The sequence below is a fragment of the Corylus avellana genome, chromosome 4 (genome assembly GCF_965113065.1).
Source record: "Corylus avellana chromosome 4, dhCorAvel1.hap1.2, whole genome shotgun sequence".
NCBI lineage: Eukaryota > Viridiplantae > Streptophyta > Magnoliopsida > Fagales > Betulaceae > Corylus > Corylus avellana.
The window spans coordinates 8866221-8937380 of NC_142493.1; the positions used below are offsets into that span (position 1 = coordinate 8866221).

The window sequence follows — 71160 nt, forward strand, 5'->3', positions numbered from 1 at the left end:
AAAAAAAAAAAAAAAAAAAAAAGAAAAAAAAAAAGAAGAAGAAGTGATTCAACATGGTCAAGAAAGAAAGCAGAAGGAGAAGGAACAGAAGACCCACTAAAATACTAACAAACGGTAAAGAAAGTTAACCTAACCATTGAGAGAGAGGCAGCCTAAATTCTACTGTGGTAGAACAGTAATTCCACAGTAAAAAAGGACCGAGTTGTCATTTGGGTCTTTATATAATCCTAGCATCCACAAACAGACTCACTTCCTTTAGACTCTCTTTCTTCTCTCACAACCACTCTAACTATTCCCTCATTTCCTTCCAAGGGTTTCAATCTGAAGATTCCATTTGATTCAGATCGGAGCCGAGGAAGATCTTTGATTTCTCTCCAGTTTCACTGTGAGTTATTGGGTTGATTTATTTTTTATTTTTTTCTTTGAAGTCTGTGTTTTTGTTTTTATTGTTTGCTTGTTAGGTATTCCCTGTTTGGTCGGTGAGAAAACAATTGATTTGGAGAAGAAAGGAAATCAAAGGTTTTATTTTTAGAAAAATCTGAGCGTGGTGTAGGAATCAGAAGTCCTGTTTAATTGTGCTTGATTCAGCTGCACGGATTTTTCTTTTACTTTTATCGGTTTTAATTGGGAGTCTGGGACAAACTAAAGCCACTCTCGAACTTGATAATTGAGGGTTTCTTCTTTTTTTTTTTCGGTATTCTTCTTGTTCTTTTAGTATTCTGTTATCTGTATGTAAAAAATCAAGCTAGTCATAGTATTCTTAGAGAATGAATTTCGATTTTCACGTTTAAATCATTCGGGTTTTTCATGATCATATTTATTCTTCTGGTTTTGGTCTCTCTCTATTTATCTTTCTTTCTTCCAATTTTTTATTTTTATTTATTTATTTATTTTTCAATTGAAAAATGTTAATTACTGGCCTAATCTGAGCTAAATACGAGTCTGTCTTGAGTGGAGGTCCATGATCTCGTGGTCATCAATTATAAATATATTATTTTCGAAGTACAACTTTTTCTACATTTTTCTTGAAGTGAAAACAATGCTCTTCCTTTGGTTTTGGAGAAATGGAGAATGGAATAGAAAATAAAATTTGTGTCAAAAGTATGTCTACTGCATGATGGTTTTATTTTAGTGTAACATCCAGCGCCATTCTATGATTTGATTCAATCAAAAAAAAGGTGGGGTGGGGCGCCAGTGGTAGAGAAATCTTTTAGAAAGCAGTTCACTACTGAATCCATTTTCTTTGTTTTTATGCCAAGAAAATTGTTCTTTGGATTAGATTACCAAATGCTTTCTGGGGTAAAAGTTAGTGAAAATTGTTCCTTGATCTTGTTATCCGGTTTCAGGTTCAGTTTTAAAATAAGTTTTCTAGAAAGACCCTGATGATTTTTGCTGTCATTATTCCAAAAAGTGAAAGAACTGTGATCAAGAGAGGCAAATGCTTTTGTGTGGTTTAATTTAGTTTATTCTTCAATATGGTTTTAGCAACTATAAGAGGCATTAGTTTTCCTTTTGAGATTTTTCAATTATAACGTTTATAATGCTTTCTTCTCATCAATGTTATAATTTGTCTCATCCATTGATCTTATAGATATGCATATCTGCTACATTTTTTCAGGAGTTTTGGTTTCCATACATAGCACCAGAGCAAGTAGTCGTGGATATTTTTTTATTACAGAGGAGAACAGCATGCCTTGGTTGAGTTTATCAGTTGATGTGTTTCGCAAAGTAGTGCAGTTAAACCTATATTGCAGGGTTATTCTGTAAATCATTTCCTTAACCGAATCCTGATTTTTTGCTTCTGTTGGACTGCTGTTCTTTGCTCAACTGACCATGGGATCCAGTCGGTTTTTCGTCATTTCTTGTGACATGCATAGGATTAGCTGAAGAAGTAGACTAAACCTAGTTTGAACTCGAATTCTCCTTTTCATTCCTGTTCTTGTTGAGTGTTTGTCTTGTGCCTATATAGTAGTCAAATAGTCAAGGGTTGAAAGAAGTGATGGTGTGCCAAGCAGCAAGCCAAACTAGATTTCGGGCCTTAAAACATGAGAGTGGGATCGCAGGGAGACCAACGATTATAGTAAGAGTGATTGCATGCTTTCAACCTTTGCAGGATTGCCAGGTGAGTACAAGAAACATTTACAGTTTTGGTCTTATTCAATTCTCTTTCCTCGGATAACATTTCTACGATCAATCGATCCAGCTTTTCTTATTAAGAAGCCATGAATAATACTATGTTCTTGTTGCTCTTTTCCAGGCTGAGTATTTCCGTCATTTGCTTAAACCTGTCACGTAGATTGATTCCTTTCCTTTCGTATCAAATTGAGCTGGAGTTTGTAGATTTTCCTTTTCTATTCTTTGTTCCTAAAAGAGGCAGCAAGTATTTGAATCTTCCAGATTAAAGAATCAATCCATCCCCTGGTAGGTTTTAACTGTCTTACCGATTATTGCAGCTAAATTATCTTAAGTTTATTTTTGAATGTATCTTTTGTTTTCTCATTTTTAGGTGATTTTTTTACCTGGATGGTTAAGGCCAACGAATCTGGGCTTTATCCACAGCATTCTGCTTGGCCACCATCTAAACTGAATTTCATGAGCACGGCACTGCGACCGAGGCAACAGGAATGTTTGCCAGCAGGTATAAGCCCTGGCAGTTGCGTGCCCTCTGCACGGTTGGCATTGCCCAGGTTTGAAGTTCCTGGTATACCAGACTTGAAGACGGAACAAACAAAGGACGCTTATGCATCTCTTCAATGTTTACCTCTTCACTTCCAGAGCTTGTTTCCCACTCCTAACCCATATCTTAAAGGAAGACAATCTCCCTTGTCTCATGGGCTTGATGGGAATGCTGGGCCAAATGCAAGCTCTGGGTCTTCTCCAAAGAGATTCCTTATTTTTGATCAGTGTGGGAATCAAACAAGGCTAATTCATAATTCGGTTTGCCTCCCTGTCTGGAGTCCAGCTACTGCTACTACAAAACCATTGTTTGGTTATAAGTCGTATGAGGAAGAGCAGGCAGCTAGAGTGAGTCCAACTGATCCAAGAAAGTACTTTTTACACGAAGAGTCTGGTGAGAATAAAATAGCTAGTGAAGAAAGTGAGATGCATGAAGACACAGAAGAAATCAATGCCTTGCTTTACTCCGATGAGAGTGATGATGATGATGATTATGGTGATGATGATGATGAAGTAGCAAGCACAGGCCATTCTCCAATGGCCATTAAGGGGAGTTACGAGAAACATGAATATGTCGAATGCATTGCAGAGGAAGTTGCTGGCTCAGATGGCCCAAACAAAAGGCTGAAATTGCTCGATGGTGGGTACAAAAAATCATCTCCTATGGACACTGCTAGTTCGGTAAAACTGGACAGATCTCTTGCATATGACAGTGATGCAGAATCAAGCTATGCCATTGGCCAGAACCAAGGAGAGGAAGCGAGTTCTATTTTGGGCAAAAGGCCTTTTAAAAGGGATAATATACGTGATGCATTGAGAATTCTTGAGAGCATAATTCCTGGTGCAGAGGGTAAGGATCCATTGTTGGTTATTGATGAAGCTATAGATTACCTAAAGAGTTTGAAGCACAAAGCCAAATCTCTAGGGGTTAGCCACCAATAGGTTGCGTTGTCTTGCAGCATGTTCACTAGAGGATTGAAAGAAAGGTGAAAAGGTAGGTGGTAAACATATATTTCTTGGCTTGAGTGATTGATGACATTGAAATAAGTATTAGTGGCTATGGTTTTGTTGGGGGCCCTTTTCCATCTTTTCCTGAAGAGCTGTATATAATGGGCCAATAAAGGAAAGATGTAATGGTATGGGAATGCACTTTGGTTTGCCAAGGGGTGAAGGAAAAAAAGGGGTTTTTTTTGTTGACCAGAAATAATTATTCTATTAGCTTTTGGGGGTTTAAAGATTAAGAAAGTCACAAAGATCTGAACGCATGGGGGGGTTTAGTGGTGGGCTGTGCTGTAAATGAGGACTCTTTTTCCGGATTGTTGAGAACCCCCATGGATTAAGTGCATGCGCGTTTGGTAATCAGGTCCCACTTTGAATCCTCTTTTCTTTGTTGATTTTATGCTTTTGTCCTCTGCCTTCATGTTGGTATAAGAATTCTAAAAGTAGGAAGAAAAAAGTTGCTGGTGTGGATGAGTGCTTGGAGTGGGAGCATAGTCTTCCATCATGTACTTTTGGGCCCCCCCCCCCTTTTTCATCAACTCGTGTTGTAAAAGGTTAGTGTGTTTTACATGAGGAAGGAAGGGAGGGGAAGTCATTCTGCTGTACAGTGATTTGTGGTGACTGGTGATGCTATTATGAGTTTGTCCAGTTGTGTTTTGAGTGTAAAATAATTGGAGTCTGAATAATGCAGCGGTGGTGGTGGTGGTGGGGATGGGGCTGTCTTGCTGAGTTTTGCTTTGTTACTTCTTGTCCTATGTGTGTCCTTTTTATGTGTGCCTTTTTTTTGTAAAACTTGAAAAATATCTATTGTGAACTTTGTGATTTGTTTTAGTTTTTGAATTTGGATTTTACCTAGCTAGACTGGATTTGGATTTTTCACTGCAGATCTTCTGTTCACAAAATGAACAGCCAAGATTCCTTTCACTAAAAAAAAAAATTAGTTTGCTTTTCTTTCAATCATATCCGTTCATTGTTCCTATTGCATGCCGTTTGTAACAGGATTTAAAGTATACTTCTTGAATTCAAATATTCAACATTGCCTAGAAAAAAAAAAAAATAAAGTGACTAAAAATGTCTTCTGAGCTTTTGTTTTTTAAGTGCTTATATGTAAGCGAGAATGAGTATAAACCCAAACGAAGCAAGTAATAAATGGAAGTGCTTCAAATTTTCACTTGTAGCACTTAATTGGGTTATCAAACATAGCCTTACCTCTATCAAATTTAGGGGGTGGTCGAGTTACTCCTATAGGCTATAGCCATTAGGGGTGATTCGGCCACCCCATTTGGCCAATTGGGATTGATCAGTAATCTTATTATTATTATTATTATTATTATAAATTGTATTTTATATTTATTTTTATTGCATGACACATCATTTATTATTGGTGCTGAAATGAAATGGTGGATTGACCGTGTCTATCCAAATTTTAGACTTTGTTGGGAGCAAGATATCACAGAATTTTTAGCCAATTTTTGCACTCAACATAACTATTTGCAAATAATTAAAACCCAAGACACTGGTTTCGGGGTTTTCCTATGATTTCATTTTCCTTGTTTTGGGGCTATTAATAAAACTGTGCAAAATGTTTGAACAAATTGATAGTCATAGTCGAATTGAGTCGTCGACGTGTTTTTGGGCGGTTGAACCAATTGGAAGGATGATGCACTCGTGCTTTAAGGGAGTCGCAGCCTTTCTTTTCTTGATGTCAACATTTTTTTTTCAACCTACAAATGTTAGCTGCGGATAAATTTCAAGTCAAAATTAAAAGTCAAAGTGAATGGCAATGAATCTAGGGCTCCTAAAGTGTATTGGGACCAAGTCTCTTAAAATTGTGGTGCAAGTATATGCAGAAAGTATGTTTATTTGTCTGTTTGATCGAGATCTTACCTGTTTATAAATTCTATTATGGAAATGGTTCATCCACCAACAGATAGAATAAGAGGAGGAAATAGAGTTCCTATAGATAGTTTGAATGAGCAAAATGTTCTTTGTCTGTGATGATTTTTTTTATGTTACATTGGGTTTTATTGTGTTGCGTTCTCCCTTTAGGCTTGGGTTCTTTAGGCTTGGGTTAATCCTCGCAGGCCAGCTCAATATATTTTGAGGCCTTAGACAAAAATTTTAAGTGGGTTTTTAAAATAATATTAAAAATCATTCTTCTCGCCTTTTGGAATGCAAAATTACTGATTAATTACTAAATAAAATATTTTAGAAATTTTCCATCTTCTAGCATTTATTTCTTTATTTTCCCATTTGATTTTAAACGTTTAACACAATCTTCTACATTTTGTTTACGGTTAGACATGTGTTATATAATTAGGGTTGAATATTTTATTATTATATTTATTACTATCGATTTTTTAAGTCTTATTTATTTTTGGAATGTTGGAGAATCAAACAATATTAATGCTTTTTTTTAAAAAAAAAATTAAGTAGTGGGCCTTAATTAAAGCGTATATATTGACGGCAATTAGGTCTTTAATTTTGTTCTGTTTTGTTTTTTGTTTTTGTTTTTGTTTTTGTTTTTTGTTTTTTGTTTTTTATGGAAATTGTTCTGCTAGAAATCATTAATTAGGGGCCTTTTTTAAATTATTTCATTACCATGATTAGGGCCCTTAATTAAAGAATATGAACAGTAATAATGACTTAAAAAATTTGTATGGATTTTATATATATATATATAAATTTATTAATTAGAGGCCTTATTAAATTTAGAGCCCTAGGTGGCCGCCTAACCCATCGAAGGGTTGAGCCGGCCTTGGATCTTCCTTATATAGGAAAGAGAATCACTCTTTCAGCAATAAAAAGAAGAAAAAGGGAAAAGAGTGAAGTGATATCACATTTTTACATTGAACAGTTGGCAATCAGGTTGGTAGGTGAGAGAAATAAGACTTTTGATTAAAAAAGAAAACTTGTTTGACTTTCTCACATATGGTCTTAGCTTCTCAAAATATGCAAGTTGCTTAGAAAGAGATTTAGACTCCCAAGTTCCACTAATAGTTGAAAATACCTCGTATGGTGGCTTGTCAAGACTCAACAAAAACTAAATTGAGGTTTATCCATTTAACTTGCTGCATGCCATCCATACGTTAAATTTCCTATGACACATTCATTGTACCAAACCACATAATACGTGGTCATGTTCTCACGATAGAATTGGTTCATAGTTAAAGAAATGTCAATTTAGAACTGAAATAAGTCATGGGTACAATTTTGATTTCTTCAAGGAAGAAGATGACTTTGAATGCCCCACTACGGAGTGCTCATAGTGGGGCGTTCAATAGTAATGAAGAGGTTTTCAGTAGCACTAGAAACTTGGTTGGGCCCTTTTTTGAATGAAGCTTTTCTTGGGCCGAACAGAATAAAATGTCTTAAAATGGGGTGATTCTGGACTTGCTCGACGTCCAGCCCGTGTATGTTGGCCATGTAAGTTTTTTTCTTACAATTAGGCCTTAATGGATTCGTTGTCGTAAGTGTTGGCCCATTACCATATGATCGTTGAATGAAGAATGCTTAGGTCTCTTGAGGTCGTTACACGAGCGCGTGTGGAGAAGATGAATTGTGGGTTGAAGGCCAACTTTGACCCGTGTGGGCCATGAGCCCAATAAAATGTGATATGGACAATAAGCCCAATAAAATGTGAGGATTGTTGATGGAGGGTTTGTGGACTCTTTTTAGGGTTAAATACTCCATACCCTCCTAGGATTTCTCAACTTTATTTTTTTTTTCCCTGTGGTTTTATTTTTATTACAGGAGGTCCCTGTGGTTTTGATAAGTGACCAAATTAATCCATCCAATAGTTGACCGTTAGTTGACAGTTAGGACTGACACGTAGACCAATCAGACGTCGACACGTGGCACATATTTAATTTTTTTTTTTTTAAATTAAAAAAAAAAGAAACAAAAAAAAATTGGGGGTGGCCGGCCGGATGGGGGTGGCCGAGCCACCCCCAATTTTTTCCTTTTTTTTTTTTTTTAAATTTAAAAAAAAAATACATTTTTTTAAAAAAAATTTTTAAAAAAATTAAATATGTGCCACGTGTCGACGTCTAATTGGTCCACGTGTCAGTCCTAACGGTCAACTAACGGATGGACTAACTTAGTCACTTATCAAAACCATAGGGACCTCCTGTGATAAAAATGAAACCACAAGGAAGAAAAAATAAAGTTGAAAAACCCCAAGGGAGTATGGAGTATTGAACCCCTCTTTTTAATGAAACTTTGACCTAAAATCTTAATTCACTTTGACTTGGCCTTGAAGATGGCACCACTTAAACTGAGAGCAAAAAAATCAGCCCCCAACACATCTTAAAATCAAAATCTTAACCCTACTTTAAAAATCAGAAACACCACGAATCGATTGATTTGAGAAAATTAAAAGTATTGTCAAAAGAGGAAACTATTTTTTAGTTTTTTGCTGTTTCCAGAAAATGTGTTCAAGTGTTTGCAATAATTTGAGCAGAATTTGACTTTCTGCAAACATATCAAATACGATACTATCAAGGATGGTGGTTCAATAGTCCAAAGAAATTCTCAAGTGGTTAGGTAAGTACTAGATTGTGGGTTCGAATCTTCACAATGAAGAATCCCTATGCCTTATTAGTATAAATCACATTGGTTCCTATTGATGCCCTAGTAGGATGGGTGGTTAAGCTATCGCTCGGCTAATCTTTAGGGTGTGCCTGCAGTTTTCGCCGTCTAGGTCCTTCCTAAGCAGTCCCCTACGAGTTGGTGCTACTATGATCACACCTCGTTAGAATAGCCACAATTGGTCTCCCCCTTCAACCTTTTTTGCTCAGAAAAAAAAAAAAAAAAATGATGTCATCTTTCCTTGGATTTCTTATTTGGTGATTTTTTAGACAATGAAGAGTTCATCATGTTATAGTCTCTTTCTCTCTTCTCATTTACTCTTCCTTAATGAGTGACCATCCAATTAATGAACACATGTTTCACCGTCGGAACATCTTTATCATCCAAGTTCCGGCCAAAAGTAGCCAATGTTGGCTAAAGGTAGTCACTTTCCCATTACAGCCATAGCAGCCAATGCTAGCTAGAGTCGCTGAAGTTCAAGTTCCAATATATAATAGCCAATATTCTAATTCAGGCTGTAGAAGTCATTTTTCAACCCTTTGATGTTAAAGATCAAACCTCAATGTATGTGATCTATGGTTAGGTTTGCAGGGGCGTATTAAGACAAGAGTTATAAGAACTCAAGAGACAACAGTTATAGGAAAAACTCAAGAGACAAGAGTTACAAGAACCTAAGTGGCAGAGTTATAAGAAAGTAGTTAATGTAAAAGTAAAAAAGACATGTAAAATTGGGACTTTTTCTCTATAAACAAAGTTTTGTATACAATCAAATGATAAAAGAAAGATGTAGCCGAGAAAGGGCTTTACAATGTGGACATAAGTCCTAAGCTGAACCACCGTCTTTCTTTCATACTTTCTTCTCTTTAATTATCAGGGGGAGAATTCTCAAATCTTACATTGCGGTCATCTATCTCTGCTTCAACTTCTAGAAGCTCTCTTTGTGCTTCTTGATCCAATCAAGGTTCTGATGTCATCCTTGTGGGTGCCCCTCCACCTATCTAATAATAGACAATCTGAAATTTTGAATGTACAGTAAAATTTGTGTATTACTCTCCATACATGATTCTTTCTTCCCCATAATTCCTTCTTAATAAATTTTCGATATAATTACATCATCAATCAGGCAAATATCATATTAATCACAGGCAATGAAGGTAACAAATCTTGTCTTATGTTAGAAATCCTTAGGATATGCTAAAGGGATCCTGAGGATACTTCTATCAGATTGGATGTTACTTTGACCTTGGGAATTAATTTCAACATAGACAGAAGAAACCTGTGAAAATCAAAACACACACAGGAGTAGGAGGTGACTTGTGAAGAGTCCAGAGGAAAATTGAAAAACAGGCTCCGAGGTGGCTCCCAGTGCTTTCCATGTTGTGACATTGATGGCTACCAAGAAATTACATGCCCCTCTTCAAAAGCACACCTAAATAGGCTAGATTTTTCAATCACTCTTGAAACTGTGTCATAAACGGATGCCGTGGCAGATAATCTACCATACTCTCAGACATTTTAATGCCTACACTTTGAGCCTTTCGCCTCGACATATTACATCATCAACATTCAACACCCTTTTTTCCATATAAGATGAGATATTATCCAAAGTGGAATGTCTTGTCATGTGTTTTTTTCCTTTCTATGCTCGATATGCTTACAATGCATGCACCTATCATCTTCTCAAGTATGGCCCCCTAGAGTTGTGTTGTGTCCTCTAATGTGATCACTTATTGAAAATCTTTTTGTGCACCAAAAGTTCAAGACAGAAACTACCCCATTCAGGTACAGATTCCAAAAAATACTCTGATTTCCATCAGGAGCTCTAGTTGTCTACAGTCCAATAGTTTGGATTTGAAAAATATCTGTCCTTGAGAAGACTGTTCTACTCAATGGCGGAGCCAGGAGATTTTCAGAGGGGGAGGGGGCATACGCCCTCCCTAGCCTGCCAACTTAAAATATACATAGTTATGTTGAATTCGTTATTCAAAGGGTATAATGGCGCTTGTTGATTTGTTTCTAGCTTGCGAATAGGTTGTTTGGACGGCTAGTTTTTTTTTAGCATTTAAAGTTCGCTTGAGCTATATGGCGTTTCTATTAGGCATGAAACGCGCAGCAGAAGATGCATTATTACAACTTTTGTGGCGAATATCAATCAAACAATTTGAACACTATTAAAACTCCTAGCAGAGGAACATGCAAGGCCAGGTAATGGCTCCGCCATTGGTTCTACTCATATTATTGGAAAATTGATGTAATTTTGACAGGCAATGGTTGTCATGACTCATGACACATGTGGCCATCCTTTTTTCTTGCTATGAGCTTTTCCTTTTAAGTGAATTCCATGCACATTTTTGGGCAAACCACTTCATTGATGCCATCAGTGGGTCTATCTCTGAAGACATTATCAGTATCTGGTCATTTGTTGATGGTGGGACTCAGGTAACTGCTCAGACTCTCAGGGAGACAATGTCCCTTTTGGCCGCAGGTCGACATGCTTCCATGTATTTTGCTCATTGTATGGCAGGTACAATTGCAGTAATAGCCTTGACTGATTGATCTTTCCTTTCTGTTTCTGTTTTATTTTTTTTCCTTTAATTCCCTATTGTTAAATCACCACTTATTGTTAAATTGATTTAATATAGTATCAGAACAAAGGTCTTGAGTTTGAAACCTATTTCGGTCATTTGCGTCCCATTTTAATTAAATATTCAACAATGAAGAAGGAGACGAGAAGGAGAGTGTTAGAATATAAATTAAACAATTAAATCAATCCCTTCCAATAAGCTTATGCTTATGAAATAATCGGTGATTTGGTATATGAGATATTTGCAAGTTTGTAAATATAGAGGCAACCATGCCTTTCATCCTAGGTATTTCCAGTACTCTAGCTTCCCCTGTTAGAACTGAGTACATTTCCAAAATGACACAAAATAGTTTCATATCAACAATGATAAAAATTGCAAAAAATCTCAAAAAATCTCACAACAGACACAATTACAGATTCTGGTGACATATTGTAATCAAGGGAGTTCTCAAGAGTATTTGCTATGTAAATAAAGGCTCCATTTACTCCCATTGATAAAAAAAAATTAAAAAAAAAAAAAAAAAAATGAAAAGGAAAAGGAAAGAATTCTTGGAACAGAAGATCAAAATTTAGGATGTATCTTTTCTTGGCGACTGCAATTTTCTAAACTATGATCAGGATATTGAGTTTCTCCACCTTCTAGGTGTCTTTCTAGTCTGTTCTGCAGCGGTTGGGAGCTGAGACCCAATATCATGATTTTCTAAGGTTGTCATCTTTGTAAGTTTGCTTAGTTTCTTCCACCCACTGCTCCATGCTGATGTCTGTTTCTGCTTTAACATTTTATCAAACTGTCTCTGAAGATTCTCCATATCATTCTGGAGGTCATGGTACTTGGCTTTCACACTGTCCAGCTCAAACTTGAGGGTGTTGATATCCTTTTTGGCAGCCGACCATCCTTCTTGGAATGATTGTGGAGTCCCTTCAAGTAGTGTTTTCCGGTTTAAAACCGTCGGCTGGTACTGAGATTCACCAGCTTCTTTCAGGGAGCTGTTAGCTATTGCATTGCTTATCTTTACCTGCTCAGAGAAGAGGACTTGCACAACAACTCTTAATGGAAGCCGTTCATTTTGGGCAGCATGCATGCATGCATCAATTGAGAGTTTCTGGCAATCCATAACACGGCAAAGTCGTTTCCTTTCATGCTCGGAAAGTGTTGGATGTGCCTGTTATTTTGTTGGATGGATAAGAATGCTAATGAAGATAATATGCCATCTCATGGATGAAGCACACCCAAGAATTATATTTTTTTCATTTCTTCAAACCGAAGGAAATAACATTAAGTGATGATTTTTTTTGTTCAAGTCATCTCATATGCATGTCACAAACAACCACATCAGATGGTAAACCATTTGACATCAATTGCTAGTGCTTTGATCTTTCAGATAAGCCATCATGTGAACTTTTTCATGTTTAAACCCACATAGTAATCACATCCAATTCCTAACATGCATACATGAATATAAAATATGCAAATGAATTGTAGAGTTCCCCTGGTTTACAGCAGCAGGAAATTTTGATTCTTTTAATTATACTTCTTATGCTAATCAAGCATGCTGAGATGGCAAGCACTTTACTGCAAAGGAACTTACCAGAACAGCTAACCAAGCAAGAAAACGGATGCGCGTGAGCCTAGGATTAAGGAATTACCTTGAGGTAAGAGTCAATTGCTCTGTAAAGTCCATCATCACAGGTCCTTGCAGATTCAGGCAAGGCTTCAGCCAGCACCTGAAACTTTGTTAGGGAGAGGTTTCTATCTCTGGACACCTCTGTAAGATAACTGTCAACAAGCCTGGCCACTCTCATCTTAGGATTTGGATTGGTACCCCTAAGACTACCTTCATACATGTGTTTGTCAGAACAAGGTTGTCTGCTTGGACTTGAACTTTCTGTTTGTTCTTGAATAAGAAAATGCTCCAAAAGTCTATGAACAAGATCCACATCATACATTGTCTCACATTTGTTGTAAGAAGGAATAAGAAGATCTGCCAATGTTGCCTGCTCGAACTGCATTCCAACTCGGTTCTCCAATTCTGTCACCAAAGCAGGAGCTACTTTCAACATGTTTGCCATTCTCAAAAGCCTAAGCAGGAAGCTGCATGACACACTATCCTTCTGTGGTGGAATTATGCTGATGAGGCTCTCAATGATCATCCGCTGATCTTTTGCCTGAACACCAGGAAGATCATCTTTAGTTGCTGCCACAATCATATGGAGCCCGCCCTTCCAAACACTGCTGCTAATACTACTTGTATTACTGATGCTGCTAATGCTTCCTTCATCTCCGGCAGCAGCCACCGCCATATCGCTTATCAGACCGGGCAGCCATTTAGCTGCATAATGCATTATTGCAGCTCCAATAAGTTCAAATCTCATCCCCTTTACCTTAATTGCAGTAATGACTCTCACAAAATGATCAATCCTAAGGATACAAACATCTTCAAACCACCAATCAGGAGGAACCTGCTGATTTCTACTGGGGCTGGATTCCTTCGTGTGATCATTATTCCATTTCGGGCTGGAATCTTTTGAGGTTTTCCCAGTGTATGCCCATTTGATTCCTTTTGGATTGGCACAAGCCTTCCATGCAATGGACTCACTGCATCTTCTGACAATTTGAATATTCTCCGCCCATGGAGAGAGCTTCTCACAGCTTTTCAACACTATTATAGAGTCCCTCCATGAGGACAAAACAACATAGCTTAGAAATGCTTCAGTTTTGAATATAAGATTGCCTTCTTCCAAGTCCTCTGTCATTTCAAGGTACTCTGCGGCACATCTCAGGCCAGAGATATTTGCTGCTGTTAGATCAACAGCAATCCCATAGCAGAATTTTGATGCTAACTCAAAAGCATCAGGCCCACCAGGTAGTTCATCAAGACCTATCTCGCTCAAATCTGGGTCGCGTGATTCATATATGATTCTGTTCATCTTTCCACTCCTAGAAAGCAAGGGATACTTACCCAAGAAAACAGAAAGAGAAAGAGAGCCATGAAATATTTAGTTACTTGTAAACTTCCAATTTTAAAGCAAATATTTGGACTGGACAGTAAATCAACTACCTTGTGCAAGTGAAAATTAACACCCCCAACTTGAACTAGAAGGTCACTGGGAATATCAGTTGCAACATACCTGCATATAAAAATAAATAAATAAATAAAAAACAAAAAAAACCACCACCACATGCTTCAGAAGACACACAGGAAAAATTCAGTCATATTAGATATAAGAACTGTACCAAAATTGTTTGTGGATGAATCAAACTATACCCAAGAGAGTGTTTTCAATTTATGCAGAAAAAAAGTTGGTTAACTTACCTGAATTATTCTAAAACCATTTATGTACAAGAATTAAGAAACAAAAGATTTATCTTTTACTTGTTTAAAGATGCTTGTTCTTCAATCATACATACCAAGACTGGCCCCTTAGCTCAAACCCATCAGTCTTGACTCCATGCTTGCTGGAACTAAGAGCACCATTTCCATAGTCTCGGCCTGCAACTGACTCACTCTCTGACTCCCACATGATAGGAACCAAATATGCAGGAAAGTTGAGATTTTCTCAGGAAAGGGCCTCGAAATCAGAAGGAGAAACAGAGAAACTGAACACAAGAAGAAGAAGCCAGTGACAACCAGAATGACACAAGACTGGTGAGGTTAAAAGGAGAGATCCCACATGGGGATGCTTGGAATTATCTTTAAAATGTCGGCTTCTTTGCAGAATTTCATGGCTCTTACAGGCTGTGAAGTAATGGGCGCATATTAATTAGCACTGTTTTTGGATGATATGAGTTTGCATTTCTTTGCTTTTAGTGTGGGATTTCAGACACTTTTCTATATGCATAAAGAGTGGGAATCATATCCAATTTCTTCCCTTTAGTAATATATATATATATATATATATATGGCATTTTCCTGATTTTTTGTCTTTTGTAAATTTTAATTTGGTTAGCTTTTTTATCTCTAGGACTTTTCTTTATATGGTATTTATTACAATCCCAAACATTCATCTTGAGTCTTTGACCATAAAGGATAAAGGATTTCTTTGTATTGGATAAAATCCCAAAATCACAAAATTGCCACTGTTTTTAGGACCATGGTTTCTCGGGTGGATCTGAGTACCTCTCCGCTCTCATTAATCAGCTTTTATTGTTGAAGCTTATTTGTATAACTTTATAGAATGTTTCAAGTCTGGTTGTTGACATTCATTAAATTTTTGAAATGTTTGGCCTCTTTTTTTTTTAAAGAAAAATTTCAGAAAAATCATATTAAATTTTCACACATTTTGAGAGTAGTCTCAAAGTTAAGAAACTCTCATACTTTCAATTATCCCATTTCATTTGATTTTCCTTTAACTTTTTTTTTAAATGCCCAAAATACCCCTGTTTTTATTTATTTATTTTATTTTAAATATAAAATAAATGGTTAAATACTCTTTTACCGCCTTGGGTTTAAACACTTTATTTTTCTCTTTAAGATTTCATTTTTATCATAAAAAATACCTGTGGTTTTCATAAAGACGAAAATTTTACCTATTGTAATCAGAGTTGTTATAATCAGAGTTGTGCAATGAAGTGTGTGAGACAATTATAATCAGAGTTGTTTAAGTTTTATTATGGTATCAAAGCTATAGGCTAACACCAATTATCGATCTTGTGATTTTTTTTTTTTTTTTTTTCAATCAATCTTCCTTAATGAGTGACAGTCGGGTCGAACATTTTCACCATGAGAGATGGTATCTCTGTTAAAATTCCATTCAAAACTTAACCGAGGTACCATATCCGACTTTATGAAAACTACAGGTAGTTCCTGTGATAAAAATAAAACCCTAAGGATAAAAAAATAAAAGTGTTTAAACCCTATGGGGGCAAAAGAGTATTTAACCTTACCATAAATTGCAAAGATGTTGTAAACATATTGCGAAGATGCTTTTTTTATATAAAATAAAAAATAAAAAATAAACACTTAAATCTTTATAATTTTTTATTTTATTTTCTTATAAAAAAAAAGGGGGTATTTTTGAAATTTTGACAAGATTTAATAGAAAATTCTAATGGAATTGGGTAATTAAAAGAAATTAAAAATTCATAATTGAGAGTTTTTGAACTTTGATGATACTTTCAAAACACGTGGAAGTTTAGGGAGAGTTTTGTGAAGTTTTCATTTTTTTTTATTTGAAGCTAAACCTATACGTGTATCAATTTGTGCTGATTCTACGAATAATAATATATCAATCGTAGGTGAGAAATATGTATCAAAAGATCAAATACAATTAACAAATGCAGAGAGAGAGAATCTTTTTCTATGTTGTTTGACAAGGGATGGAAAGTTTGGAAAACATGAAAGAAGTAAAAAAAAAAAAAAACAATGGAGACGAGTATAACGTACCGAAAAATTAATTAACTTTTCGGTTCACCTCTCTGTCTTACCAAATAAATAAGACCAGTAGATCTTAAAACTCTCATTAGAGAGCCCACAATGAAAGACTTTTGACTTTATATAATAAGATAGCCATTAATCGCACCTACAATAGATAAACACCCAAGCAATTCTAAAACATAAAAATATAACATAGCTAATATCAAATGTTTCGGTCAAGTCAAATATAAAAATATTACATAGTCTAAAAGTCACTAAAACATCAAATATAAAAGATGGAGTGCATCTTTTGTATGGTCGTTGCACAAAAGGGAGCTTTTGTGCAAACTACACAGATTTTGACAATCAACAATCTAAGAAAAATGCAAAAAAAAAATTGTATGTTAGCAAAACATAGGATTAATTCCCCCTCAGAGACATTAGCCACCACCCCCTGCTGCCTGCCAGTTCCACCCACTGCCCACACCCAGATACCGCCACCCACCGCCCAGCCTCTCCATGCAACCGTCACCCCGGCCTGGGGGTTGGCCGTGATCCACCCCCAGCGGCCTAGGGGTGGCCGCAATCCACCTCAACAGCCTAGGGGAGAGAGATCCGGCCACCCCCAAGCCGCAGAGGGTGGCTGCGGTCCACCCCAACGGCTTGGGGGAGAGAGATCCGGTCACCCCCAAGCGGCCTTGGGTCGGATCTCGGCCAACCCCCAAGCCATTAGGGGTGGCCGTGATCCACCCCCAATGGCCGGATCTCTCTGCCCCAAGCCGTTGGGGTTGGCTCGCGGCCACCCCCGGCCACTGGGGGTGGCTCGTAGCCACCTCCAGCCACTGGGGTGGCGGCGAACCACCCCACCTCCCTTTGCCACCTTCTCCATTTATTTTGTTTTAAAAAAATAATAAAACATGATATAATCAGTTGTGAGTGTTTATTTTTTGTTAGAATGTTCTACCTAGTGTGGCAACCACTAAATGGTTTGCACAAAAGTCCACTTTTATGCATGGACCACATTGAAGTTATTCTTTAAAGATAATTGCGTCCCAAAAGTGGCGAAACATCAAATACCAATTATACAAGGACCTTAAGGGTGCCCTTGCCAAACTCTGCTCCATCGGCCTCCATCACGGCCTCCAACTTGGGAAAATGATCCTCTCCATTTAATTTGAAATGGATAATATTCAGTTAGTGTATTTTAGAGGGGCAAAGTCGTCTCAAAAATAAAAATGACAATTTTACCCATCTAAAAAACACTAACCGGATACTATCCCTTTCATTTGAAATGAAGAAGATCCTACCCATCCAATTCGTGGGCTGCATTGAAGACAAATCTAGCTAAATCATTCATTGACATCCTTCTCTCCTAGCCCCTACGAACCATGCTCTAAAGAAAACCCGACTTTAAAACAATGGATGTTTTAAAGATAGAAAAGATACAAGCATAAATCCATGACCTAGTGAGTAAGAATACATAAGGCGAACATGTTATGATATGATGAACTTTATTTAACAAAAATGTTATAAATCATATGTAGTAATATAAAATGAAGTCCTCTGTTAAATGACAAGAATTTCATGACAATGCCATATAGATATAGTATATAATATTTAAAGTGAATATATCATAGTTTAACTCTATATGGTATACCCAAGTTGTTAATACCTTTTTGATAGGGTTTGCACTGTCTCAAAAAACTTGTAATACAATACTAGTATCTCGGTAAAGCACACATACCGTCATTGCTAGTGGCCCGACCGGATTTAAATCTTGGATGATCCACACCACTAATGTTGTCTATATGACCACCATCCGTACATAGTTGCGCCCGTCACCTATAAAACCATTAGATCCAATGCTAGACAATAAATATAAATCTTTGAACCACATGGTTAACATGTATATGGTAAGCCAATAAACATCATCTGTATATGAAGTATATGTCATACGATGCAATTAATCATTATCTTTTATATGCATGCATTTATAAAATTCACACTATGCAACATTCCTTTTCCATCACACAATTTACACAAAAAATGGAGTTCACGTCACAATAAAATATATTTCATGTGAGTTATAAGCATGCGTGTTGAATACATAAAATAATCATGTTATAAAAAGATTCATAATCGCAAGTATTAGTGTGAGTTTTACTCACATTGGTCATAAGGAACTTCCAAATAATTCTCTTGATATTCATTAACATTAAAATTTGTGAAAGAGTCTAATATTAGTCTCTAATCTTAAGTTAAGAAAGTCCTAAACTCTTCAAAATAAGCATTTGTTTGAGCATCGAACGATTGGTGCAAGCATCGATTGATCGACATCAATCAATCAATAATCATTCTATCATTGCCAGCAACCTATTTTTAAGCAGAAGTCCCAACTACACCTAATCTAACATGTTTTATGACTCTAATATCATCTCTAAAATTGTCATAATCACAAATATTACGTTCATACCTATCAAAGTTAATCTGTTACCATAAAAAATCTAACACATCATGAAATCTATCAAGAATCTTTAAAATAGCTCGGGAGTCTACTTCCAAGCTGTCACTGAGTAATGATTTAAGGAGGACTGGAGTCCTCCTAGAATCTTCTTAAACGTGTTATGACATTTAAAATCACCAATAGATCAAAATTTAATAATGATCATTTTAAATTCAATGATGATTTTAAAAAGTCACGTCACATTTGACAGGACTCTAGTCTTCCTTATATCATTACTCTTCAAACGGTAGGTTAATTATGCAAGAATAATAAGATATCACGTTCTTATCCATAATCATAACCTACCAACATCAAATCTACAATATTAAACCCGTAAGTTCAAATCAACAAACTTAAATGTGGGACGATTTGCACCGATTTGTATTAAGATGTTTAAGATTTAAAAAGTAGCTTAAAACTCTCTATCATAAGTATAAATAGAAAATAACTCCCCAATCTGAACTTTATTTAAAATTTTGATGAAAAACCTGTTAAAGTGTCACATCAACAACAATAATAGTATGACACGTCTCCTATAATAAAAATATAAAAAATGTAAAAAAGAAAAAAATATATCGGGGTGGTTAGATCACCCCAGATTAACTAGATGAGGTGGTTCGGCCACCCTCTCTAGCCAATTTGGGGGTGGTCTGACCAGACACATATAATTTCCTCATTTATTTTTTTTTTACATTTATGTCTTCTTTTTTTTTTAATATTTTTTATTGCAGGGGCAAGTGTCATATTATCATTGGTGTTGATATGACACCATGATGATTTTTTACCAAAATTTCGAATGGAAGTTCAGATTAAAGAGCTATTTGCCATCTATGCTCGTCAAAGATAATTTCAAGCCACCTTTAAAAAAACTTATTGCAAATTGGTGCAACCGTGAGAGCTACTTTTATATTTTTCTCTAATTTTCCGGATCTAATTTGATCTGGCCTACTTACATCCACATTCCCAGCTTTGTAGGTGAATGTTTTGTTAGCATAATTACTTGATTTAGTATGTACCAAACATAAATTGTTCAACTAATAAAATAATAAGTCGATTGAAAAATAAAACTCAATAGTGAATTTTCCCATCAGGATCAATGGGTCACTTTCAGTTGGATTGAAAATAAATAAAGTAGGGCACATTGTAGTTGACCATATAATGACCACTAAATATTCATTCTGGCAGCAATTACTTCTAATTGGGCTCATTGAGACGATGTTGTGTTGAGAATAAAATCGTACAAATGCACATGCCTGAGAATTCAATAAAGTTTAGTATTTGGGTCCACTTTGTATTAGGATTGTTTGTCTTTCTGCCAACTTGGGCAATAGGGAGAAACCGAGAAAGACCAATTGCACTTTCTCTTTCTTTTTTATTTTCTTTTATTTCTTCTATTAATTAATGAAAAAGTGAAATTCATTTTGTCGAGGGCTGATTAGTAGGTCCAAATCGATATATTTTTTGCCAGAAATGATGGGCAATTCCTCCACCATGTACATTGTACAGGCAGTGGCCCTTTTATAAGGCTGTTTTATGTCGTTTTTGCTCATTGAATTGTACCCCCAAAGTGTAGGACCTTCTGACTGTTTAATTTGCACATACGTTTCTAATATTTTATTGCTTGATCATCCCATGTCTCTCCAGCTGTTCATGAGCCCACCATCCTCTAATTTTCATTATCTTCCATTTTGATTGGTAATATTATAATATATAACAGCAAGGCAACATAGGATTTCACCGACTCTAAATTGATGCTAAAGGTATTACAGCTTTTACTAATAATTTCTCACAAAGTGACATGATACTTGTCACGTCAGTTACAAAAATATGAAATGCCACGTGACACTTCTTTAACACTCATTTTCATAAAATATTAACTGTTACACAAGCTTATGAAAAGAGAAACGATAAAAATCATTTTTCATCCTATTTTTCATGTGTGTATAGTGAATGGGTGAATTCACAATTAAATTTGGGAACCATATGAGTCCATAAATCTAATTGTTTGCAAAAAAAAAAATGGTTGAAAGAATGATGTGTAACATGCCTCTTATAAAAAAAAATTAGGACTAACTTTACAAAGGCCCCTTCAACTTCTACGAGTTTTGAAAAAACTCCTCCAAAGTTCAAAAACTATCAATTTTACCCACTCGAACTTCTAATTTAATACATTATACCCCACCCCGTTAGAATTTGGCGTTAAATCTGAATTTGACTTTAAATCCTAATGGAGACTATTAAAAAAAAAAAAAACCCCAAATTTTCCTTTTTCTTTTTTAATTTTTAGGGTTAAATATTTTATTAGTACTTGGGTTTGCACATTTTTATTTTTTCTCACCTGAGGTTCAAATCCTATCATAAATGGTACCTGACTTACGGAAAAAGACCAACTTAATACCTTTGTTAGGTTCCATTAGCCCAAACTAACGGGATGACACGTGTCGTCACATAGAATGCCACGTGTTTTTTTTTTTTTTTAAAAAAAAATTAATTAAAAAACTAAAACCGAAAAAAATAAAAAATAAAAAAATTGGGGTGGCCGGCCACCCCATTTTGGCCAATGGGGTGGCCGAAGCCACCCCTAAAGCCCTTGGGGGTGGCTCGGCCATCCCCAGATGCCATGGGGGTGGCCAAAGCCACCCTAGGGCGGCCGAAGAGGGTGGCCGAAGCCACCCCATGGCCAAAATGGGAGTGGCAGGGCCTTTGAAGCCACCCCTCTTTTTGGCCATTGGGGGTGGCCAAACTACCCCAAAGGCCATGGGGGTAGCTTCGGCTAGAGTCGTCAATTTTGACACGACTCGCAAACTCGACACGATCACTATACGAAAAATAGAAATTGAGTTTGGTTTTATCGGGTTCGGGTCTTAAACGGGTCACCCGATTAAGACCCAGTTATTGTTCGTGTCTGGTAGGTCGACTTGCCAGACACGTTTACAAAAAAAAAAAAAAAGGTAAAAAAAAAAAAAACCCTAAGCTAAACTAACCCTAACGCTACAATGCATCAGCCGTTCAGGCTTTCAGCCGACAGCCCCCCCCCCCTCTCTCTCTCTCTCTCTCTATCTCTTTCTCTCTGCTTCCATCATTATTGCATTACATCAACCAAAGGCTTTGGTTGAGAGCACATACCAGATTGAGATGGCAGTGAGGTTCAAGTTAATCATAACAATAACAATTATCACTACTATATCAATGGGAGATCTTATAGAGAGGCTGCAGGGCCAGTCCAACAACGAAAACAAATACACATATTTGTAAACTCGAAAGGTATTTAAGGAAAAATATGTTTAAAAAAGGATAAAAAAAAATTACAAAAGCTATACATCATCAAACAAAGTGAGATGTCTAGCACAGCTCCTCCGCCTATGATGGAAATGGACTATCTTGTATGGAGTTGAAAATTGCTAATTTTGTGAATGCTTTTATTAATTGCATTGGTATTATTATTACATTTTTTTATTTTATTTTAGGGTTTAGGGTTTTTAAATGGGTTGGGTCGTGGCGGGTCATTTCAAGTTACCTTCTAAGAACAGGGGTCGTGTCGGGTCGTGTCTACCCGCTTATTTTAAACGGGTTAAACGGGGCGTGTCGGGTTACCCGGCTATTTTTCGTGTTATAATCGTGTCAGAACCGCTAACTCGTTTAGCTAAACAGGTTGTGTTCGTGTATAGGTTAATCGTGTAACAAGTCCTCGCGGGTCGTAATCGGGTTGTGTCAGGTACTGGTTTTGCCATCCCTAGCTTCGGCCACCCCCTTGTTGGCCGCAGGGGGTGAGCAAACCACCCCCAAGGCCCTTGGGGGTGGTTCGGCCACCTCTAGACCGGCCTTGGGGGTGGCTCAATATGGGGGGGCCGACCACCCCCTTTAGCCAAAATGGGATGGCTGGGCCAACCCAAAAAAATTCCCTTTTTTTTTTGGTTTAGTTTAGTTTAGTTTTTTTTTTTTATTTATTATTATTTTAAATTTTTAGGATGCGCAGCATTTCTATGTGATGACACGTGTGACTAAACCTAATGGAGGCACTAAGTTAGTATTTTCCCGTAAGTCAAATATCATTTATGATATGATTTGAACCCTAGGTGAAAAAAAAAAAAAAAAAAGGTGCAAATCTAAGTACTGATAAAGTATTTAACCCTAGTTTTTAATGTGAAATTAATGGTAAATTTTAAATTTTATGAAATTTTCAGGGGTATACAGCTTATTTCATCTACTATAACGTTTATTTAACGTCAAACCCTAACCGCGGGGGGGCCGCCAGGGGGGGAGGGGGGGGAGTAGATTGCATCAAATTAAAAGTTTGAGAGGTGAAATTGAGAGTTTTTGAACTTTGAAGAGTCTTCTCAAAACGCATAAAAGTTAAAGGGCCTTTGTGAAGTTTTTCAAAAAAATTATAATACCCCCAATGAGATTTTAAACCGGCCTATCTTCAATACAACCCCAAGCCAAGTCCATTGGCAATGAAAACTACAAGCCAGGCTGACTAACAACCAAATTGAGCTGGCCGAACGTTATCTATTCTATGTCGACTCCACACGACCTAATCTAGGCCGATCGAACCTAGTTCAACTTCGATAAATTAAACGAGCACACATAGCACAAAGAGAAATCATATTCAAAGTGTTCTAACCTTGCCGCTTGTACTATTGACATGCCATTACAATCCGGAAATGATTCAAGCGTGACTAAGAGAGTAGTGGCAATCGATTATTCATGCGGGAAACAATCTTCTCAATTCTTCTCAACTTTTTTTTTCTTTCTCCTTTTTAGTTGATTTGACACTACTAACACTTAACTCAACCCAAAATTTTTGAACATTATTCAAAATTTTATATTCTTCAAACAATTCAAACATATTCTGAACTCTTTTTTTTTTCTCAATATTCATAATTTTAAATTCAGTTTAGTAAAATAGAAAAAAATTACAAACTCAAACGAGCCAAGTCATTTAGAGGCACACCCATTCTTCTAGCCAAACACTATTACCCTTTCCAACTCTACTTTCCCTCTCAGATTGACTTTCCAGTAGACCATCGGTAGGTCACTTTGACCTCTCTTTTCTCTCTCTACCGTACAGGTGTTCTTGATCTTTGGCTTGGTGTGCGATCAACTGCCATCTTCACATGCAGTTACTGTTATTATTTTTGTTGGCGGCAAGTTAATGCACAAAGAAAGATTGACTTGTGTTATTTTTTTAATCTCTGTTATAGGCAGAATTTGTTCTCATCAACCCTTTGAAATATGAGCAGAAACTTGAGAAATAAACAAGTGGGTACTTGTCATTATCATTATCGTCGTTGATGTTGGACTGTTTTATGAGGAGGAGATCAGGTAAATTAATGGCAACTGCACAAAACTCACCTACCTAACAGTGATGGAGATAAGGAAGATGGGACCTCCATTGCTACAGAGTATGGCTCCCCTTAATCCTTAATCCAGTGGCAGCTGCCTATGATGCTCATTTTACAAGGCCTCTTTATTTTAATATTTATTTTTTGCAAACGTAATAATTAAGGTGTGTAAAATTATAATTATGCCTCTAATTAATATGAAAAAATGGCCCTTCATGGTCATGGTCATGGTCCTATTCCATGGCCATGGAGAGTGATAGAGATACTTCTATTGTCATCTTCAAGGCCATATCCATGGTGGCCATGACCGTGGAGGTTGGTAAACCTATATATATGGGCACCGCGCCTCCGTACATAGTCATGGTTAGAGTTTTTTTTTTTTACTAGTTATATTCTTTTTGTTGTAGGGATATAATAATTCTACACGTTTTATTATTAATTTGCTCTTCTACCTGCATAACAGGGAATCAATTCTCATGCCATTATCATGCTACTTACATAGACATTTAGGCCTCGCTTGGTTCGCAGAATAGACACCTGAAAAAGAATAGTTAATCCTATGGTATAGTTATTCATTTGTTTGGTTACACATTATTCTTGAAAATAGTTTATTCCCATTCTCATATGACTACTAATCTCATACACACAGGATTAGTTAAGCCACTAATTTCTTAATGGCTTAGCTAATCCTTAACGAATAAAATACATTTTTCAAAAATACTCATACAATTTTTTTTTTTAAAAAAAAAAAAACTTAAAACAAAATAAAAAGCAATATATATATGAAAAATAAAGTGGGTGGTCATTGGGGTGGTCGACCACCCACATAAGAGGTTGGGGGTGGTTGCACCACCCCCATCGCATTTTGGGGTGGCTACGGCCACCTCGCAAGTCATCGGGGTGGCCGCTGCCACTCACGGAGCTCCTATGTGGTGGCCATGGGTTATTGGGGGGTGGCAGCGGCCGCCCCCATTGCTTATCGGGGTGGTCATGGCGTCGTGGGGTTGCCACAGCCACCCCCAGCCGCTTCTGTGGGTGGCTGACCACTCCAATGGTTTCATTTTTTTTTTTAATATAAGTTTGAGGAAAAAAAAAAATTAATATGGGGTTTTTCATAATTTTGATTCAATTTCAATTTTTATATGTGTGTTGTTACCAAACTAATGAATATGAATAATTATTCTATTCCTAGTAGTAGCTATTCATTTTCCAATGAATTAGACATTCTGCGAACCAAACGAGACCTTAAGTGCTATATGAGCCACGACTTATGATACGCCCTTAATTTAAAGGGAAAATCATGCTTCAATCAATCAAGGCAAATGTGGGATGAATAACAAGTGAAAGATTGATGATGCTATATTAACCAGCTGCACGAAACCGTTGCAAAGAGGCCACTATGAAAAATAACTCACAACCTGGTAAAATGGATTTTTATGTCTCTGCTCAGAGCTTTGTATTGTACCTAAGCATTTTACATTTTTACTGCTTTCATTCTCAAAATACTTGTTGATTTAACATCAAAGTTATTTTCCGCTGGTACCCTTTAGCAGGCTTCATTGCTTTTTTTTTTTTTCTTTTACATGAGCAAATTGGCTGGTACCCTTTAGCAGTCTTTGATATTTTGTTTATAGTTTAAACTTTGTAATGAGTAAGTGTTTTTTTTTTAAAAAAAATAGAGTTCTCTTCTTCATGTGATAAGATAACTTGAATTCTTGTGATTGGAGTCTTGATATCGATGTCACATGTGATGTGTATATATATATATATATATATATATATATATATCAACTTTTTACTCGACATGAATTAAAAAAAAAACTTTTTCCTCGACATGAGTAATTAGAATCTAACGAAAGCTGCAACTCAAAACTTATGAAATCAACGAGCTAAGCAACGTGGGGTTAAGGTGGGGTGCATGGGCACTAACAACGAAAGCATTGGAACAAATCAAAGCTCACTTTATATTTGACTTGATTTGATGTCCATTAAAAGTTGGCAAACCCATGTTCTTTCCTGGCTAATTCATGACTCTTTATCCCACAAAAGAAAAAGTGATTTTTGGCCGTTAAGGTTTTTTGTTTTTTTATTTTTATTTTAATTTTTTTTCTAATCAAATAAGAAAATGGTACAATGGTCAAAACACCAAAAAAAATGAGCGGACTCCCCAACATCAGCCTTGAAACAAAAGCACAATGCAGCAATATATACAAAACGTAGAAAATGGAACAAACAAGTTTCCCAGTCCTCTAGCAGTTAAGATTAGTATAAGGATATTGCTATAGATTTTTTGAAAATTTTGTATTTTTTCAACCCTAAATTGTGGAATCAATTAGAAATATTTCTCTTAAAATTGTAAATTTGAATTATAAATCCCTTAAATTATGGTTAATTACAATGCATAGTACCTTTTTCTGTCATGGCAATGACTTATTATGAGTAAGCCAATGTTTATTAGGTTATGTTTCTAGACTTTTTGTTGCCTAATATTTTAGTGGGTTTCAAGTATTTTGGTTCAATAGAATTAATAGTTGTTCTAGTGAGTAAGTTGTCTTATATTAAGAGTCTTATTATTGAATAATGTAAGTCTATTTAAAAATTGTTTCAGTGCTCATAAAATAGAGAAAAAAGAAAATTAATTTCAAACTTAAACTTAATTATGTTTGAAGGAGCTCTAACTTCTCTCTAAATATTTAGGTTTGTAATCAACAGCGAAACAAATCAGCAAGTGTGATGCAGATTGGAATTCAAGATATATCATATCTTATCTTATATTTTCTTATCTTTTAGTCTTTTATTATGTTTTTTTGTTAGTCGTTTATTCTATCTTATCTTTCAGTCTTTATTTAAATTATGTTTCTTTGTTAGTCTTTTATTTGGTTTAGTTGTTTTTCGTAGACTTCTAACTTTATTTTATTGTTATTTGGACTAGGAGTCTTGTGCTATAAATATATGCTTGCTTATAGTCTTTAACAATTCAGTTTATGATTATTATTGAGTTTTGTTAAATAAGAATACTCAGAGTTGGGTTTCTTTGTGTTTTTTCCTTAAATCCTAGATAAGCTCTAGTTTTTAAGAAGATTTCTTAGATTCTTGTGATAGTCTCACAATCTTAGGAATATTATCTCTTTTACTTGCTGTTTTTCTTGTTCACCACAATCCTACACTGTATCAGTTGGTATCAAAGCTCAATTGTTTTCCATAAATGGGGAGGAGCAACTGCTTTGTAGATATGAACGAGGTGGACGTGCGTACAGAGGCAACACGTAAGGAGCAACCGGCGATTCGTTTGCGGTACATGGAGGAAAGGTTTGGTGGTATAACCGTGCGGAAGGAGGGGCGTTCGCGCACCCAACACGAGATCCTTACCGATCACTTGGCCAACATAAATGGTCCGAGCGCTCGTCGTCGTCAACCAAAACTGAGATACGCTGGGGCAGAAGACAAATTTATCGTTGAAGGTGAACCTATCAATCCTTATGCAGGGTGCGAAGTGTAGAAGGAATTTTCAACAGCACAAGCCCATGCTATATCACGGGATGCAGACGTCAAGCTCAACATCCAAAAAGAGAAAATAGAAAATTCCTACAAAAAAAAGGTATCTTGGGAGATGGCAAAGGTCAAGCATCAATCGGTGTCCCGATACATTGGAGGTACGTACCGACAATTTCAGACTACATGCACCATGAGAGGCAAGGTGGCCAAGCTTGTCATCAATCCAATGAGTGATATAAATGTAGTCTCGGAGGAAGCTGTTCGGAAGTTAGGGCTCGAGACCAAGGGACATCCTACTCCTTATCAATTAGAATGGCTTGTGAAAGGAAACAAGGTAACAGTTTCTAAACGTTGTTTAGTATCCTTTTCTATTGGAGCTAAATATAGGGATACTATGTGGTGTGATGTGGTCGACATGGAGACATGTCACCTGTTATTGGGCAAGCCATGGCAAGATGACAAAGCTGCTATCCATAATGAAACAAAGAACACGTACAGCTTCATAGTAGGTAAAACCAGATTGACGTTGCTACGTAGCCCATGGGCGGAGCCAAAACTTTCATAAGGGGATGGTCAATCATTTGTAGCCAAGCAGGAGATGATGGACAAGGAAAGCGGCGTCAAGAGAGTGGTACCAGGGCCGATAAAGGAGCTGTTGGGAAGATTTGTCGACGTGGTCCAAGCAGAATTAGCAAAAGCGGTGCTATCATTGCGAGAAATTCAACCTCAACTTTATTTAGTGCCGGGGTCTAATGCTCCTAATCATCTGCACGACATCAAGAGTCCTAAAAAGCTTGAAGAATTGGGGGAACAAGTAGAAAAGGTAAACCTTTCAGAGAGTATCGCAATTTTTCATGAAGAAGAGGAACCCTTGGAAGAGGTAAGTCTTTCGGAGAGTTTTGCAACTTTTCATGAAGAAGAGGAACCCACTGAAGAAGTAAATCTTTCGGATAGTTTTGCACTTTTTGACGACAATTTTACATATCATGTGCCTGATAAGAGCCTCGAAGATAAAGTCTTCAATTTTAGTGTTGAGCCAATTGACTATGTTGATTTCATTGGGATAGATGCTATTTTATCAAATTATTCTAACAAAAATTGTGATGAGATCTATATGGTGGAAAAGGCTTTTCTGTCAAAGATTGAAATGGTCTTTGTGAGTTATTTGAAGATTTTCATGGTATATGGGAAAGACAAGGCACGAGAAAAGCATGGCAAGTCTACACTGCAAGGAGAGGTGTGTGGCCTTCAACATCATCGTCGCAGTCTGTTGATGATTAGAGCCATCACGCTTCTTATGGGGTGTAGCCTTGTTGTGATCTTGAGGAACGAAGAATGGAACGAGTTAACAGGGCACCCGAAGGACCATAGAAAAGACAGTCCAAATTCGAGGGCGAATTCTTTCCAACCTCGGGAGGATGATGTAGATTGGAATTCAAGGCTTATCTTACCTTATCTTATCTTATCGTTTAGTCTTTTATTAGGTTTCTTTGTTAGTCGTTTATTCTATCTTATCTTTCAGTCTTTATTTGAATTAAGTTTCTTTGTTAGTATTTTATTTGGTTTAGTTGTCTTTTGTAAACTTCTAAATTAACTTTATTTCATTGTTATCTTAGGACTAGGAGTCTTGGGCTATAAATATATGCTTATAGCCTTTAACAATACAGTTTATGATTATTATTAAGTTTTTTTAAATAAGAATACTCAGAGTTGAGTTTCTTTGTGTTTTTTCTTTAAACCCTAGATAGGCTCTAGTTTTTAAGAAGATTTTTTAGATTCTTGTGATAGTCTCACAATCTTAGGAATATTTATCTCTTCTACTTGCTGTTTTTCTTGTTCACCACAATCCTACGCTGCATCAAAGTGGCTAAGGAATTTAAGAGAAAGGAGAACTGGACCAAAATTTTGTAATATGAACAAAGAAATTCATTTCAACATTACAACTAGTACTAGGTGGTAGTTTTAGTAAAACCTAATATACTTGATCGGATTAATGGTTAATTAATTAAATTTATTATTCCTCATCAGCTTAGATTTTTTAAACAACGAATAATTTGTCATACTCAAATTCATTATTTCATCGAGGGTAATTGTATAATAAGTCCCTGAGTTAACCCTTCAAAATTTAAAAATCCTTAAGTTTTTTTTTTTTTTTTTTTTTTTTTTTTTTTCGAAAATTTACTCTCTGAGTCAATCAAAATAACAATAAAATCCTTACCGTCAAAATTTTTTAACAACCATTAGTCCCAATTAAAACGCTTTTAACCTCATTAAAATATTAATTTTTTATTAATTTAATTTTAAAATTTAAATCTAAAAATTAGAAAAAATAAAATAGGAAAAAATAAAATAAAATTGAAGGGGTGCCCAGGAGTGGTGGGATGGCTCGCGGCCACCCCTAACCACCCCATGGGGTGGAAACTCCCCATGGGGTGGCCTCCCTAAAACCTAGGGGTGGCTCGCGGCCACCCCAAACCCCCTGGGGTGGCTTGTAGGCCAACCTAAACTCCCTGGAGGTGGCCGTAAGCCACCCCATAGGGGTTGGGGGGTGGCCAAGGGTGGCGCCTTCAATTTTTTATTATTTTTTTGCAGCATAAGTACCGGGCTACATCATCAAGTCTGCTGATTTGGGTTCAATATGTGGCATTAGGATTTAGGAACATGTGTCACCATTTTACGAGCGCTGACGTGGAGATCCATTAAATATTTGGACGAAACCTAGACAGAAGTATCAAATGGATGTTTTCAATAATTTAAGGTACCAATTGCAACATTTTTTAAAACTTGAGGGGTCTATTTAATTTTGACCATAACCACATGTATTAAAATTCCATTTAACCCAAAAGTAAAACCATTTAACCCAAAAATAAAACCATCCATGTAAACTAACTATCAAAGGAAACATTGATTTGTCAGCATGACACCATGAGCATGTAAACTAATTTTCAAAGAAAACGTTGATTTGTCAGCATGACACCATGAGCATGTAAACTAATTTTCAAAGAAAACGTTGATTTGTCAGGACGTGTTAAAGTGGTGAAAGAGTAGAAGAAAGCGAGAGGGTTTGGGAGGGGGGCTGGTGGGAGAACCACCACGTTGCCTTCCGCTCTTCCCCACATGGTTGGCCCAGCTTGGTTGGGGTTTGCCCCGACATGACCTTAACCAATTGACCCAGTTCATTATTCATAATTCATTATTCATAATTTGATATGATATGATATGCCCTCTTTCATTTTCTTTTTCCTTTTTTTTGTATTCTTTTCTTTTTCCATATTATTATTATATCACCATTCCCAATAATGAGAGCCTCCTTTTATTTATCTACATTCTTAGTCTTATTATTAAGGTGTTTTGGGCGGTGGGATTTGTTGTATTGTGTTTTTGTGGCACAGATTTCAACCCAACCATTAGAGCCCACTCCACCTTTGTTGGGCTCTTGAGGGAATGAAACACTTTAGAAGTATGGCAAAGCCCATTAAGATAATCTAAGTTTTGTTTTTTATTGGACCCACTTCCACTTTGGATGGTCCATTTATGGTTTTAATAAATAAATAAATAAAAAAATTGCATTATTTCTCTCTGTCTCTCTCTACATCGACATTCATGGGTACCTAAGATACATGTAGGATTTTAAAAAATAAAAATTAAGACAAATGGGTTCGTTCAATAAAATACTTGTACAATGCCTCAAAACTATGTAGTTTTAAGGAGAGAAATCAATGTAAAATGGTGATTGGAAATAACACCAGGGCCCTTTACGGCTCATCAGGCCCAATGGCCTTTGGGCCTTCAAATCTTCAATCCTTGGAGGTGACAAAGTGACCCTGTTGGACACTACCCCAATCGACGGCATGCCGATCGAGGTACCCATACTATTATTCATTTCTCTCCCAGCCTCTTATCCTTACAAAAATGGTTATATTGACTGAATCATCAGAGTGTCCTCCACTAATATCTCATATTCTGGCGAATCACCCGTGTCTGTTTCTTGTCTTTGTATGTGCCTTTAATTGGATTGCGGTTGTACAGTCAACTTAATGAGTGTAAAATATTCGATAGCTTTGGATAATGGAAAGATGATTTGATAAAGCAAGAGGATGATATGTTTTAAACATGTATGTAAATGTCACGTTACACATTCCTAAATGCTTCAATTAATTCCGATGGTTTTGCACTATTAAGCTTCCTGATGTTTGTTTTTCTTTCTTTCTATCACGTGCACCTATTTTCCTTTGTATTTGAAGGTTTATTGCAAGCAAGGCAGAACTAATGAGATAGCAACAAGCAAAACAGAGGACTACTCTATGCTTTATAAAGTTTATAAAGTTGTTTTAGATGATAAGCAATGTCGTCTGATATAAACCTTAGGTAAAACTCACCCTTAAAAACTGGCTTGCAAAGAGATGATATCTAAGAGTTTATATACACATGGTTAAAATTGCACTTAAACCATGTGAGATACTTAGGATCGTAATGTTATTTTTTTTGGATTTGGAATTAATTTGGATCTTATTATATTCCATGGATAAATAAAGTCCTATTTGTTTCAAATGAAATGAATATTTTTCATTTTATAATCATAATTTAAAATTGATACATCTAACGGTGTATGTAAAATCAATGTAGGGGTGTTTCTAAAAAATTTAAATAATGTGATATCATATACACTGTTAGAGACACAAACTTTAAATCCCGACCATAAAATTGATCCTAACCATTTCATTTCAAATGGAAAGAATTAACTCTTATCCATATATAAGAGGATATAAAAGAATTGTTTAAAAGGAATTTAAACATTAATCTATAGAAATTTGGTCTTTGATCAGGAAGGAATTGATCAGCTACAAGTACACCCACTAGAAGTAGTGGTGTTCTTCTTTGAAGCTTCGTCCACTTTTCTTGCCTTCACCTCATTCAAAACATTTCTAGCCCACTCACCAAAATATGTCTCGTTGCATCCAATTTTGCCGCTCTTGAAAATAGACATGCACCGGCGGTCATCTTCCGGGAAGGGGCATTCATCGCCGTCGGGATCTCGCCATGCACCTTGATGCCTCATCCCGGACCAGCTAGCTATCCAGTGATACACAAACTGGCCGACGCCGGCGAGCTTTAGCCAGCCTTTGGGAAAGAACTCCATCACACTGCTGTTTCTGTCCATCAAGAACATGTTGGTCAACTGGGCACCATGCGGGGATACTAGAATGTCTGTCCAGCTCATCACCTTCACCTGAATCAAATGTAAATGGATTGCAAACACAATTTAGCCACTCTACATTATTTGTCTTTTGTTTGTTTGTCTTTTAAGTCAAAGACATTAACAAACATTCCAAACTACAAAACATAAAAACTCATTTTATCTATACGAAAAAATACACTTTACCTTCCAAAGTTTCACTCAATTTGTAATTTGGCCTCTAATGTTTAAAAATTTATATGTACCATAACAAAGTATCAAAAATTCGCAATGTAACCCATCCGTTAATCATTTTTGTTTTTTCTTACGGAAATTATAGAAAATACCACCCAACAAAGTATCAAAAATTATAGAAATTATAGAAAACAACAAATAAAAGAAGACAAAAAAAATTGGGGTGGCCAAGCCAACCCCATTTTTTTTTCCCTGGTTTTGGTTTATTAAGGGAAAAATTCACTTTACTCTCCTGAAGTTTTAGGATTTTTTCAATTCGAACCTCAATGTTTAAAAATTGGCAATGTACCTCCTAATGTTTCAAAAATTTTTAATTCAAACCATCCGTTACTAATTTCCGTCTAATTGGACAGAAATCATCCCACATGTATCTCACGTGAAATTTTGATGCTCTCTATTCCAATTTTGCCCTCATTAAAATCTATGAAATTACGTAATTACTCTCGTTAAAACCTATGAAATTGAGGGTAATTACGTAATTCCATAGGTTTTAATGAGGACAAAATTGGAATAGAGGGCATCAAAATCTCACGTGAGATGTACGTGAAATGATTTCCGTCCAATTAGACAGAAATTAGTAACGGAGGGTCTAAATTGAAAATTTTTGAAACATTAGGGTGTACATTGCCAATTTTTAAACATTGGAGTTTGAATTGAAAAACTCCTGAAACTTCAAGGGGGTAAAGTGAATTTAACCCGTTCATTAAATTGGGGGCATTTTTTGAATTCCCTAAAACACATGAGGGCAATTTTGAAAATTTTAGACCAAAAAGTGTACAACAAATTCCCGTCAAATTGGACGAAAATGGCTAATGGAGTGGTTATATTGCAAATATTTAAACATTAGAGGTCAAATTGCAAATTGATAAACTTTGGAAGTAAAGTATATTTTTCTCTTACCTTTATATGACGTACATTAGAACATTCTTTTCAAACCAAAAACAAAAGACATACCTAAAACACATTAACAAACGTACATACCCTAAAGTACTAATTAAAATATTCATGGCCTACCACTTTGTAATAAGCATATATTTTTGTAATACAATATAATCTTTATAAATACATATCAGTTTAATCTAAATAGAATCAAGTCAACATAATAAAGATGTAGTTGATCTCTTGGACATTATAAATTGAAGGCATATACCTTCAAAGTTGAACCATTCTAAATCTCTGCGATTTTTTTTCTTTTGGTAAGGGAGATAAAGTTTTCTATCAACCTTATGCCCGGAACAACATTGATTTCGAAAGCTGAGAGAGCTGAAAGAGCAATTGCAAGAGTTGCTAGATAAAAGTTTTGAGTAATGTTAGAACTATCTTTTTATCTCATGAATATTGATGTATTACATAGCGCCCGTGTGTATTTTCTTTTTCTTTTAAAGTATTCCTTTAGTTTTGTTGTATGAAAGGTCCAGAAAATAAGTCTAGTAAAGAAGACCCAAGATCTGGAAGAGATAAGGCCAACTACAACTAAGCCCCAAGAGAAACCTCTCAAAGGTCTCATTTCTCTCCATAACGAGGTATGCCAAAAAAAACAAACAACACAACAGAGTCCTCCCAATCTGAGGAGCTCTCTCTCTCTCTATCTTTCTCTCCCATGACTTGAGCGTCAAAGTATCTCCAGTCTAATGATCAGAAGCCTACTAACCATCCTTTTTTGTTTTCGAAAAGACGATCAACAACTACTGATGACGTGTGAACATTAATGCCATTATCACTGTTTAAATGTCACTTTTCATGTAGTGACGTGTAAACAGTAACAACACTATTGGTGAGCTGTCGTTTGAGCTAAAAAGACCTTAAATAGTGTCAATTGAACAGTAAATGACACCATCACTAATTGTCAACCCTATATTCAAATTCAATGTTGTATAGCAAATGTCACTAGTTGAACATCACTATTTATGCGTCACTAAAGATTTTTTTTTTTTGGGGGGGGGGGGGGGGGGGGTGGGGGTGTGGTTTGGGGATTTAACATTTTGTTCTCTATTTGAACAAGTACCGGTACCATTTTTTTTCAAATTCTTAGAAGAACAACGTCCATAATTGAGCTTCCCTGAAAAGAAAAAAGAAAAAAGAAAAGTCCGTACTTTGCCATTGCCCTGGCGAAGAATAAACTTGTAATAAACCACTCATAGCCATTTTTTTTTTTTTCTTTTTTTTTACTCATAGCCATTTATATATAAAGAATATACTTTCACATGCAAAGATCTTCAGATTAGATACTAGCTAGTGAGTGCTCTGAGCATAGAGCCTCTTTTCTTTTCCTTTTGAGGTGTCACTCCTTTAATTAGTGGGATTAAATGTTATGCGTTATGGCAGCCACACTCATTCCACTAACCTATTTCAATGTGCTCACATATGTATATTTATCTCAAATATTGCTTCTTCTTTTTTTGTAATATGTCTTTTATCTTGTGTATATTTTGGTTGAGTTGGCACGCTTTATCCGCTCTTAATTTTAAAATATTACTAACCATTCTATTGTATACTAGCCGATCATCTCCTATCCATACATTGTGCTATCGATAGCACAATGATCAATAGTATATCTCTAATTAAAAAAAAAAAAAAAAATGGTAGATGGAGCACGTCAAAGAACACAAGAGAATCATTTCTATAATTAAAAAGGAATTAAGTTCTTAAATGTATGTGTATATAACAAAAAATAAAAATGCAAAGAATTAAAAACAGAAAAAATATATATATATATAGAAAAAGGAATAAACATTAACCTGCTCACAGAAGCTGAGATTATTGGAGTAAGCCACCGTCAACCGGCAACCGTCCACCTTAGCACACTCCCTCTGAAAGATCTCAACGACTGCTGTCTCATTCTTGAATGATCTCGGCCCTGTCCGCATAAACATGGTGATCCCAATCACCAGCACTCCCCGGCCATTGACGTCGGCAAGCCTACCTTCCAAGCTCACGTTACAGTACACCCTAGCCTTGCACCTCATTAAATCGTACGCCTCCATCCTCTTCTCCCTTGACATCCCTCCCTCATTGTGCCTCATCACCACCGACTTCTCAAAGCAAACTGGCTGATGGTCATCGCCAACCCCTTCAAATCCTTCAATGTACGGCGGCCGGCCGTCGAACGTGGCCTCCATTAAAGTTGTCAGCCACAGCCCCATCTTCAGCCTCAACTCACCCCAGTGGTACAAAACCCACCTTGTTGGCATCAGGCACCCGTTCTTCTTGTGCCAGGCTACAAAGGGTACCTTTCATAATATAAATTAAATGATTAAATTCGCTAACTATTTTATATAAGTTTAAGCTTTTAAAATAGTGATGATTTAATATGATATTAGATTAATTATATATAGTTAAAATGTCCTGAATTCAGACATTATATCCATCAATTCAGCTCACATGTTAGAATATAAATTAAACTATTAAGATTATGTTAGTTTCGATATAAAATGTTTTCAGTTAGAAAATATTTTCAAGAAATTAGTCCCACAAAAATGATTTTAGCAAAAAACACTTTTGGGTGTTTGGTTCCTACCAAAAATCGGAGACGACTGGTGACCTCTAGCAATAGCCACCGACATCAACCAAAAATGGCCGACAACATCCTAACCTCCGATGACAACAAAGAATGAACTTCGAAAGAGATCGGTGCGTGTAAGAAGGAGAAGCTCAAATTTTCAAAAAAAGGGTTTACGACGGGAAATGATCTCGGTTTGACTATCATTTTCATTCGTATTAAACAATAAAAATAAATAAAATAAAAAGAAAAGAGCAAAATAAAAATAGGAGTGATTTAAGAGTACCATGGCCGACAAACCATGCCATATGTTGTCGTAATTATAATGGTTGTACGACACAAAGGTTAGGCCCTTCATGAAGGTGGCGTTGAGGGGCAAAGTTTCCGGCCACGCCAGCGCGTAGGAGTTCCAGGAGCCGTCGTGCTTGTCACGCCCTTTCATGCACAGAAGCCTTCCCTGTGAGGATTCCGAGGGGAATTGCTGGAATTGCACGTCGCCTTCCTCGTGGGAATCATACATGGAGCTCATGAACCACGTGTGGCCCTGAAGAGCGGCTTGCGCGTAACGTAAATCTTTCAGCGGGAGAAACGTTACCGAGCGCCGGAGCCGGTCGGCCATGGATTTGATCTCGCTGCTGTTGCAGTATGCGGAGGTGTTGATGACTCGCTGCCATTGGCGCGTGAGAGACCACGACGGAGTTGGGGGAGACGGGGGGGTGTGGAGGGAGTATTGGATGTGGAAGAGGATGAAGAGAAGGACGCAGGTGGAGAGGATGTAGACGAAAAGTTTCGGGGAGTAGAAAGAGAATGGCGAGACGGTACTGCGCTGGTGGTGGTGTTTGAGACGGTGAGCTTTGTCGGAGATAGGGCTGGTGCCGGCGCCGGTGCCGGTGGTTCTATCTAGTACGGTAGGCGCTTTGGTCATGGCTGAAAGAATAGGAAAATGGATGATGCTTCAGAGGGTCCTCCGCATTTCAAAGTTTATTATTACTTTCATAATATTTCCAAATAAAATAGTTGATAGTTTTTTCTTCAACACTCAGCCAATCCGCTCGAGAGCCTCAGATTTTACGGCGGGAAACCCGATATATATATATACTCCTTCATGCAGTCTGGACTGCGTGATTCAAGCGTTTTGCATTGCAAGTAATCTGCTGGAAGAAGAAAAGGGAAATGCTTTGGGTCCAGGGAAAGAGTTAAAAAAAAAAATGATTAGATTTCTTCAAGATTGTGAAAAGCCATGTGTTTCCTTCCCCGATCCTTTTGTATTCTTTTTCTTTTGGTTAAATTCACTTTACCCTCATTAAGTTTTTGGAGTTTTTCAATTCAAACCTCAATATTTAAAAATTGGCAATATATCTCCCTAATATTTCAAAAATTTTCAATTCAGACCCTCCGTTACTAATTTCCGACTAATTGGACGGAAATCATCCCACGTGCGTCTCACGTGAGATTTTGATACCCTTTATTTTAATTTTGCCCTCATTAAAACTTATGAAATTGTATAATTACCCTCATTAAAACCTATGAAATTAAGGGTAATTACGTAATTTCATAGGTTTTAATGAGAGCAAAATTAGAATAGTGGGCATCAAAATCTCACATGAGACACATGTAAGATGATTTCCATCCAATTAGACGAAAATTAGTAATGAAGGGTCTGAATTGAAAATTTTTGAAACATTAATGTACATTGCCAATTTTTAAATATTGGGGTTCGACTTGAAAAACTCTTGAAACTTCAAGGGTAAAGTGAATTTTTCCCTTCTCTTTTCCTTCTTTTGTTATTTAAACTTGCATTAAGCTTCACATTAAATGCTGGCTTTTGTTTTTTCGAGGTTTAAATGATTTTATAGACTATTGGATTTAAAATGAAAGGCCACGATTAACAATTGGAAAATCTCTAATTTCTCTCCAATTGGAGGGTCCTTTGATTATAGGCTATGGTATACAAATTTGGATTAGAATCCACAGCAATTAATTTGGGCAGTTAATGTGAAAAAGAGTATATAGAATTTACTTATTTAAATAAATTTTGAATTGTTCGGCAACTTATACAAACAAGTGAATTCCAGATATCCACTTTCACATTAATTGTTTAAATTGCTAAAAACTAATTTGAGGAACTAATTGTGGTGAATCTCAATAAAATAATTTGAATAACCTTTTCTTTTTTTTTTTTTCTTTTTTTTTTTTTCTTTTTTTTTTTTTTATAATCAAACAAAGGAAAAGGGAAAGGGGCTACAAGGGAGGGTCCTTGCCACTCCTAAAATGAACAGAACTAAGAAAAGAAGAAGAAGTGGGAATGCTTCCAAACACATGGTGGGAAGCGGCCCATCTAGCTACATTATGTGCACAAACATTTGCACTACGAGAAATCTTCAAAGCTGACCAAACAGGAATGGAGAGCAGAAGATCAAGAGTATCAGAGATCACAGGAGCCGAAACCCAATCAGAGAAAAGGTGTGGATCTTTGATAGCTACAATAGACAGGAGGGAATCACCCTCTAAAATCAAAGAGGAACAACCTACTGAGACAGTGAGAGAAGTAGCCAAAAGAGCCGCATGAGCTTCACCCAAATTAGCATCCATAGACGGCAATTTTTTGGAGCACACAGCCAAGAAGTTACCTTCATGATCTCTGAGAGTTGCTGCAGCTACAGCAAAATTAGGCCTAATGGCCACGTCAAAATTAGCCTTAAGAGAACCAGGAGGAGGGGAAAGCCATTCTGCAGAGAGGGCATCTCCAGACTTCCATGCATGAAGATGGTGGAGAGTAGTAGTGCGAATCTTCTTCAACACAGCTTCCGGGTCAGGATGGGATCCACCATGAATAAGAGAGTTACGGGAGAGCCATATCTGATCGAAAAGAACCAAAACAGAAATCTGGAAGCTATGGACATCCTGCGGCTGAATACCAAGAGAAGTAGTTGGATGCAGCAACGACTTGGCCCAAACAGCAATGGGCTGGGAACTGAAAACTTCGGTGATCAAAGGCCATGGGGAGTTAAGCCACAATCTTCTAGCAAAAGGACAACCCAAAAATAAATGTTGCAAAGTTTCAGGAGGGCCCAAACACATGGGACAGCAAAGCATCTCTAAATCTGCATTAGGAAGAAATCTGAAAATATTAGTACGCACAGGAAGTATATTCCAAGAGATTCTCCATAAAAGATGTTTGAGTCTGAGCTGAATTTTGAGACTCCAAAGAGTTTTCCAATCTGACTCGGAAAGGGGGGAAATAGAAGGGTTGAGTTGGCTAGAGATCAAAGAGTGGGCAGATTTAACTGAGAAGGAACCATTGGGAGAAGGAGACCAAACCCAACGATCCAAAGAGGGGGAAAGGGGGAGATGGATGGCTTGAATTTGAGCAACAGAAATGGGATCAAAAAGAAGGTTTAAGAGAGGTGAGAACCAATCTCTAGTAATGGGGGAAATAAGATCAGACACGTCCAGGTTGGGGAGGGAAAACAAAGATGGGTTAGGGGTTGGCTTAAAACCTGCAAGGGAGGGGATCCATGGAGAGTTCCAAACATTCAGATTATGCCCAACAGAGACCGACCAACAGGCGCCTTTGGCTACTACAGTTCTGCATGAGAGGTGACATGCCTATGCATGTGCTTTTGCAATTGTCTTTTACCACAAGCTACCACTTTTTTTTTTTCACAATGGTTGAGAGGGAAAGGGGAAGTTGAGAGTGAATTTCGGTCATTGATTTTTATTTTTACAATCACTTATTGATTCAAATGTTGATTGTCATTGCTACATCGTCATAGTTACATTAAGTAGTATTAGAGTCTACTAAATAAAATTACTCAAAGATATAAGACAAATAATGGGTGAATAACCCAAACAAAAGCTGTGGTAAACAAAGAACTAAGAACAAGCACAAATGGATCAAATAAATGACCTAACCCATTAAAAAAATTGAAGCCGTCACAAAAGGCTGCTAACAAAAGCAGAGTAAAGGTCACTAAAATGAGCACGAACCTTAAGAGATCCCTTAAGTTTTTTTTTTTTCTAAACCCTCACTGTAGCTAATCAACAACGAAACAATCATTGAAAGAGACTTGATCAGAGGCATCGAAGAAAAACCATGCCACGAAAATCAAAACGACAGGGGCACAAACATCAAAAGGTCATTCAACTCTACTTGAACCTCACTAGGCAGTAGCTACCATCGGTATAAAAAGTTTCCACAAAATAGACACACCAAAACACACCACGAGCTATTAGAGCATCTCCGGCAGTCATTGTAAGTTAGCTTTTTTGTTAAATTTAGCTATTATGTCATGTTTTCTTGCTCCAACAATCATTGTGAAATAGCATTTTTTCCTACAATTGCTATTGTAAACTTTCATATTTGAAAGTTTATTGTAGCAACTCTAAGTAATATAATATCATTTCTAAGGATTACATTTTCTTATTTTACTCTTCTTTCTCTCTCTCTCTTTCTTTCTCTCTAGCTCATCTCCAAGACTCCACCGAAACACCACCATTCTCATCATCAAAAATATTTTTTCCTCTTCATCTCTTTCTCTCCCACTTTCTCTTCTTCTCTCCTCTTTCAATCTTAGCACCCAATTTTTTTTTTTTTCGCGAAACCTTTGTCTCAGAAACTCTAGGAAACACTCTCTCGGAAATTAATTAGTCTAATTGTATGTTTTAGCTTCTTCTTTTTTTTTCTTTTTTTTTTTTAGAAATTTTGATTTCATTTGACCTTTTTATTGCTTTGGTGAAATTTTTAGTTTTTATGAATGATTTCATATATATGTTCATTTTTCCTTTGATTGAGTGTTGGTAAAAATAATATAATAATAATAAAAAAAAAGAAATAATATTTAAAAATAAGTAAACTGTAAAATAGAAGATCTGTTAGAGTGTGTAGTAAAAAAACAGTAGTTAAAATAGTGAGTTGTTGGAGATGCTTTAATTTTCTCTCTTTTTTTTTTTTTTTAGTTCTTATTGTCTTTTTAAGTTACTCCCTAACTTCTATTTTTACCTCGTAATTGTACTGTTTCTTAGAGTGCGTGAATTATTTGACAGTGAAAAAAGTAAAAGGAAGTGGGTGAAACTCTAAGGAATGCAGAAAAAGTAGGGTGTGAAGCTGCATTTGATACTGAAACCCATGATACAGCTTTGATTAATTGGATATAAATTATTCCTTATATATTGCTTTGGGATCTCCTCCCAACTCTTTTTGCAAGTCTAAGCAAAAGGTTGTCTACGTGAAGTCAGCACCCCAGTTCCAAGGTTCCCACTTTAATAAAGGTGGAGCCTAATGTAAGCATGCTAAATGTCAAGGTAATCTCATCTCCATTGAATAAGGGACATAAATCTTTTTAAAGTTGTTTTTGGAGTAATTTTTTAATAGACTACTATATGATTGTTATACAATTAAAATAACGTGTCAATAAATCAACTTTTTAATCAACAATGACTTATAAAAAAAAAATTAATAATTAATTTTTACTGCAACGTTATCTCACCTATATGACAATCGTATAATGCTAATTTGTTATTATTTTGGTAAACGGCACTGTGAAAATTACATCCACAAACTCTATATTTGTTTCCCAACATATTTCATTTCATTTCTGAGTAATCAACCTTCACATCATATCCTAACTGTATGACAGTCGTATAGGAGAATGTAAAATGTAAATGCAAGACTTACGGTTTGACTTCGGTTATTCAAATAAAATGCATCAAACTACATATTCATGACTGAAAGAAAGCACAACACCACCTGAGTTCTGTTTACATGAGAGATGTACAAAGCAGACATTCACGTATCTCGTGTCAGGTTAAACTAAATAAGATTACACATCAGAAGATTCAGAACCCACAGTCACTTTGCTCCAGTTGAAGAGTCAGCTGGTTATTAGACTGCATTAGGCAACTCAGAAGGCTGTACAGAGGTTATTAACCTTCATTTTAGAGGAACACTCTTGTCTTATTGGGCTGCTGGGGCTGCAAAGCCTACTTCTTTTTGGTTCAGATATCCTAACGCGTGAAATTGCCACTGCAAGAGCATCAACAAGTCCACACTCCTGCTCTTCTGACCTCCTACTCAAACTATCAGATGATGAATTTAGGCTGGAGTCATCACTGAGAAAGTTGCTGGAAATTATCTTGTTTCTCTCTGACTCCGCATCAGGCATAGCAGTCAGTTGGTGAGAAGTCAGTCTAACAACACGGTTTCTCGTTTTCGACTTGAATGTTAGAGTCTCCAATGTTTCTTCTGTATAGAGCAAGAGCCATGGATGTCCTGGAAAATTACAAAATTTTGATCAAGAACACATAAATGACCAGAAATATGGCAATATAAATATATATCGTATAAATTATTAGCAATAATTACTCCATTAGCCATTGCATGTGATTTTGGTCAAGTAGTTTTAAGGTAATGATTCTAAATTTCTCACTGAATGCATTATATGTTGTTAGACAAACTCAGTCTCATACAGGGTGTTACAGCCTGAGTATCAAATAATTGAAAAGCTGTAAATATACTATTAAATTAGGCTCCATTTGGCTTCTCCCAGACTTGCATAACAGCTGGTATAAACTGGCTCCTCAAGCAGAACCATGTATTGCAATAAAGCAAAACTCATAGACCTAGTTCAACATTGCAATAAAGTAAAACTCAGTGACCCTTTATTGCTCACTTGTTCATGTTGATGAAAACTATCGACATATAGTTAATTTTGACATTTTAGCACTTAATTTTGGTTGCCTATAGCTAAACCAACATGGTCTCCTTCCTTCTCCTTCTTTGATTGGCTTACACATAAAGACCTAACCTAACCCCTGTGCAGCCCTTTTATCACTTTCAACCGAAAGCTCAAAAGACAACATACTTTCCTTCAAGGTTAATAGGAATGCCCAAAACTAGGGATAGCAGAGACTGCTGCTTTCCTGAAAAAGTCTCCCACTTCGATTGCCAAGGTTTAAACGTAAAGACCTAAACTAACCCCATGCGGCCTTTTTACCACTTTCAACCAAAAGCCCAAAAGACAACATACTTTCCTTCAAGGTTAATAGGAATGCCCAAAACTAGGGATATCAGACACTGCTTTACTTAAAAAGTCTCCCACAGAAGACAAGTAGGATTTTTAACTTTGTGTTGGATGATTGAAAAATACACTTTTGTTGGGTACAATTTACTACTTCCAAATCTCAGTGAGACCCCTATAAACATATCCTAATTTACTTCGAGGAAAAAACAGGGAACATTTGAAGCTTACCTAGTACTTCGTCAGCGGTTAGCCTTGATGAAACGTCCCTAGTCAGCATATGGGCAATCAGATTCTGGGCAGGTTGAGAGACTGATTCCCATACTCCACTCTCAAAGTCAAGGTTCACCGTCTTAATAGCCTCAAATATTGTCTCCACGGAATCACCTGGAAATGGAAGCACACCAAGCAAAAGAGCGTGAAGGAGGACACCAGCACTCCAGATATCAACCTTTTCTGAATAATCACCAACCAAGACTTCTGGGGCAACATAAGCAGGACTTCCAACCACACCTGCCAGGCTCTGGCCTACAGAAGATAAACCACAGTTCCAATTTATGCAAATCTACCAAGAATTGAATGCGAGGTCCAAGAAAACTAGATGATGGAAATAGAAAGACCAAACCATAACTAGTATATTTGGTGTTCAAGGAACTAGATGGTAGAAAGGATGCCGGGATAATAGAGAAGACCAGAATATTGACAATAGCGACTATGCTTAGATGCAAAGAGGAAATAATTTTGAAAGAAAAAAGGTAACTAGTTGCAAAGCATAAATACAAATACATGCGATAAACTAGAGCAAAGAAAAAGGCAGTAACAGTAAAACATAACTAACAGATGAAAATCATCACCATGTTTCAACATTGCAAAGTGAATTATTTACCATATGTGTAACTAAAATATACTGTCAGCTTAGCAGACCATACAACCTATGTGCCCTTTCAATTCAGACCCACAGAAGTTTTATAATCTAAAATTTTTAAACCTCATCCTTGAAGTGTCAGTATCCATATTACGTTAATGAATAGAAACCTAAAAGTGTATAAAATTTTTCAGTGAAGCATAACATACATGCTTCTAGAAGAACATTCACATTTTAAGAAAATCTTTACATTGATCATATACTGAGTACCAAGGAATCCGGTTTAATATTAGAATTAACTACATTCTATCTAAGTTAAGCAATTCAAATGAACTGTAAAAGCCTACCCAACCGTATTATGTTCCCAACTGCCTTTCTGTGTACCCATTCTGTTCTGCAGCCTATAGCATCAACCCTCTAGATGAATTCACGAATACCAAAATGATCTAGGTACCAGTTCAGCTGCAAACTGGCACTTAAAACCTGTCCAAACTGGCCTGTTGAACAACCAGCATAGAAACCGAGCCCCTTCATTAGGATGGTAAAAAAACCTAGCGGTGTTGTCAAATGGCAACATTGGATGCGAGATATCTCTCCCCAAACCTAAAATCTCGGCTTGTCATAAAGGTTGAACACCAGATTTCAACTATATAAAGCGGGAGAGATGCCACTGACTGCAAAGGCTGGTAATCCTGGCTTAAACTGCTAAGATATTGGTAAAAAGGAAAACCTCAATGAGTAAACTTACAAAAAGTTTCAAACCATTGTTTATCATGGTAATTGATTCTTATTTTTAAGGGAAAACTTAATAAAATCCTCCTGAATTTCCACGTGTTTTAAAAGTACCCTACGAAGTTCAAAAACTCTCAAATAAGGGTATCGATCTTTCAATTTTTTTTAATTACCCAATTTCATTAGAATTTTCCGTTAAATCTTGTCAAAATTTCCAAAATACCCTTGTTTTGGTAAAGATTCTGGCTTTTTTTTTATTATTATTAAAAAAATAATAATAATTCTTTGCAACATCTTTGCAAATTTTTTTTATTTTTTTATAAAGAAAAAGGGGTATTTTGACCAATTAAGGGAAAATCCTAACATAAGAGAGCAATGGAAAGAAATTGAAAGTTCGACACTCTTAATTGAGAGTTTTTAAACTTTGAGAAGTAGTTTCAAAACGAGAGGAAGTTCATGGGAGTTTTCTAAAGTTTCCCCTATTTTTAACTTAACCACTTTAATTTACTTAATTGTGTCTAACCCAACTTTATCCACCAAGTGAAGATTGCATATAAATGGTGCCAAATTGCATAGAAAATCAGCATCATTGAGAGAATAATCATTACCATTAGACAGCCTCACAGCTAAGCCAAAGTCTGCAAGCTTCATCTGTCCTGAATTTGTAAGAAGAATGTTCTCAGGCTTTATGTCACGGTGAACAACACCCATTTCATGGCAATACTTGATAACCAAAACCAGTTGCTTGAGTATGTTAGCAGCTCGATGCTCTGAAAACTGCCCTTCCCTTGCCATCTGGTCAAGCAGCCGTCCCCCAGCACAGAAGTCCATCACAAGATAAAAGGATTCTGCATCTTCATACACCGCCTTCAGTGTTACAACACCAGGATGACCTGAGAGATGCTGCATTATCTCCACCTCTTGATATACAAGCTTCTCCACCTTGCGCAAAGTCTTACACGCAAACTCTTCTCCACTCACTTTACTTCGACACAACCTCACTGACCCAAATTTCCCTTGCCCAATTATCACACCCAAATCATAATCCTGTTCGATCTTCTTCTTCCTACCCATTTTAGTTGCGGCATCAATACACCCAATTTTTCTCTTAAGACCCCTCCCTGGTGGGTTCGGACAGATACTCCCACAAGGTGGGGCAGTAACAACTCCTTTAAATACACTCTTACTGGAATGAACTTCTCTAACTTCATCTTCCTTGCACTTCTTTTTGTGCCTTGAGTTATTCAATGACAGGTGAGACCAAACTGTTGTTAATGGTTTTGGAGAGTTATGACTTAACCGCAAAATTTCCAATCCCTTCCTTTTCTTTCCAAGTGCCTCCATGATACAAATCAAGGTAGAAAATCATACAATATTGTAAATTCCATGAGCAACTGGAAACAATTATTCATTTACCGCATAACTAACAAAATCTCCATCGCCATCCTTGAATACAAAGGATAATCAGCTAACTCTTTGACTAATGCTATGGGAGAAACAACTATGTCAATAGACTGCTTTCGTGTTGAGTTCTGCAATTTCAGGAAATGGGTATCAGTAAAAAAAAATAGTTCACACTAATCAAATCATCTGAAACATCATAAAATCCGAAATTGAAATGATAATAATGGTACACTAGCATAAATAAGAGAGAAGTTTAGACCTTTGAACATCAGAAGCCGCTTGTTCTTCTTCTTCCGCCCCATCTGAAAAGATGATTCACAGGTTTCGGACATCGATCTGCTTTGATTGACAAAGGCGATCTGAGAACATAAGGCACGTTAAGATACAACAAGATTTCTTTTTTTTTTTTCAAAAAAAAAAAAAAAAAAAAAAAAAAAGTCCCCCATTTGTTGGTATAAGATTAGAGAGAAAGAATACGAACACCATGCTTAAAGTACTGTTTCTTTTTTTTAATTGGGACCTGACAAAAACTAAATATCCAACAAGACCAACTAACAACACTAAAGTTCCGCTATTTTCTAGGGATCTAAACAAAGAACACACAGAACTAGCTAATGTCAGTTAAGTTAAATTTAAAATGGCCTACTTAACCACTTGAAGTAAATTTATCAACTTAAAAACAAAAACAAAACAAAACAAAAAAAATCAAAAAGAATCCCAAATGAATGCTCTTTTCTTTTTTCTTTTTCTTTTTTTTCCTTTGTTTTCTCAGCAGGCAAATAGGGAATAATCAAAAGGAACAGAAAACCCACAAACAAACTGGGATACATAAAAGTAAGGCTTGGATCAACGAAATGAAACAGAAAGATATACCAGGAAAGAGGAAACCCTGAAAATGAAATAAATAGAAACATCGGTGCGTTTGCTTACCTTCATGGAGAAGAGAAGCAGAGTGCAGAATTAGATGAAGCGGTGATTGGAGGCTCTTGTGTACTGAAAAGGAGAGTTTTGATGGAAAGAGAAAGCTGCAAATTTGCGTGCGCGCGCGTGTAAGAGAGAGAGAGAGAGAGAGAGAGAGGAAAGTTTCACGTGAGAATGACAACCGTCGATATAAATAACTCTGTTGGTCTCGCGCGTCCCCATTAACTACCACGTGGTTCCAAACACAGTAGAGTGCATGACTTGCCGGTACTGCCAGAGAACCTACATTCTGTTTCAAAAAAGGAAATGCCCATAATAGAGGACACATTATCGACTTTATATATTTTAGGGATAATTATGGGTAAAGTCTTAAGTATTACTTAAACTACCACTTAACTGATAAAGTCTTCCTAAACTTTTAATTATAATAATTTTTTTCTTCAAACTATCAAAATATTGTCAATGTTCTTCACAATGACAAAACTACCCTTAGTAAAATAATAAAAAAAACTAAAACTAAAACTTGTACAAAAAACCTAAATCTAAAAAAAAAAACAAAGCGCGGAAAATTTAAAATAAAAAAAAATTCCTTTGTATAAGAAAAAGATTAAAAAATTTCGATTTCTTTTGTTATAAAAAATGAAAATTTTTGTTTTATAACTTTTTAAAATAAAAATTTCTATTTTAAAAAAATTTTCTTTATCTAAAACAAATTGTTTTTTTAAAAAAAATGTTTCTTTTAAATAAAAATTTTGGTTAAAAAAAATATTCGTTTAAAAAAATTCGTTTTAAAAAAAGTTAAAAATTTTCGTATAAAAAATAAATTTTTTAAATATCTTTATTTTTAAATTAAAATTTTCGTTTTTTTAGATTTTTAAATTTTATTTTATTTTTTTAAAAAAAAATTAATTAATTTTTTCAATTTATAGAGGTATTTCTGTCTTATTGAGAAATACATTGGGGCATTTTTATCTTTTTGCTTGCCTTAGGAGGACATTGACAATGTTTTGGTAATTTAAGGGGGACATTTTCACAATTGAAAGTTTGAGAGGGAGGTCAATTGGGTGATAGTTTAAGAGAGGTATCTGAACTTTACCCAATAATTATATAAAACCAGTAATTTGTATAATTCTTCTAAATTTTTAAGGGAAAATTCATAACACAATAAAAAAATATATATTATTTTAAGGTCAGGTACTAACCGTCTACCGCAAGGACGGAACTAGGAATTTATATTGAACAGAGCCAAAGTGTGAAGGAGAAATATATAAAACAAGGAACCCAAAAATAGATGAAAAATATATTAAGATTAAAGATTAAATCAACATATAAAAAATAAAATTAGTATTTATTGATGATTAAGAAAATATAAGCAAAATAAAAGATAGAAGATAATTGTTTTCTTAAAAAATTAGTATTTTTTGTAGTATATTTAATACAAATTCCAAACCTGGCCTACACCGGTCTTTATATATATATATATATGTCCATCTCTAGGTAAACTTGGACGGCATATTCACGAAAGAATCTATTTAGAATAATAAAAAACTCAAGCAACTAATTTTCAAAATTAAAATGTTGGTGAGTGATTTTAAATCACACGTTTACTCAGGATTTTATAATACATTTACACTCTTTTTTTTTTTCTTTTTTTTTTTTAGTTTTTAGTTTTATTTCTATAATTTAAAAGATTATTTTTAAAAAAAATTTATAAAAAAGTACTTATTGACATTTTTTTTGACACAGTTGGTAGTTTGAAAAAGAAATGACAATGGTATAATAATTTTAGGAGTTTGTGTTATTTTTCCTAGTATTTTTTATTCAAAAAATGCAGACGGGAAGAAACCAACTGTAACTATTCTACCTAGAGGTAACCATAATAGCACTTACTTATTGGGAACTACATGTGCTTCCTTAAGTCTAACTGAACCATAACATGATTCAATTCCATTAGGACATCAGTAGAATTAAATGCGGCTAACATTAATACGATTAAAGATTCTTATTTCATGAATCGAACTCTCACCCTAACATATACCCAACCACTTTCATAAATTTCACACCAGCTAAACCAAAGCATAATTTGAATTTGGCCAATAGACCTTATAAAACTACATAATACAAGTAAATATTAGAATGGAAATTAGGTATGAAGCCTCGTCTTACAGGGCTACAATACATGACAATAACCTAAAAGGCTTCCATATTTATTGTGAATATTTCTGGACTATCATATAATAGTTTCAGAAAGTTCTGCATAACAAGTGTATTTGTTTTCTTTTTTTTTTTTGAAGTGACGAAAATTGACCATTCCAGACATAGTCAACCAAGGTCTTCATCGAAGAAATTCTGTCTCCTTTCCTTGGGTTGAACCTGGCTCAAAATTGCAAAACCACAAGTTTTGTACCCATTTTTGACACTAGCAGTGAAGATTAAATCAGCAGCTGGGAAAGCATCTTAGATCATAGACATTGGGAAGGAAATAAACGCAAGTCTGATATTCAAGAAACCCTGAATTTTACATTTCTAGAGTATGGACACAAAAAGCGAAACAGCAGCAATACCAGAATGCTGAAAGTTGGATGAGGCAATTCAGTCATGCAGCAAGCCTCAAAGAAATGCAAGGGCACTTATTTCCTCTCCAAGATGTCCAAACACTGATCCCTCAGATATTGTTTGCAGATAAGACCAAACTCTAGCTACTATTTTGATAGACTTGCAGGGTCGCAGTTCTTCTGAATCAGCAGGATGTGAAAACTGTGGGCCTTCTCAGTCAATCCAACATCCGCAAAAGCATCTACAAGCCTACTACAAGCAGAAACATCAAAATCTGTTGTGGTTGATTGCTTCCACTGATCAATAACTTCTTCTACTTCTTTCAAATGCCCAAGCATCAGATATGAAGAGAGAATGCAAATATAGTTTCTGCTTGACATTTTTTGTTTAGCCATTCTCAAGCATTTCCATATCTGATCAATTCTGTCTTTGTTTCCTAAACCAGCATACAGAATAATAAGGAAATCGTACGTTATCAATTCTCTTTGTGTGGTACCTTTGTCAGCTTCAACTAGAGAGTTAGACTCTGCATTTACAAGATGACCTGCAGTAACATATATATTGGTGAGGTTAATGTATCTCACCCAATCTTCATTACAAACTGAATCATGCCCCATTTCCGCTAGAATCCTTCTAACTTCATTGATGTTTAATGTTGCAGCACATGAACTTATCCATAGATTATAAGTGAAGATATCTGGTACAACCTTCTGTCGTTTAAGTTCTTCGATAACTAATGGGACCTTCTCAACATGCCCGACTGACATGTATAAAGTCATCATCTCATTATGTGTAAGGGCATTTAAGGGCAGATTTGAGTCCTTCATCCTCTCATAAAGTTTCTCAGCCTTTTCAATCAATTTTGCCCCAGCATAAGAGTGGAGGAGAGCAGTGCATGTTTCAATTGTTTTTGCAGAAACAGGTAGGTCTTCAAAGTAGCGTTCTGCAGCATCAATGCCGAAAACTTTTGTCATCAAGTCAATGCGGACAGCATAGTCAGAGTCTGATAATTCATATTCTTCATGAGTAACCATCCATTCTGTTATCTGCAAACTTGTATCAATTATACAACAGGATTTAAAATTATGTATTAAAGCAGGGACATGGTAGAAAGGCTTAAAACTTTCATAGCAGATGTTCTGGAACTCTTTCCCAGCTAATTCTATCTGTTGACAACCACTAATCATGTAGCAAATACTTACTGAAAAAAAACAGTTAAACAGATGCACTGTCATCAATCTGGTATAAGATTAAGTTATACTCTTAGCAACCAAACCAAGCATAAGTAATCTTGATAATGTGTGTGTGTGAGAGAGAGAGAGAGAGAGAGCAAACGTTCACCTAAACAATGGGAAAATATTTTAGATGCCAGAACAAATTTACCTCCAACCAATCATATGTACTAGCATATAGACATCTGGGTGATCAAGATAATTTGACTCATGATTTGTCAAAAATATGAAAAAGGGAAAAGGAAAAAAAAATGGAGCAGAGATTTCTTAATATCAAGACAGTTTTAGCAAACATATCCTCTTTAATGCGCCATAAGATATCCCATAATACAAGCAATTAATGGTTGATCTTGCTCATGCCACCAACTTTCCAGATCTTCACCATCAAAGAAAAAACCCTTATTGCGAGCCATAAACATGTTGTCAATCTTTTCAACTGCAAATGGTGGATAAGTTTTTGGAGTGAGAACAAAGACTTCTCCATTTGTTCAGGGAAAAATCAACAAGAAAGAGAGAGAAGGAACCCAAAGCAAAATAAATATATAGAGAGGAACTTTTGTAAAACCTCCACCTTTCAATTAATAGATGAGCTTCTATACTAGTATGCACAATGGTGGAGCCAGCATTTTTCTCTTGGGGGATGCGACCCACTAATAAAATAATACCTTTTTTTGTCAATAAATTGTATTACCTCATGCAACTGATCTAACCTATCTTCCTATAACTAGAAAAAAGTTTTTGCTAAAATGAGGTGAAAAAATACGAACTTACTTAGATGTAAGAATTTTTTCTTTGATAAATAACTAAACAAATAACCGATTCTCTGTTTTATTTTGCTAAAAAAAAACACGAGAACAAGATACTGGAAAAAGATCCCAAAACCATTGCATCAACAATAAATATACTGTGCTTAAAAAATAACCAACATCACGTTGCTCACGAAAAAAATAAAAAATCAACATCATGAACAAGACTTGGCATTTGCTTTCACCTAATCACCTGCTTACACCCAAACAATAAAACACTAAATAATTGAACAAGTAATTGGAAAAAGAAAAAAAAAACAAAACAAAACCATTGACTCAACAATAAACATAATGTGCCTAAAAAACGAACAAGATGTGACATTTGCTTTCACCTAATCACCTGCCTACACCCAAACAATAAAGTACCTACACATTCAGTGTATTGTAACCACTTCAGGAACTCATGTTTTGCCATAGCTAACCGTATCTTTTCTTAAGCTTTTTCCATAACCAGAGGTAATCTCTTTGTTCATTTTTCGTGAACTAGGGCTTTGCTTTCTAAAAGATTTCCTTTTTGTGTCTGAAAAAGATGAGAACATTTCTTCTTTAGAGCATGCTTTGCTTATTCATAAATATTTCATAAGCACATGTTTATTCATGTATAAGATAAAGTTATGATGCCGCTACTAGTTCTGAAAATTCAGTTACTCATATACTGCACTAACAAGAATTCTTCAAATCAAATTATACTCATCGAGCTTATAGGTAATATTACTTCTGGGCAGCACCAATTGTTTGGTGATTAATAATAAAATTCCACACTCTCCGATCTCATCCTCTGTTTCCTTTTACGTATTTCTTGATAATGAGTTAGATTTTGATCCAAACATAGTTAACTAAACTGTATATATATGTAGAAGCGAAACTAAGATTTTGATCTAAACATATAAAAAACATATCCAGCTAAACTGTGCATATCTTGAAGGTAGAGTGTAAAGAGAAATAGCAAAAGCCTAACAAATGTGCCTACAAACGAGCACCCATCAAAGAAATCTCAATATAATACCAATTCTTATTAATTGTAAGCTAAGCAGTTGTTAATTTTCATATAAAAGAATCCATCTATCGACTAAGTTATTGAAGTACAATGCGTTGCTAAAAAGCCTAAAATCACCAGAATTGCACGGAAATCATACTAGTAACTCAGCAGTACTTCTACAGCTAAATACATTTAACTGCCTTCTTTCAACGCTCTAAAGCTTGCCGGCTAAGCAAGAAAAAAAATCGTTCGATTCATTAAATTTTCACCATTTTTCTCAGCAACCAAACACCTCATAGAAAATTATCTGAGGGAGAGAGAGAATCGAACCTCGAGAGCGTGCTTGTAACGCTGGGACTTCCTGAGCTCCTTCGAGATTTGACGGAGCTCGGAGATCGTAATCTGATTGCCTTCGCCGACCCATCTGTCAAGAATATTGGTGGCGCTCCGCTTGGGGAGTCTGAGCCTGAATATTCTGCTTCTGAGGTCGTCGTTTTCCTGAGAATTCAAAGACTCTTCGAGAAACTCACTTGTCTGAGATTTCGAAGAGAGAAATCTAGAAAGAAAGCTGGTCCTATTGAAGAGCGAGAGTGACTGAGAATTGCCGTTAATGAAGCCACCACCATTGCTGCCATTTCTAGGGTTCGCCGACAAAGGTTAGTTTACTGGGCCACAAAGAGAAATCAAACCCGTTTGGCTGCGGAGAAAACGCAAGAGAGCGAAAGATTTCCCTTTTTTTGTTCTGTTTTTTTTTTTTCTTTCTTTCTTTTTTGAGCTATTTGAAACTGTAATCATGAAAAGTTTCACAATTTTCCTCTTTCGTTTTCTCGGGAACCAAACGGAGAAATGGAAAGTAGAATGATGAATCCCGGTGAGCTTACCTTATGAAAGTGAGGAATAGTAAGCGAGAGACCATGGCCGCGCTGTTTGGTTACATCTCGTTTCTCTTTCCTAGGGCTCTTATGTAAGGCTCTAAGAAAATGTCTTTCTTACCGTTGAAAAGTGATTTCAAAGCTAGTGTTTGTTTAGCATCCAATCGAATTACTTTTCTGAGCAGTTGGGAATTGGGATTGCTTTGGGAAATAAAATTTTTAGCAAAAATATTTTTTTAATAAAAGTTTTATTTTTAAGTTTGAGATAAAAGTACGTTTTGAATTTTTTTTTTACTATATTTAAGTACTTTAGACCTTTAAAAGTATTTTTAATTATTTTTATCAAATGAATATAAACTAGTTTTTCAAGAACTATGTATAATTTTTCTATATTATTGTGTGATTTATATACAACTCAATACTCTATTTTATAGGCATTGAATCATAATGGGAGGTTAAGGAATATGAAACAAAATGGTTAATCAATCTATTACATGGATGTTATAGGAATTCTAAAGATAACATGAATGTGTAGAATTTCAAAAGATGGAATTAAATGGTCATCCACCAAATGCATGAATGCATTCATAACACTCCCCCTTGGATAACCATACACTAAGAATATGTCTTGTTAAAACCTTGCCAAGGAAAACCCAGTAGAAAAAAACCTGTGGCAAAGGAAAAATAGTACAATATTCTTGTGTGCCTTCGTATGCTTTAGGATTGCCTGATTAAAACCTTGCAAAGGAAAACCCAGTGAAAAAAACCTTAGCGAAGGAAAAAGAGTACAATCAGCATAATTATTTTACTCCCCCTCATTAACATGAAGAGCTTCAATTGTTTATGATGAAAGATCCTTCAGTCGACGCATTCCAATGTTATTCACCAACTTCTTAAATGTTGCAGTTGGTAATGCTTTGGTAAATAAATCTGTCAAATTGTCACTTGATCGTATCTGTTTAACAACAATATTACCACTCTTCTGGAGCTCATGTGTATAAAAGAACTTTGGTGAAATGTGTTTAGTTCTATCACCCTTAATATATCCTCCTCTGATCTATGTCATACAAGCAGCATTATCTTCATATAATATTGTCGGACTATCTTTGATTGTGGATAAACCACACTTTTCTCGAATGTGTTGAATTACTGATCTTAGCCATATGCATTCCCGACTTGCTTCATGAATTGCAATAATCTTGAAGTGATTTGAAGAAATAGCAACAAGTGTTTGTTTGACAGATTTCCATGAAATAGTAGTACTTCCACATGTAAATAGATATCCTGTTTGAAATCTACCTTTATGCGGATCAGAAAGAAAACCTGCATCTGCATATCCAACTAATTGTGAATATGAACTTCTTGAATAAAATAATCCTATGTCAGTTGTTCCACAAAGATAACGTAGAACATGTTTGACCCCATTCCAATGCCTTCGAGTTGGTGCAGAGCTGTATCTTGCTAATAAATTAACTAAAAATGTTATATCAGGTCGTGTGCAATTTGCAAGATACATCAGCGCACCAATTGCACTAAGATATGGTACTTCAAGGCCAAGAATTTATTCGTCATCTTCTCGAGGCGAAAATGGTCTTTTTTCACATTAAGTGATCGAACAACCATTGAAGTGCTCAAAGGATGAGCTTTCTCCATGTAAAAGTGCTTCAGGACTTTTTCTGTGTATGTTGACTGATGAACAAGAATTCCATTTGGAAAATGTTTAATCTGTAAGCCAAGACAAAATTTTGTCATTCCAAGATCTTTCATCTCAAACTCATTTTTTAAATAAGTGGCAGTTTTTATGAGCTCTTCTGAAGTCCCAACAAGATTTAAATCATATACATAAACTGCAATAATGGCAAATCCAAATTCTGATTTCTTAATGAAAACACATTGACAAATTGGATTATTCTCAAATCATTCTTTCAATAGATATTCATTAAGACGATTGTACCACATGCATTCGGATTGCTTTAACCCGTATAAAGATCTTTGTAGCTTGATAGAATAAATACTTCGAGATTTGGAATTATATGTTTCAGGCATTTTGTATCCTTCAGGGATTTTCATGTATATGTCATTATCAAGTGATTCATATAAATATGTTGTAACCATATCCATTAGACGCATATCCAAACTTTCTATAACTACCAAGCTAATCAAAAATCTAAATGTAATTGCATCCACTATAGGGGAATACATTTCTTCATAATCAATACCAGGTTTCTGCAGGAAACCTTGTGCAATAAGTCTTGCTTTATATCTCACAATTTCATTTTTCTCATTTCGTTTTCGTACAAATACTCACTTGTATCCAACAGGCGATACACCTTCAGGTGTTTGGACTACAGGTCCAAATACTTCACGTTTTGCTAGTGAGTTCAATTCTGCCTGAATTGCTTCCTTTTACATTGGCCAATCATTTTTACGTCGACATTCTTCGACGGTTTGTGGTTCAATATCATCATTACTTCTAGTAATGTCAAATGCAATTTTAAATGAAAATATGTTGTCGACAACAAATTTGTTTCTATCCAATATTTCTCCTGTACTTACATAATTTATTGAGATCTCATTATTTTCAGGTACCTGTTTCTCTTCAGGGGGTAACTCTTCAGAAGATTCCTTTTCGGGGGATTCCTTTCCAAGAGAATTTTGTACAAAAAGTTTGGATGGATCAATTTTTGTTGCCTGTTTTGTGGGTAAGGCCTCTTTAGGAGCCCCGATTTCATTTCCTTGTGCTTTTCTCTTCCGGAGAATCTTATCCTTTGCACCAATAGGTCTTCCACGCTTCAGGCATGCCTTAGACTCATTTGCTGTTGTATTCATTAATTGTCCTGCAGGGACTTCTATCTTCGCTGGAGTATTAGCAGCTGGAATGTGAGACTTAATTATTTTCTTGTTGTTAGTAAATGCATTAGGCAATTGATTTGCAATACTCTGCAAATGAATGATCTTCTGAACTTCTAGTTCACATTGATTTGTATGAGGATCAAAATGAGATAACGTCGAATTATTCCAAGCGATTTCTTGTCGTGCTTCTGGCAACGACTTTTCTCTCCCTAGTGATGGGAATATGTTTTCATCAAAATGACAATTTTCAAAACGTGCTTTAAAAACATCACCAGTTAAAGGCTCAAGATATCTAATGATAGAAGGAGAATCAAAACCAACATAAATTCCAAGTCTACGTTGAGGTCTCATCTTAGTGCGTTGAGGTGGCGCAATTGGAACATATATAGCACAACCAAAAATACGAAAATGAAAAATATTTGGTGGTTGACCAAATGCAAGTTGCGAAGGGGAATATTTTTTGTAAGCTGTTGGTCTAATCCGAACTAATGATGCAGCGTGTAATATTGCATGTCCCCAAGCAAAAACAAGTAATTTTGTTTCATAATCAATGGTCGAGCAATTAACTGAAGTAGTTTAATAAACGATTCAGCTAAACCATTTTGAGTATGAGTATGAGCAACAGGATGTTCAACATTAATTTCAATTGACATGCAATAATCATAAAATGCTTGAGATGTAAATTCACCCGCATTATCCATCTGAATAGATTGAATTGGATAATCAGGTAATTGTGCTCGTAATCTAATTATTTGAGAAAGAAGTCTAGCAAATGCAACATTACGAGTAGAAAGCAAGCAAACGTGTGACCACTTAGATGATGCATCTATTAAAACCATAAAATATCTAAATGGCCCACATGGAGGGTGAATCGGCCCACATATATCTCCTTGAATCCTTTGTAAAAATGATGGAGATTCAACAATTACCTTAGAAGAGGATGATTTGCTAACAAGTTTACTTTGAGAACATGCAGCACAAGGATAATCACTTGATAAAAGAATCTTCAGGTTCTTTAAGGGATGTCCATGATAGTTCTGAATTATTCAATGCATCATAATTGTTCCCGGATGTCCAAGACGATCATGTCAAAGCATAAACATCTTTGGATTAGAGCACTTCTGGTGCATCACAACATGTGATTCAATTGTTCTTATTGTTGTATAATATAACCCAGAAGAGAAAGCAGACAGTTTTTCCAATATGAGCTTCTGGCCCGAAATTGTTAAAGTATTATAAAGATATTCATCACTATCTTCATTAGTGGTTTCAACATGACAACCATTTAGACGAATATCCTTAAAACTGATTAAATTTCTTCTAGATTTAGAAGAATACAAAGCATCATCAATACAAAATTTTGTTCCTTTTGGCAATATGATATTCACTCTTCCAGAGCCTTCGATTAGGTTTGATGAACCTGATATTGTATTGACACTAGCTTTGTTTAATATCAAGTATTGAAAATATTTCTTATCTCTAAGAATTGTGTGTGTTGTACAACTGTCTGCTAGACATAAATCTTCACCAATCATCTTGGAATTAATCATTTCATCAATATGACCCATACCTCTATATATAAACAAAATATATATTAAAATTTCATTAATAAAAAAGAAAATAACAAAATATAATTAAATTTGACAATGTAAACATACTGTGATTAAGACATAAAGAAAACATATTAATTGTTGTAGACATATTCATCACCAATCAGAAGATCAGTATTTGTGTTAGAGTCTACAAAGAAATCAGAAACATCAAGATGAGTGCTACCCTCTCTATTTAGAGTATCAAGAAAAATTGGAGAATCTTCAGGATTACTGTGATTAGAAAAATTCATTTCAATCCCCTTTTCTTTTATGGAAGCTTGATATAGGTCTACCAGATGTTTAGGCGTACAACAGGTACGCGACCAATGTCCTTTCATACCACACCTGTAACATTTATCTTCATAGTTCTTTGTAGGTTTATTCTATAAAACTGTGTTTTCATTTTGTTTCGCCTTAGTGTGGTTCCACTTCTGGTGGTATGTGGTATTTCTTTTGTAAGAATTATGAATACGTTCCCCTTGACCTCTATAATTTTTTCTACCACGTCCACGTCCACGACCACGGTTTCCTTTATTAACATGAAATGATGTTCTATTTGCTTCAGGAAATAGTGTAGAACCCGTTGGACGAGATTGATGATTTTTCACTAATAGCTCGTTGTTTTGCTCAGCCACTAGAAGACAAGATATCAGTTCAGAATATCTTGTGAAATTACGCTCTCGATATTGCTGTTGTAGGAGCACATTCGAGGCATGAAATGTGGTATATGTTTTTTCTAACATATCCACACTAGTGACTTTTTCTCCACACAATTTTAATTGTAAGCTGATTTTAAAGAGTGCAGAGTTATAGTCATTGACACTCTTAAAATCTTGCAACCTCAGGTGTATCCAATCATAGCGAGCTTTTGGGAGGATAACTGTCTTCTGGGGCTCGTATCTCTCCCTTAAATTATTCCACAAGGTCAAGGGATCCTTTACCATAAGGTCCTCAATTTTTAATTCTTCATGCAGATGATGGTGAAGAAAAATCATTGCTTTAGCGCGATCCTACTGGGATGCTTGATTATCTTCCTTAATAGTATTTCCAAGATTCATAGCTTCAATATGAATCTCAGCATCAAGGATCCAAGATAAGTAATTTTTGCTAGAAACGTCAAGAGCGACAAACTCAAGTTTTGTAAGATTTGACATTATCTATACAAAAATATATCAAGAATTAAATAAATAAACATTATTTAAAATTAAGTGATATTATACGCAAACAAAAAATTTTCAAATATAAATTATAAGACATTATATTCATAGCATTAGTATGATAAAATTCTAGTTCATATAAATCTCACATGGATATGCAAATGTTAGAATGTTTATTAAAATAGATAATAATATTACTAAACGTTAAAGAAACTTACAATGAATTGAGAATAGCTCACGGATAGCTTTTGATGTTGAAGATCAAAAGAACACAATAATTGGCTAGAGCTTCATGCCGATAACGTGTTGTAAAATCAAAGGAAATAACAAGACAAAATAAAGAGATTGCAATATGTGAAACTAGTTCTTCAAGAACTATGTATGATTTTTCTATATTATTGTGTGATTTACATACAACTCAATACTCATTTTTATAACCACAAGGGTGGTAGTTGAGTTGGTAGAAGAATTCCTTTCATCCTAGTGGTCACGTGTTCGAATCCGCTTGCGGTAGTAGATGCGTGAACCAGATGTTACTTTGAAGGGGCTCTACTGGCTCACACCTTTGTGGGATTGTGGTGACGGGCTCGCCTTCCCAGGCAGTAGCTATAGCTCAAACCGGACATTCCACAGCGGGTGGGAACCCCGATGGTAACGCCCATGGGGGGAAACTACACTGGTCGCCCCTTCCCACCTTATTAATTAGAAAAAAAAAAAATACTCATTTTTATAGGCATGGAATCATAATGGGAGGTTAAGGAATATGAAAGGGGGAATATGAAACAAAAGGGTTAATCAATTTATTGCATGGGTGTTATAGGAATTCTAAAAGATGATATGAATATGTAAAATTTCAGGAGATGGAACTAAATGGTCATCCACCAAATGCATAAATGCATTCATAACAACGAATTTTTTTTAGTTTTAAATGCACTTTTAAGCCTCTCAAATGTATACCTAAACAGACCCTCACTCTTATTTATTTTTTATTTTTATTTTATACTGTGAATATGACATTTTTTTTTTTTTTGAGAAAGAATATGACATATTTTAAGTAGTTTTCTATGTTCAATCATTAAAAATAAAGAAAAAAAATAAGCCACTTAAATCACGCTACATTAAGCGATCTGAACTTCAACCCTTATTTCTTTCTTCTATTGGTATATCAAAAGGTCTTTCTTTCGTTGTTTTAGTGACTTCCCTTAGCTTAGTCTTTTTGGTTTTTGAGAATGGTCGCCACCTCCATAATGAATGATTATCCCCGCTCAATAGATCTACATCCATCTTATAAAAATGAGCGTAATAAATTAGTGTGAAGAGTAGCATTACTCTTCCAACTTTTTTCATAAATGGATGACAACAAAATAGATTTTTATTGCTTTGTCTTGGACTGAGCATTTATCATTTTCTTTAATTTAAGGAGAATAATTGAGGTCTCCAAGCGGTAATTCAATCGGCTGGAGACCACGCCTCATAAAATGAAAGTTACTAGATCGAATTCCCTTCCCATATCAAAAAAAAAAAATAAATAGAAGGAAAAAAAAAGGAGATATTATAACTTTTACTTGGTTATTCATAAACTAATGTGACAATTTATAATCAATCAAATAATTAAGAGAAATTGATCAAGTCATATTTTTTACTTAATTATTTCATTAATTATATGAGTTTGTAAATGATTTTATAGTGAAAATTGTGGTATCCCTAACACCATTCTTAATTTTAATATAAAGATGAATGAAATTTGAGGAAATTTACATTATAAAATATATATATTTTTTTTTAAAAAAATCATACTTCCTTAAACAGTACAGGGTAAAGAAAAAGGAAGTTTGTTTGGTTACATGGATAAGGTGGAGGCAACTAGTTTAGGCAGGCAAGATTCGAACATGATCCAAGCAGGATTTGCCATCAAGCTGGTTGCTTTGCTGCAGTTGCATGTATTCCTTATACTTTATTCCAGTGTATGCAGGTGCATTGGTTTCACGGTGGACCAACTTTGGTGCTGGGCCGACGACCGTGTCTAGTGGCGGCCCAATAACTGTGGCTATCGATATTCTTGTAGCTTTTTCGTTCACAAGTGCCCGATGTACAACACTCTTGTACTTCCCGTTACTCGTTATCTTGCATCAAACAATGTTTTCCATTAAAAATTTGTTTACCAATAAATCACTACTAATTTCAAAATTTGAGTTTAATAAAAAAAAATTATTTAATTAAGAAATTTCCTCCAAACCAATTTGGAAGAAATATTCTCTAATTTATGTAAAATAATGTTAAGTGTCTATAAACATTTAAATGGCACATTAAATTTAGTCTAAATTAGTAACTGCTATTAATGAGGTTAAGAATTTAATGTACATTTTAAATATTTATAAACACTTGAAACTATTTTACGGAATTAGACAAGAGAATATCCAGTTAATGGTCATGATCTCTTTATAAAGATTATAATGACATAAATACAACATATGTCTAACTAATAAAAATAATAATAAAATATTATATATATTTTAAAAATAATTAAAAATATAAAATTATAAAAAACTAAAGAATGGCCGGACCACCCCAGTTGGGGTTGGGGTGGCTTCAGCCACCCAAAACGGCCGGTCTAGGGTGGTCGAAGCCACCTCATGGCCCTTGGTGGTGGTCCGGCCACCCCAAGGGCTAAAAAAAAAAAAAAAAAAAAAAAATTCGTTTGGACCTTCCCCATAGTTTATTTTTTTTTTCAAAACAAAAATACTAACAACGCAGCAAAAGTGATAAAGTGCGCCGGGGCGGGGTTGAAAACAATTGCAACAAAAGTAAAAGAAATGGAACAGAAAAAAATGATAATATATATGCAGAATGCATGATTTAGTATGCACCTCCATGTGATCGCCAACGTTAACCACGAATGCATTTGGAATGGAATTGACATTGACCCACTTGCTTTGATGCTGCACCTGAAGCCCGGAGATCCCATTTTGTATGAGGAGGGTCAACAGGCCGTGATCGGAATGCGGTGGCATCCCCATTGCTAGTTCCGGCTCCGGACAAGGCGGATATAAGTTTGCAGCCAGGAGTTGCAAACCCAATTCCAAATTCAAGGCATTTTGTATGTAGGTGTCTCCTAATCCCAAACTCATTGATATTCCTTTCAGCAACTCCATGGCTAATTCTCTGCTTCTTTTGCTGTACTCCAACAAAATCTCTCTGTTGTAACAAATACAAAAGCAAAAGAATACGTTAATGCAATTTGTTGAGTTGATTTTTTATAAAATAATTTCTACTTAAAGATGATGACACAAGGACATCATTAAGAGAACACTTATCATTTTCCTATTTGGTTAGAACTACAATATCACCATTGTAGGATAATATTATTTTAATCATAACTATATTTATCACATTAGGAAGATAATTTCCTTCTATCATTTGAAGAAATTAAAATGTTCTCATTATAAAAGTTAAAAATAATATTATTTTTTTTAAAAAAAATGTTCTCATTATAAAAGTTAAAAATAATATTATTATTTTTTTTTTTAAAAAAAAAATTCCTTATTAGCCAAGTAGCAATCGGATCCATATGGAGGTTTCATATATCAGAATTAAAATTATTCTGGTTAAAAGTAATGATTAAGTAATTAAATTTATTTCTTCTTATCAGCTTAAGTTTTTGGAACAACTGATAATTTAACATGGTATCAGAGTTAAGTTCTGAAATCGAACTTTGACTCCGTCAATTCATCCTTCATTTAAGTAATGATTAAGTAATTAAATTTACTATATTAATTTAACCACCCAATGATTCTGGGAGGTTGTAAAACAATCCTGAAATGAAGTGTAATACCTGAAGGCAGCAGGCTTGGAAGGTGAATGAAATTGGGGATGCACGAAGATCTTCATAAAATCTCTCCAAAACAACACTTTATCAACGGAAGCATTAAAGCTGGTGCCGCACCTGATTGAGTCCAACACATGCTTCCCTCCATACTCCCGCTTCTCCTCCTCCGTCAGATTGAAAAATTCTCCACACGCGTCGCTCATCGCCTTCATCAGGCTCTCTGGCACACCGTGATTTATCACCTGATCGTCATGATTTAATACACATGATGTACTATATATGCAAACAATATTAATATATAGCAGTGCATGCGCTTACCATGAAGAAGCCCCAGTCTTGGCATGCTTTGCCAAGTTGATGGATGGTTTTGGATCGTTGATCAGGTGTACCGGAGGTGAGGAGAGAGAAGTCAATAATGGGGATTGAGTCCTCTGGGTCATCTGAAACTGGTTCATCATTGGGGCTCCGGGTGAAGGTGTACGTGGGAGGGATGGAGGTGAGACCAGGTGATTCAGCCAGTGCTTTGATGCTTATCATCTTGGTTTGATGAATGGACTATATGTTGATAATGGCTCAAATGAAGATAATTGCTAAAAAATATCAATATTCAAGTTGGTGGGTTCAAGTCATAATTATCTATAAGAAGATAATGTTAGTTTTAAAAAGAGTCCAATAACAACTTGAAATTGGATTTTTTGGAGAAAACGTGTGTGGATAAACATGTGGGCTGCAATGCTTATCTTCATCGTGAAAAAGACTTTGTATTCATGATGGTTTCGTTTTTCCAGCTGCAATTAAATTAAAATTGTTCTCATATTTTTCGTGATTAAGCCTCTATAAAAGGACATGCAGTCCTTGGTTAAGTGGGGATCTGGAAAATCCAAATTGGTGAGAGCACTTTGTGGCATTTACAAAGTGTAGAGAGTTTTTTCTTTACTGGGTATTTGAGAGGGACAGTTGAGTGGGGTATACAAGGGGTTAAGGGCTTGGGTTTGGGATATTATGTAAGAAATTCCATTTAAAGTATGTCCCTTATGTCACATATATTATTGTAATTATAAAATTACGGTATTCAATAATTTATTCCAATTAAAACTTATTGTGTAAATCAAATATTCTGAATTAAATCACTGATTTAATTCTTGTGGAACAAGTATTTGATTTCATTAAAGATTTTATTTTGTGGAATCAATTAGCTGTATTGATTTGATTTTTATTCCTTGATGGGAGGAATAATTAAGGTAACAACTCTAATTGAAGGTCCCTTGACCTACCTATAAATAAGGCCTGTGTATTCCATCAATTGGCACTCACTGGTAGGCATAGGTCAGAAGAACCTCTCAATAATTGTTTAGTTTTTAGTTTGGTTGCTGTGGAGCTGTTCTTCAAGCTGCTTGAGCAAAGCAATGGCCAGAGGTACATATATGTATTAAATTATTTTCCCTGCTAATTATTTTGTTAATTAGCATTTAATATATATATTGAATTTCTTACATGTGGTATCAGAGCCTTCTCTAGGCTATATTTGCTCAGCATATAGTTGTGTTTGCATTCGGTGAATATTGTGATTCTGTAAATGCTATATGGTTTGAAAATATTCATGGAATCACTGTTTGGTTAATTGGATGTTTGAATCATTGATTCTTTTGTATTTATATTAACATTGCTGTGCCATAAACTCGCCACTGTATGGACTGCACTGTAAACCAACTTTGAAGCTGTGGTTGGGTAGATGGAACGGTGGTGGCCGAATCTCAGGCCAGCGGCGAGCTCCGGTGACTAGGCACTCTGGCTGGAACGCCTATTTCCTCTGCCATCAACGGCGTTTTGCCGCGTTCAGTGACAAGCAGACCATCGCTGGGTCGCCCATAAAGAACAGCAGCGGCAGCCCGTATGGGCTGCCTATGAGCTGGTTGGGCGGCGGCCCCTTGCCGTTGACAGTGGTCGTTTGGCCGTTTGAGCGTCGGCTCTTGGTGGCTGGCGCATGAGGAAGGCGGCGGCAGCGAGGCATGAGGAAGAAGAAGAAAGGGGCGGCGGCTAGTTTTTGGGGTAATTCCGGGTTGGGAGTTAAGGATTCGGGTAGGGTTTCTAACCCATAAGGAGTCGGGTCAAGTGCTCTTGGGCCACTGGGTATGGGTTCATTTTAACCCAAGCCCAATTCAGTTTAAAAAAAAAAAAAAAAAAAAAAAAAAACCTTGGTTTATTAAGTGGGCTAACCCAATACAGAAACCAAAGGCTGATCCAATAAGGAAGCCCAACCCGATAGCCCATTCAGTTTTTTTTTTTTTTTTTTTTTTTGTCAAAAGGGGCTCATTGGGTTTAGAACTTGGGTTCTTAAGGGATAAAGGCCTAAGGTCACTTCAAGACCATTTGGCTATTCAGTTTATGATGCTTTAATATTACATTTTTATTCATCTTATGATTTAAATTGTTCAGTATTAAATTATTGTTTCTTTAATGCATGAACTTAAGGATATATTTATTCTTTTAATTGTTTAAATATAAATTATTTGATGTCTGGACCTGAGAATAATTAACTAAGCCTCATGTGTTGGTGAATGTTTATGGTACTATCCAAAATTGCAATCGGAAAGCTCTGGCAAGGTAAGTCTTGGGACTTAAGTGTGCTGTTGTGCGCCCCCTCACTTATCTGGGACACTTTCCGGTTGTACTTTGGAAAAATACTGTTTACCCACTAACATGATGGTTTTTGTCTTTTATTCTTGGGAACTTTATTTTGGCATCTATACAGTTAATGATGTTAATGAAGTCGTGATTATCATAATAATTTTTGGGAGAGCCACAGCATCCCGATTTTATGATGATAATTGCATCAAGATCATATATGTGAACTTCATACGGAAAATTAACATCATGTTGTAATTAATTCTTAAATTTAATTTGCCAATCTCCGTAGGGACGTTTTTATTTTTATGAATTAATTAGAATAAGATAGCAAATTTAACATTAAAAATAAAATTTCTCTTAGGCCCACAGGTATAGAAAATTTTATTTATTAATGCTAAATTTATTAGTCTTATTAATAAAGAGTAAATTTTATGCTTGATGCAACCTTTGCCCACAGGTAGGTTGAAATTTACTATTGAGTTAACATTGGTTAATTTAAATAAATTCGACGTTAATGAAGTTGTAATTGTCATAATAATTTTTGGGAGAGCCACAGCATCCCGATTTTATAATGATAATTGCATCAAGATTATATATATGAACTTCATAAAGAAAATTAACATCGTGTTGTAATTAATTCATAAATTTAATTTGCCAATCCCCACAGGGACGTTTTTATTTTTATGAGTTAATTAGAATAAGATAGTAAATTTAACATTGAAAATAAAATTTCTCTTAGGCCCACAGGTACGGAAAATTTTATTTATTAATGCTAAATTTATTAGTCTTATTAATAAAGAGTAAATTTCATGCGTGATGCACCTTTGCCCACATGTAGGTTGAAATTTACTATTAAATTAACATTGGTTAATTTAAATAAGGTTATTTCATAGCGTTAAAGTATATAATTTTTCTTGGTTACTGGATGTATTCCTACTGCTTTAATTATTAGTATTTTATGTTCCAATAATTCCTAGTGGTAATTTTTTCTGACTGAAAAGAAAATGTGCTTTTTACTTTGGGGTATTTGGAAACTGAACTGGCGTTTCGTATGGACGAAATCAAGTACGCCACATGAGATCATTAAACATGAGCGATTGTAGTGATTTAAATCGCTTAAGGTTCAACGTTCATGAAATCTCATATCAAGGATAGCATTAGGATTTTATTCCTTAATGTTTTATGGCCAAAGAAAGGTCATTGCGGAACATTTAGTGAGTTCCAATAAGGCTTTGGCCTGCACCCTAATAGAAAAGCTTTAAAGTAAAACTTTTTACAGTTTCAAATGTGCCTGAGCACATTATGGAAATGAAGGACATAACAGCTTATTATAAAGTCCCTAAAGGTTGAGATTTTTGAGTCATTGTGGTAAATTTTATTTTAAATTCTCTCATCTAAATATTGTATTTTTCAAATATCTTGTGGCACACATAAGGATAACTGATCAATAAAGCAACTTCTGATCATGTGTATTCAAGAAGATGAGAGATTAAGGCATGAGAATCCAAAAGTTACTCATGTTACAGAAAAGACTTATAGGCAATCATGTCCAATAATTGATGAATGAGAACAAGGTGCCAATAAAGTGTTATGGCAATTAAGATACTTGTTTCTCTTACACTAAGGAAAAATTATGGGCATATAAAGAATGATTGCATAAAGTATCATAAATGACTTGAAATAAAGGTAATCTCATATATCTACTGTGTCATGAATCTCTTTTATTGACTCTCATAAATACTATGTGGATTGAATTTGGTTTAGTGGTCCACGTCGTCAAACATAATGCAGGGTTTTCTAAATAATACTTGTTTACAAGTGGAGATTGTTGGGATCTATAAATTAATTTTAAAAATTCAGTTATGTCATTTTGACCTTAATAATGTTTTTTATATATTCCACAATTCTTTTAGAAATTTAATTTCTATTTTAGTTTGTTAAAATCAAGTTTGAACATTATTAAAAAAAAAAAAAAGAAATTGAGTAGAATATTAATTGATCTAGATCCCAATGTTTTGAAAAATTAATCCCTGCATATAAATGTTGACATAAAGCAGAGTCTTATGAATGAGAAAATCCTCTATGTTATGGCATTGGAGATTGGAATATATCTCTATAAAGAATAAAAGGTCGATAAATGATGGAGTTTTTATGACTCTTGAAATTTACTATCTTTGGTATTTATATAGACTGCATTAAGGAAAAGCAGACCAACTATACCACTAAAGGTGCCAACAAAAGGATTTTTGAAATTCTTGAGATCATGTACAAGTGTAACCTTTTCCATACTTCTTGCCTAAATGGTTAGAGATATCCCATCTCTTTCGGTAATAACCATATAAGGTTTACGTATCTCTAACTTCTAAATCATAGGATTTGGGCATTAAATGCTTCCAATACCTATAAGGTAGAAGTAGAGAAACAAAAGGAAGTCAAGATCGTAAGATCTGATAGAGGCAGATAGTATTATGAAAAGGGGGACATGAAAGGTAATACTAATATTCTATTTTCCTAATGGAATGAAGCCTTGAAAGCCGCTGTGTATACATTTAACTGGGTTCCATTCAGGGTTGTCCGTAAGACACCTAAATTAAGGAATGAATGGAACTAAGTTCAAATTGTTTACACATATGTGGTTGTCTTGCTATAGTGAGGATTGATAATCCACACCTAAGGTAATTAGATTCAAGGACAACTAGCGGAATTTTATAGGTTATACAGTAAACTCCAAGGGGTTTAGGCTTTACTGTTCTTCATTTAGTTATAGAATTGTTGAGTCTAATATTCAAAATTTCTAGAGGACGCTGAACTTAGTGGGAGTGCTTATCTTCAAGTGATTGAATTTGAGGAAACACAAGAGTTGACTAAAGCCCCTTCACATGAAGGGTGTTTGATTGTGCTTAAGAAAATTCAAATTGATTATCTTTAAGCACAATCGGTTTCAGAACAGTCAACTCATAAGGAACAAGTTCAGAATGAACCTACTCAGACTTTGTCAAAAGTAAATGAAGTAGGATTAAGAAGATTCTCTAGAATAAGGCGACCAACAATCTCTAGTGATTATGTTGTATACTTCCAGGAGTCTGATTTTTATGTCGGACCTAAGGACGATCCAAAATTTGTTTTCACATCCTTTTAGGTGGAGATAACTTCACATTGTGTTTCAAAGCCATGAAGGAGGAGATGAAATCTTTGGCTAAAATTCAAGTCTGCAATTTTGTTGACTTACCAAAGGGAGTTGTAGCCATAGGCTGCAAATGGGTTTATAAAACCTAAAAGGATGCTTCCGGGTAATGTTGAACGATATAAAGTTAGACTTGTAGCCAATGATCTTACTCAAAAGAAAGGTATTGATTATCATGGTATGAGTAGCTCATTTTGGTTTAAAACTATATCAAAAGGATGTGAAAAACAATTTTCCTGAATAAGGATCTTAAGGAGGAGGTGTACATAAGATAACTTAAGGGTTTTATTAATAACAGTTAGAAAGCTTGCAAATTAAGGAAATCTATTAATGGACTAAGATATGTCTCTCATCAATGGTATACAAAATTTTTACAAGGTTATTACCTCACATGGTTTTATTGAGAACCTTGTTAATCATTGAATATACCTTAAGGTCAGTGGGAGTAAAGTTACATTTCTTTTAGTCCTGTATATAGATAATACTTTAGGTTTGCTACATAAAGTTCCTCTCACTATAGTTTTGGGAGAGATTCAGAATGAAGAACTATGAATCTTCAGTAGCACCTATTATTAAAGGGGATACTGTCCCAAAATCTATTGGAACAAAGGCAGATGAAAAATATTTCATATGTATGCACAGGTCTACATTAGACCTGACGTTGAAATAGTAGTTGGACTATTGGGTCAATATAGTATTATGGAATATGCAATGAACCAAGAACTACAGTTTAACCTAAAGATACACTTACCATTTGGTGGTGTTTATTCAGGTTTGATTTTTGCTAAATGTGTAGATAGTAGAGAATCAACTTCAGTATATATGTACTGAAGATGCAGTAAGCAGACTATAGTTGCTACATCTACCATGAAAGCAAAAGTCATTATATGCTGTGAATTAATTACATAGGCATTATGGTTGAGACATTTTTGTTAAAGGTCTCAAGATTGTCGATTTTATAGTTAGACCCATAAAGATCTTCTGAGTTAATTCTACTATAGTTATCTTTTCTAAGAATAAACTGAGTAGAAGCAGAAGTAGAAGTATGTATATCGACATAAAGTATCACTATGAAAGAGAACATTAAGTGACAATAAGTGTCTATTGAGCATATAAGTATTGAATTAATGATTGCGGATCCCATGACTAAAGGTTTACCGGTAAAGAAAGTATAAAGTCATGTGGAATATATGAGATTCATTAATTCATTTGTGCTTAGTTTCTCTTTAATTGGTCTATAGACATAAAGGTTATGTTATAAAGATTTTTGTGCACACATATATTATTCTTATCCGTGGGGATAAAATTAAAGTTGGACCCGAATGACTTATAGGAAGTTCATTCATAAAGTACATTATCCATAAAGTACTCATTTAAGGAGGTATTACACATCGTGATACATGGAAGGGACGGCTTATCATATAAAAGCTTTACTGCCATGATTCGTGTGTAGTATTCCTTGAGTGAGTGGGAGGATTCCATGAGTGGTTGAAATAAATAAAGTATTGGCCATATCATAGAACTGAACACCATAAGGAATTTATGTGTCATAAGGGCCAAGTAGGAGAATGTAAGAAATTCCATTTAAAGTATGTCCCTTATGTCACATATATTATTGTAATTATAAAATTATGGTATTCAATAATTTATTCCAATTAAAGCTTATTGTGTAAATCAAATATTGAATTAAATCACTGATTTAATTCTTGTGGAACAAGTATTTGATTTCATTAAAGATTTTATTTTGTGGAATCAATTAGCTGTATTGATTTGATTTTTATTCCTTGATGAGAGGAATAATTAAGGTAACAGCTCTAATTGAGGGTCCCCTGACCTACCTATAAATAAGGCCTGTGTATTCCATCAATTGGCACTCACTGGTGGACATAGGTCAGAAGAACCTCTCAATAATTGTTTAGTTTTTAGTTTGGTTGCTGTGGAGCTGTTCTTCAAGCTGCTTGAGCAAAGCAATGGCCGGAGGTACATATATGTATTAAATTATTTTCGTTGCTAATTATATTGTTAATTAGCATTTAATATATATATATATATATATAT

At 35.4% G+C, this 71160-nt stretch overlaps 7 protein-coding genes across 8 annotated transcripts; 1 reads left to right on the forward strand and 6 right to left on the reverse strand.

Moving 5' to 3' along the window:
- Positions 1–267: 267 nt before the first annotated feature.
- Positions 268–4506, forward strand: LOC132179445 (transcription factor bHLH143). The gene is made up of 4 exons (XM_059592174.2): positions 268–385; positions 1619–2122; positions 2258–2421; positions 2507–4506. Exon 4 carries the CDS (start codon positions 2524–2526, stop codon positions 3616–3618), a length of 1095 nt encoding a protein of 364 aa, XP_059448157.2. The 5' UTR covers positions 268–385; positions 1619–2122; positions 2258–2421; positions 2507–2523; the 3' UTR covers positions 3619–4506.
- A 6874-nt stretch (positions 4507–11380) lies between these two features.
- NPH3 (Phototropic-responsive NPH3 family protein) lies at positions 11381–14691 on the reverse strand. The gene is made up of 4 exons (XM_059590011.2): positions 14259–14691; positions 13909–13978; positions 12497–13804; positions 11381–12012 (listed from the first exon to the last, which is right to left on the reverse strand). Exons 1-4 carry the CDS (start codon positions 14369–14371, stop codon positions 11464–11466), a joined length of 2040 nt encoding a protein of 679 aa, XP_059445994.1. The 5' UTR covers positions 14372–14691; the 3' UTR covers positions 11381–11463.
- A 17692-nt stretch (positions 14692–32383) lies between these two features.
- LOC132178002 (uncharacterized) lies at positions 32384–37514 on the reverse strand. The gene is made up of 3 exons (XM_059590472.2): positions 36763–37514; positions 35716–36207; positions 32384–32776 (listed from the first exon to the last, which is right to left on the reverse strand). The coding sequence occupies exons 1-3, from the start codon at positions 37399–37401 to the stop codon at positions 32384–32386; spliced, it is 1524 nt and encodes a 507-aa protein (XP_059446455.2). The 5' UTR covers positions 37402–37514.
- Positions 37515–38717: 1203 nt separating this feature from the next.
- LOC132174155 (uncharacterized) lies at positions 38718–39557 on the reverse strand. The gene has a single exon (XM_088515524.1). It carries the CDS (start codon positions 39555–39557, stop codon positions 38718–38720), a length of 840 nt encoding a protein of 279 aa, XP_088371650.1.
- Positions 39558–42126: 2569 nt separating this feature from the next.
- On the reverse strand, positions 42127–47578 carry LOC132179289 (serine/threonine-protein kinase PEPKR2). Of its 2 annotated transcripts, none has more exons than XM_059591993.2 (5): positions 47427–47578; positions 46756–46832; positions 45701–46624; positions 43727–44023; positions 42127–42747 (listed from the first exon to the last, which is right to left on the reverse strand). In XM_059591993.2, the coding sequence occupies exons 3-5, from the start codon at positions 46434–46436 to the stop codon at positions 42380–42382; spliced, it is 1401 nt and encodes a 466-aa protein (XP_059447976.1). In that variant the 5' UTR covers positions 46437–46624; positions 46756–46832; positions 47427–47578; the 3' UTR covers positions 42127–42379. The 2 variants fall into 2 exon arrangements, with proteins under 2 accessions (XP_059447976.1, XP_059447975.1); XM_059591992.2 differs by having other exon boundaries at positions 46756–46855.
- Positions 47579–49843: 2265 nt separating this feature from the next.
- LOC132179570 (Tetratricopeptide repeat (TPR)-like superfamily protein) lies at positions 49844–53971 on the reverse strand. Its single transcript, XM_059592311.2, has 3 exons — positions 53872–53971; positions 53321–53627; positions 49844–51019 (listed from the first exon to the last, which is right to left on the reverse strand). Exons 1-3 carry the CDS (start codon positions 53904–53906, stop codon positions 50120–50122), a joined length of 1242 nt encoding a protein of 413 aa, XP_059448294.2. The 5' UTR covers positions 53907–53971; the 3' UTR covers positions 49844–50119.
- Positions 53972–61232: 7261 nt separating this feature from the next.
- LOC132179405 (2-oxoglutarate-dependent dioxygenase 19-like) lies at positions 61233–63840 on the reverse strand. The gene is made up of 4 exons (XM_059592133.2): positions 63609–63840; positions 63297–63532; positions 62332–62659; positions 61233–61587 (listed from the first exon to the last, which is right to left on the reverse strand). The coding sequence occupies exons 1-4, from the start codon at positions 63825–63827 to the stop codon at positions 61333–61335; spliced, it is 1038 nt and encodes a 345-aa protein (XP_059448116.2). The 5' UTR covers positions 63828–63840; the 3' UTR covers positions 61233–61332.
- Positions 63841–71160: the final 7320 nt, after the last annotated feature.

Bases quoted from the DNA above. Each gene is read 5' to 3' on its own strand.
- LOC132179445 (XM_059592174.2), top strand. From the start codon at position 2,524: ATGGTTAAGGCCAACGAATCTGGGCTTTATCCACAGCATTCTGCTTGG.
- NPH3 (XM_059590011.2), bottom strand. From the start codon at position 14,371: ATGTGGGAGTCAGAGAGTGAGTCAGTTGCAGGCCGAGACTATGGAAAT. The intron at 13,979-14,258 runs GTATGTATGATT...TTTTATATGCAG, and splicing joins GAGCTAAGGGGCCAGTCTTG to GTATGTTGCAACTGATATTC. The intron at 13,805-13,908 runs GTAGTTGATTTA...TTCTTGGGTAAG, and splicing joins TTAATTTTCACTTGCACAAG to TATCCCTTGCTTTCTAGGAG.
- LOC132178002 (XM_059590472.2), bottom strand. From the start codon at position 37,401: ATGACCAAAGCGCCTACCGTACTAGATAGAACCACCGGCACCGGCGCC. The intron at 36,208-36,762 runs GTACTCTTAAAT...ATATTATGAAAG, and splicing joins GGCATGGTTTGTCGGCCATG to GTACCCTTTGTAGCCTGGCA. The intron at 32,777-35,715 runs GTTAATGTTTAT...CATTTGATTCAG, and splicing joins ATCTCAGCTTCTGTGAGCAG to GTGAAGGTGATGAGCTGGAC.
- LOC132174155 (XM_088515524.1), bottom strand. From the start codon at position 39,557: ATGTGTTTGGGCCCTCCTGAAACTTTGCAACATTTATTTTTGGGTTGT.
- LOC132179289 (XM_059591993.2), bottom strand. From the start codon at position 46,436: ATGGAGGCACTTGGAAAGAAAAGGAAGGGATTGGAAATTTTGCGGTTA. The intron at 44,024-45,700 runs GTAATGATTATT...TATCTTCTGTAG, and splicing joins AGCTGTGAGGCTGTCTAATG to GCCAGAGCCTGGCAGGTGTG. The intron at 42,748-43,726 runs GTAAGCTTCAAA...GTAATTTTCCAG, and splicing joins AACCGCTGACGAAGTACTAG to GACATCCATGGCTCTTGCTC.
- LOC132179570 (XM_059592311.2), bottom strand. From the start codon at position 53,906: ATGGTCTCTCGCTTACTATTCCTCACTTTCATAAG. The intron at 53,628-53,871 runs GTAAGCTCACCG...GGCGAACCCTAG, and splicing joins CTATTCCTCACTTTCATAAG to AAATGGCAGCAATGGTGGTG. The intron at 51,020-53,320 runs GTTCGATTCTCT...ACAAGTTTGCAG, and splicing joins GTTACAAGCACGCTCTCGAG to ATAACAGAATGGATGGTTAC.
- LOC132179405 (XM_059592133.2), bottom strand. From the start codon at position 63,827: ATGATAAGCATCAAAGCACTGGCTGAATCACCTGGTCTCACCTCCATC. The intron at 63,533-63,608 runs GTAAGCGCATGC...CATGACGATCAG, and splicing joins AAGACTGGGGCTTCTTCATG to GTGATAAATCACGGTGTGCC. The intron at 62,660-63,296 runs GTATTACACTTC...TTGTTACAACAG, and splicing joins TCCAAGCCTGCTGCCTTCAG to AGAGATTTTGTTGGAGTACA.